The sequence below is a fragment of the Dipodomys spectabilis genome, unplaced genomic scaffold, assembly GCF_019054845.1.
Source record: "Dipodomys spectabilis isolate Male_0828 unplaced genomic scaffold, ASM1905484v1 ptg000064l, whole genome shotgun sequence".
NCBI classification, from domain to species: Eukaryota; Metazoa; Chordata; class Mammalia; order Rodentia; family Heteromyidae; genus Dipodomys; species Dipodomys spectabilis.
The window spans coordinates 2,985,119-3,057,207 of record NW_024870741.1 but is presented as its reverse complement, the minus strand read 5'-3'; positions in this window follow the sequence as shown (position 1 = coordinate 3,057,207).

Below are 72,089 nucleotides of genomic sequence, written 5' to 3'. Positions count from 1 at the left end.
TTGATTGTTATTTGCGATAGCTTCCCAATCTATCCTTTGCCAAGTCTAACAGCTTGACTTCCGAATCCCTCACAAGTACTGTGACAGATGTATTATTTTGAAAACTATATTTTTTCTAGGATAGGTTCAATTTTAAAATTTTATTTTATTTCAAAAATACTGTACAGAGTGGTTACAGTTAAGTGAGTAAGGTACATTCCTTACTGAATATTGTTACCCACTCCATTGTTGTTCTCCTATCACTTCCCATCCCCCACACCTCCAACCCACCCCAAAGTTGTAAAGTTCACTTCCGATATAGTGTCTTTTGAATATCATTGTTGCAATGGGTCACTCTTTGTACTTCTTTCATCACTATAATTTTTCCCTTTCCTTCTCCAAATCAGATAAATGTATATACAAAGTTGAAGGTACCAGAATCAAGACAGAGATTGCCAGGGATAAACCAACGGCAAAAGACAAATGAAACAAAATAAGATCTAGATACTCTACTTTACCGACATCAAGGTTGATATCTGAAAAAAAAAAAAAGAATTTTTTTCTATGTCTTGGAGTTCATTTCAATTAGCATAATTTTGGAAGGTCAAATGTACATAGCTCTGGAACCAGCAATCCCACTCCTGGGCATTTGTCGATATGATCTCAAGCTAAAATACACTAAATCTACAACTAAGTTTCTGGCAGCATTTTTAGAACCATCAAAATGCCCCTCCATAGATGAATAGATCAAGTAAATATGGTGTATATACACAATGGAATTTTATGCTTCAATCAATAAGAATGACAAAGCACCTTTCACAAAATAATGGAAAGATTTGGAAAACTATCATATTATGTGAAGGAAGCCAAATTCCAAGAAGCATAGGTTCCATGATTTCCCTCATTTTATTAATTAATATATGCTTAGGATAGTCCTTAAACTCTTAATATTCCTTTTTTCTCTCTCCCTCTTCCTCTCTCATTCCATTTGTGTGTGTGTGTGTGTGTGTGTGTGTGTGTGTGTGTGTGTGTGTGTGTGCATGTGTGAGCATGCATGCATGCACACACAGTAATTAAACTTGACTCGGAGCCTCAAACTCTTTCTTGGTTTTTTCACTCATGACTGACTGAGTCTGTACTATTTGAACCAAGGTTTCACTCTGCTTTGATTGAATAATTGAACATAAATGTTTCGTTGATTGCTACTCTAGCCATCTGTGAAACATGATCTTCCAATCTCAGGCTCGTGACTAACTAGGAATAGGGATGAGGCACTCGTATCCTCTATTGTCTTTTGCTTTGTTTTGTTTTTGTTTTTTGTTGATTTTGTACATCCAAAATCTGTAAGGAAAACAAATCATTTATAATCAGGACTATTGCCATAAAATGTGTGTTGTTTAAAGATTACCTTAATAATGTTATGCTTTTGCATTCACATTATGTGATTTGATTTTTTGAACTCTATTGTTGCAAACAGTCAAGTCACTTATATACAATTTGAATCTTCTTGTCTTGGTTTTATAGTTTGTTAGGTGTTTCAAAACAGAATTTATCAAGGTTTAACTCTGCACTACTGAAGCAAGACCTTTATGATTATTCAATGTCTTGTAAATACAAGTTCTTCACTTCTTGTGGCACCATATGAGTACAGGTAGCTTCCTACAATACCTCCACATAGTTTAGACCTCTATGCCATGCACTCTTCTGCCAAATATGCAAGGGCATTCTTTGTAATTCTCCTTGCATTTTCACTGTTCTTGTCTCTACTCTCCCATGCTAAGTCCTGTGATGATCTTGTTGATTTTCTCTCTTTTACATTCATCTTTGCATCTTGGGAACTACTGTTATGCACTACTTTACTTCTGTCCATTCTCCTTGTGGTTCATCTTGTACCCTTCTCACAGCGGAGGGCCAGAGATTGGGGATATTTTTTTCACTCTTTTGCTCAGACATCTATCTTTACTTTCTAGCAGTACATTCATTGAATTCTTTCTGTAAAGTCTTATGTCTTGAAAATGATTACTGCATTTTCATGAATTTGTTATTTGGCATTAGATAAGAACATAGGTGAGTAACTAACTTAGGTAAAAGAAGATTGCAATCAAGCTTCAATAGATGTTGTTCATTGGATAATATTTACTTCATGGTCTGCTTGCCTGCTTCCTTTTCACTGTTTATTTTTCAATGTAGCCTTTTCTTCTGGAAAGTATTTATAGGCCTAACTAGTGAAGAGCAATTCCTACTATAATTAGTCATTAATTTTATTCCAACATCATTTCATAGATCCTTCTGAGTATTTTCAGGGTCTTTATAATAGTGTTTCACATTCTTAGATATGTTTTAACATCAATGCATCCAGTGCTAAAGACACATTGCTTAAGTCACCATTTTGATGACAGAAAGGAAACCATGCTGCAAACTCACTATATGACAATTTTCTGGTTTTTAATTCTTTTAGATTAGAATTGATACTGGAGAACGAACATTCTGTGTACAATTTTATGTTTTCCTAATTATTTTAGTATACTTTCCAACATTGTATAAAGTTAAAACATTACTATTTACTTAGTTTTAGGATTTCAAAAGTGGTCAAAGTAAAAGTTCTATTCATTCATAACTATAAGACAATGTTGTCAATTATGACCAAGTGAGACATTTTAAACTTTTATTTGTGGTCCTTAATGTTGGTGCTTGGGAATCAATTCTAGTCCTTCATTTGCTTAGTCTACTTTGTGCCTATGAGGCTGATTTGACCTGTGGTTTTATTTTCACTCAACTGGAATAAAGAAAAATTTCACTAGGAAGGAATTATTACTTGGTTACTTTATCCAGTATCTCTCGCATACATAAAAGTTATATAAGTCTACACTGACAGAAAATGGTGTTCTTATATGATATTTAGTAGTGGTAACTGTTTATTTTTTGTAGCCTCACTCTTTACCAAGTATTGTCCCTTTCCTATTCCCCCTTCCCATAATACTTGACTGGAACCACTGGAAACCCACTTCCAGGCAGCTTCCTCTTAAAATGCCTAACCTTAACTAATGTACCTCCTGGTAGACCTGCTATAAACTTTCAAAGGCCTGACTGCAACCAGACTCCTTCCTGAAAGCCTTCCTCTGTTATAGGGAATTCCCTCTTCCACTCCACCCTTTCCTGGAATTCCTGCTCTGCACCACCAGAAACAAGGCCACATCCATATCTCCTTCCATGTCCCGACTTATTGCACCAAGAACCCAGCCTACATCAGGGTCCTCCCTGAAATCCCCACCTCATCCACCAGATATCCCGCCCCTAACTATTCTAGTCCCTCATAGTTCCATTGCTCCCCTATTCTAGTACCTCCAAGCTCCTCCCATCCCTTTCATACCCCAACCCCAACCAGCGTTCTCCCTCAAGCCCCTTTTGGTTTCATCAGAAACTCCGCCAATAACTAGCCTACTTCTAAGTGGCCTAACCTCTCAAACACAGCCCTGAACCTACCTCTTCCCACAAAGCTTATCCTGCTATACCAAAAACCCTTCACCTCCCCTATAACTGCCCTTGAAGCCCCGCCTCACTTGGCCAGAGCTTCTTGCACAGCCCATCTCCTGCCTGGAAAGCCAGCCCTGCTCCAACACAAGCCTCTCTACCTCCCACATCTACTCTCTGAATGCCCTGCCTTGCTCCACAGATAAACCTACCCCCTATTGGCTCCTCCCTCAGATCCACACCCTCCTACACCAGGTTCCTGTCCCATAATTATTCTACACCATTGCAGCCCTTCCACTCCTTCTCAAAGCCCCTCCTCCAACTAGTCCCATGGCTCTAAACACTGCCCTGCTCCTGAAAAACCCCACTAGAAAACCCCCAGCACACTATGCCATTTCTGGACACCCACATTGCTCCACTAGAAACCACTGCTCCAGTTGACCTCCTTCTGGAAGCCTAGAAAACCCCCACCACATTATCCCATCTCTCGACACCCACATTGCTCCACTGGAAACCACGGCACCAGTTGGCCTCCTGGAAGCCTCACCAGGCTCAACTGTAAATCCTTGTCCCTCCATAGTCCCTTTTGGAAGGTTGCTTTGCCATACCTGAAAACCTGTCCAAAGTCCATGTCCTGCCTTGCAAGACTAAAATTCCCACCCAACCTTACTCCTCTTTGCGAAGTGGTGACTGGCTACAACAGGAACTACATCCCAAGTAGTCTAGTGCACTGGATCCTATCACTGCTCTCACAAAGCCCTGGTTCTGAAAAACACCTCCATACATTGGGACTATATTCTGCTCTACCAGAAACCCCACCTCCACCCTAATACATTTCCCAAAGGCCTGCCATTCTCCACCAGAAACTCCACCCCTTACTAGCCCACTTCTTCCTAGTATTACCATGCCCTCTCAAAGCCAGACCCTGAAAAGCCTCACCCTCATTTTTCCACATTCCTGTCAGCCTCTTGCCTCCATTTCCTGCCCTGTCTGATGGGAAACCTCACCCTACATATCCCACAAGGGCTCACAGTGCTCTAACTGCACCCCTCCTATAACTAACCTCCTCATTTGTAGCCTTGTTCTTTCTTCTCAAAGCTCTGCCCCAAACAGCCTCCTCCCCAGTGACCAGTCCTTTTTCCACTGAAAATCAGTCCACCTGCCAGGTCTCCACCAGAAACCCCACTCCTCTTTCATCCATGAAGGTCCCATCTAGTAACTTTTATTACAAATGTGATTTTATACTGGCCATAGAATTCATACTAATCAATATGATAGGAAAGCAGTATTGCATAAAGGGAACAACAATTAGATAGCTCTTAGATGCCTTAGTCTAGTTTGGGGTTCTGTTACCTGGCAGATACATATTGTGTGAAAATATGTGAAGGTGATTCCCCTTATTGGAAAGCATTATTTGAAGTATCAGTAAGGTTTCATGAGTGATCATTTTATTTCTAGAAAATTCGTGCACATTTGTGCCCATTAACTCCAAAAAATATTAGTTATTTTAAATCCTCTGGTTTTGTTGAGGAAAGAGTATTAGTGTGTAAAAAGATGAGTTATAACTCATCTCTCTAATGAATAATTTTTGAGTTTCTTACCTTACTATGTACCAGAGATTTTAGTAACAGAAATTCTCTACCAGAATCCACTTTGAATTTCCTCCTTCCACTAAAGTGCCCTTTGGAAAAGTTTAAAGTGAGATTATACAGGTCAAATGCCAGAAATAAAAACGTATTTGAGATCATAACAAAATTATCATGAAGACCTCTCCCAATATGCTTTTTATTTTCTAACAAAAGGAACGTAAACCTATTTAACTGCAGACTTTCTGAAAACTAGAAGACAAAAATATAAGAAATGGCCTTTTATATCATGGTTCTGAAAACAAAACCAAAACAAATATAACATAATGAGACAGAAGGGAATGAGGAACTTGTACATGAGATATATAGTGTAAAAAATACAGTGATTCAGGAAAAAAATAATTTTGGTTGCGGTGTCTTGTTGTTCAATGTATTTCATTGTAAATATTGCTCTTTGTTAAGTTGTGATTTGATATAGGTCTCAGCAGGTATCTGCCCAGGTAATTCTGTAGTTAGTCTATTTCATCATTTCAAGATCATCAGGATGAAAAACTCCACACACCTTAAGACACACCTGCAACAGCACTAGACATACCCTCCTATTGGTCCAACAGTGTAAACCAGACCTATGTTTTACCGAGCTTTGTATGTGGTATGGTATAGTTTATTCAGGCTTAAGAGCTAAAATCACTCCAATTTGAGATTAACCCCACTATCTTTTGCACGGCTGTCCTCAGAGTAACCCCAAGAGAGAGACAAAAAACACAGGCTGCCACCAGCCCTGCCCACCCTTAAGAAAGCAGAGCAGTTGCCCAAGTGTTCGACGAACAAAACATACTAATAGTTCAGAAAAAGGGCAGAGTGGTTATTGTGGACTCAAAATAATCATGTAACTATTTGTGTGGAAATTCCTTAAACTTGTTTGTTTAATACTATAAAAGCTGTGCTGATTTTGTGCTCGGGGACTCTTAGAATCACTGGTTTCCTGGTGTGCGGGGGACCAAGTTAAAGCTTGCAAATAAACGACTCTTTTGTTGTTCACATTGGTAATGGTCTCCAGTGGTTTTTGGGGGTCCCAAGTCCATACAACATTTCTGGGGGCTCATCAGGAAACTGCCTCATAGGACCCTCTAGACACCCCACCACAGAATCTCAAAAAACCCAGCTATTAAGTCAAGGCATTGTCCTGTATATTTGGTTGCCAGCAGGTTCTGTATCTGTAGTTCTGGTTTCCCGAGGGGTCTATACACTGGTTGGCAAGATGGCTTGGTAGACACGCTATAAGACTGCCAATGGGGTCTGTGAGTAGACGTCCCTAGACCCCTCTGGGTAGATTGCTGTTTAGGACGGACATTTTTGGGAAACTATAAGTCTGTAGACTGGCACTTTTTGGTTGGCAATTTACAAAGCTGCAGTATGCCTTTGTAAGTTGTGTCTTTGTGTTGAGTGTTCTGCTTGTCATTTGAGGTTTATCTTAGCCTTAGGCCTTGGCCCAGGGAGGTCGGAGTATGGGGGAGAATCTGCAAGTCCGAGGGGATGGCCTCTAGCGACTGATTTCCCTAGCCCCAAAATGACTTGGACTTCTCTTCCCCCTTGGAAGGCCCCTGGGTCAATAAAGGTTGATGAGATGTCACCCTATTCACTGAGACCTTATTGTTCTCTGTTGTATGTTTCTGGAGATAGGGAAGTTCTGGTTGAGTGAGTAGGCTCACTCAGCAGACTCTGGATTCAGGTTGCTGAGTGAGAATGACACAGAGTTCTGGTAGGGATAAACTCAGCCTTTGGTTATTGTCTTCTCTAGTTCTGTTTTCGAATTTGTACCAGTTTTAAATGTGGGTTTTTTGTTTTAGTGTTTTTGTTATTTATTTGAAAATCTCTGGGGAAATAAGAATTCCAGCCTCCAGCTGAGCTCAGTCACATAGGAAGATATATGCCTGTTTTGATTTTTCAGCTAGTCCTGACAATGGAAAGTGCTCTTGTCTAAAATTGGATAAAAGCAGATGAACAAGTTTACACACCCACCAACAATGCAGTAAGGTTCCCTTCTGTTCACAACCCCTCCAGCAGCTGTTGTTATTAGAGTTCTTGATTATAGCCATTCTTACTGGGGTGAGGCGCTATCTCAATGTTGTTTTGATTTGCATTTCTTTTATGGCTAGGGAGTTTGAGCATTTCTTCATGTGTCTTTTGGGCATCCTTCTTTCCTCTTCAAAGAAGTTTCTCTTTAAGTCTTTAGCAGAATTATTTATTGGGCAGTTGTTTCTTTGAAGGTTTGTTGTTGGGGAATTTAATCTTTTGAGTTCCAGGTATATTTTAGATATGAGACCCTTGTCTGTTTTAAGGCTAGTGAAGATCTTCTCCCAATACATGGGCTTTCTGTTGATCTTGTTAGCTATGTCCTTTGCCATACAGAAGCTCGGAGATTTTATGCAATCCCGTTTGTCCAACCTTTCTTTGATTTGTTGTGTTTCTGGATCTCTATTAAGAAAATTTCCTCCTGTGCCAAGGAGACCTAGGGTTTCTCCTACATAATCCTATAATGATTTCAGAGTGTCTGCTTTGACTCCGAGGTCTTTGATCCATTTGGAGTTGATTCTGGTGCAGGGTGATATATAAGGATCTAGCTTTAGTTTTCTACAAGTAGTTAACCAATTTTGGCACCACCATTTACTGAAAAGGCTCTTTCTTCCATCTATTTTTTTTGCTCCCTTATTGAAGATTAGATGGTTAAAGGTCTATGGGTTCAATTCTGGGTTTTTGGTTCAATTCCATTGGTCCTGAGGTCTGTTCTTGTGCCAATACCAAGCTGTGTTAATTACTATGGCTTTTTAGTAGAGTTTGGAACTTGGTATTGATATTCCTCCAGCACTGTTCTTTCTGTTGAGAATTGTTTTAGCTATTGGGGGTCTTTTATTGTTCCATATGAATTTTTTGATTGCCTCTTCTATTTCCTTGAAGAATGAGGTTGGAATGTTGATAGGTATCGCATTGAATTTGTAGATAGCCTTGGGAAGTATTGATATTTTCACAATGTTGATCTGTCCAATCCAGGAAAATGGGAGTTTTTGCCACTTTCTTTGTTCTGTTTTATATTCCTTTTTCAGGTTTTAAAGTTTTCATCATAGAGGTCCTTCACTTTTTTGGTTTAGCTAATTCCTAGGTATCTTATTTTTTGTGGAGCTATTCTGAATGGAGTTGCTTTCCTAATTTCAGCCACACTTTTCTCATTGTTGGAATATAGAAAACCCATTGATTTTTGAGGGTTAATTTTATACCCTGCTACTTTCCCAAAGTTTTGAACCAGCTTGAGCGCCCCTATGACCCAGCAATCCCACTTTTGGAAATTTACCCAAATGTTCACAAACAAGACCACACTAAAGCTACCAGCATAACTACGTTTACTGCAGCATAATTTACCAAAGCTAAGATATGGAACCAATCCAGATGTCCCCCAGTAGATGAATGGATCAAGAAAATGTAGTATATACACACAATGGAATGCTAAGCCTCCATCAGAAAGAATGACATTGCCCCATTTGTTAGGAAAAGGAAAGACTTGGAAAAAAATTTGTTAAGTGAAGTAAGCCAGGCCCAAAGTAACATAGGTCCCATGGTTTCACTTATTTGCACTAACTAGTATATGTCTGTGTCAAGCAGAAAAAGTCAGATAATTTGAATACATATTCAAATATTTTTTTCTTTCATGGGATTGTTTGTAACACATTTATAAGATTATTTCTTCATTGCTTTGTATGTCCCTCCCCCACGGTATAACCCCTGCTTTCACTGTATTTGATGTCAGTATCATTTGTGGAGGGCAAGGGAAAAAACAAATCGTTTAAATAGGGATACAGGTAGACCTATTTGAACAATGAGATATACAAGTCGTTATGTCAAAAATGAACTTTACAACTTTGGTGGTGAGAGGGAGGGGGGAGGAGGATTGGGTTAGGGGGCGGGGAGAGGATGGGAAGGGATGGGAAGGCGAATCAAAGGAGGAGCCTACAATCCTTGATAAGAAAGGTACTCATTATCTGGCCCATGTAATTTTAACCCCTCTGTACAGTACTTTCACAATTAAAAAAAGCACATTAAGAAGAAAAATAAATAAATAAAAATAAAATTGGATAAAAATGAGGACAGTTTAGTTTCAGGTGACCCCCCCCCACCCCCGGAGCCTTCCTCCAACAGAAGTGAGTCAAAGGTCAATTGGTGAAATGACTTGCTAAACAATCAGGCCCTGAGAAAATGAAGCTCTGCAAAATTACTTAATTTAAAAGAAATACTGTCTTAAATTTTTGTTAGAAAACTTTAGAATATATATGTAAAACTGATTTTGATTTTTGGGTGCTTAAAGATCTGAGTGTGTTTTGTATGTGTTTGTGAACATATTCATGATAGAAATTGTCAGCATGATGTAACAATTGGGTGAGATTAAGTTTAAAATTCAAAAGGTTATGAGGTTTGGCCATTACCGAAACATTTTTAAAGCATTTTCACATGGTTTTAAATAGCTTTTTAAGTATATTTTAACTTTAAAATTAGAAAATCTGGTATTTCAGAATGCATAAGGCTGTTTATACTGTAATCCAGATATCTGGCTTAACAAAAAGGAGAAACTTAGAAGCTAACAAAAACCTATCTTTAGGAGTGAACAGTGAACAGGCAGAAGTGCAGTTCAGCTGGTCATGCATGGTGGAACAGGCTATGGGAAGTCCACCCATGGTGAAAGAGGGCAAACTGGCTCAATAGCAGTTCATCTAACCCTAAAGAGTCGGATTGTGTGTGTGCACATTCCACAGGAAGGGCCAAGTGGCCCCTCTTTATTCTGTCCCTTTTCCCTTCACATAGACACTGGAAACATGATGGTAAAAATGAGTGATGTAAAGATCTGATTAGCATTGCTAAAACTGCCCCTTGGATGTGTTAAAATTAAAATTGAGAAGGCCTTAAAAAGAGGGTTAAAATTTTATTTGTATAATGTGATTTGCTCTCAATAACATTCTGCCATTGTGTATGTTTTTTTAAAGACATAAAGGTGTTAAGTCTAGCTCCTTGGTACAGTGATGGTGATTGTAATTTTTGCATTAAGAAAAAATATTATTTGAGTTTAAAAGTTTCATGTGTATCTGTTTTAAAACAAGCAGCAAGAGGAAATTAGTGACACACTTAGCCTTGAAAGTTCAAAGGATTTTTCAAAATGCAACTAAAAACTAAAGTATAAAATATTAAAACAGATTAATAGGAGGCTTATAAATTAGGAATGGGTTTCTGTATATAAAGTTTAAATGTATAATTGTTCTAAACATTTGCCTCAAAGTGCAGAAAGGAAAAATTAGGATTACCAAAATAATTGCTTAATTCCTATTTCAGTTTGCTCTCATGGTTTTTTTGTAACAGTTCTCATCAGGCCCAAAAAAAGGAGTGAGGATTTTTGTCAGTTTGTCAGACGTAACTTTGGCTCTTAATATGTTTCAGGTAAGAATATGCTTAAAACTACTTCTATGTTGACCCCCCCCCCGCCCGTTGCTTTTAATTGGAGTAAAGTGGCCTTTTATGAGACTCATTGATGTGTAACTGGTTTGAATTCAGCCCGGGCAGAAAAAGTCCGTGTGAGACTGTCACCTCTACTCAGCCACCAGAAGGCTGAAAGAGCAAGCAGACCTACTTTAGGATTCAATGTGACAGAGTGCTAGCCTTGATCTGTAGAGCTGTGGGACAGCACTCAGGCTCCAAGTTCAAGTCCAGCAACCAACTAAGAGAAATACCAATGAGGCATTTTTCCCAGTGTGTAGAAGACACTACTTGGATGAAAGCAATTGAGGAGCATCCAGATACTGTAAGCCTATGCATGGATGGCAGAAATAATGTCAGATCCTAGAGTCATTTGTGTGTGGACCTTCAAAAATTGGTCAGAGCCAGGAGGTCATGGAAAGATAGTTTGTAAGCAAGCCTAATGTCTATGACTATCTACCTTGTAAGGGACAGGAACTTGTCAGTCATCTGTGATAGTACTAAAAGGCTAAGGTTGTAAAATGTGGAGGATAGTTTAGATCCCAACCCCTGTTACTGCCAAAAGCTCTAATTGGCAGTAACTTTTGAGCTGACACCAGCTTCATGAAATTCATCTGCTCAGGAAAAGTTTGTATACCGGAGAGGTTTTTCTATTGATATATGTCTGAAAGCCTGCGTAGGTAACTCAGACATTGTTAGGATTACAAGAGATCACATTCCTAAGCCAACCTGAAAGATCTTTTTGCAAAGCAGAAGGCTAAATAAGTAGTATTGCTATAGCCAGAAAAAAAGGTCTGTACATTTGTCAAAAGTTAAAATGTTGTTCTTATTGACATCTAACCCTGGTAACCTCTTTGTAAAATAGGCTAAGATTATAGGTTCCTGGTTAGGTAGGATCTGCACCCCTGAGTCAGCTTGAAGAAGTGACAGAAGATGAATCTTCGCCCATCATCCCCATTTAAGAACAAGGGACCAGAGTATCTTTTTCAAAAATGTGACAAAATAGACAGAATAGATAGAAGGAAAAGGCATGGGAAATAATAGTACAGGCTGAGCCCTCTATATCTGCCTAGAAAATCCTAATCTTATTAAAATTATAATCTAGTTTAAAAAATTGTCATCTTGGTTAATTGTCTTGGGCTACTGTGTAAATAGTCTTAAAAAAATTAGTTGAGTCATAGCCTGCCAAGCCTATGCAATGAATCCTTAACCAGTCTTTGTAGGAATTTGCAGCCCAGAACCAGGTGTGACTGTCTCTTGAAGCCACAGAGAGTCCCTGCTGCTGCTGCTGCTGCTGCACACCCTAATGAGTAAATTTCAACGACAGCTTGACAGTGACCTGGAGGAAATCTGCATCATGACCCAGACCATCTCCACCCTGGCAAAAGTAGACTGAACTCCTGCCTGATTCCATCACCTGAGAATGCTTCCTGGTTGAAAGCTGCTAAAACTAAGATCTTGTGGGACATTCTTTTGTTGATATCCAGTAACCTCTCTACTCCCACAGTGGATATTTGGGGCAAGGACATCACTGCCTTGCCTTAGGCACTTCAGGGTCACAGCCTAGTTTGGCTCTGGTATGGTAATTATCTGCTTCCTCCTGGGTGTGTTTAAAAGATAGAGGAAAGAATTTTTTTTTAATCTATAGTGGTAAGAGGATGAGTGAGACCCATCCCTAATCTTAGCCTTAAAGTCTCGCAAGCTTTTCATCCCACTGGTGCCTTAAGGCTTTCTAAGATAACTTGGTTCCACAAATCAAAGGAAAAATTTGCGGTTTTAAACTCTAGTCACAAAGGAGCTCAAGGAACTGTAAAGAATAGGAGTGTAGTAAAGAAAGTCTTAGGAAGGAATTGGGGAAAAATTGGTATCCTCTAGTTAAGAAAGGATTTAAAAAGTAAGGATTGTCTTAAAGTGTTTGTAAAGAAGACAAACCTCAGAAAGTTTAAGTATGTAGCAAATGGTATGAGTATGTCTTAAAATTGGAGCTTAGGAGTTCAGCTGGTATAAAGGTAAGTTAGCTGTGGTATACGGAGTCAGGATTGCTGGAAGAAAATGTAAGGACCTTTGGTACTGTTAATTTTTGTTACTCACAATTGGACCTTGTAGACCCTGTAGATCAGCACAGTCCATCTATTATTTCTGAGATCCCAATACCAAACTGTAAATATAGAAGACTATGCCAATTAAGGGACCATGATTGGTCCCTGATGCTCTAGAAGAGGAGAGAATGAAGAGCCACAGTAACTCCAATTTAAGATTACCCCCACCAACTTGTGCTAGGCTTCCCTCAGAGTAACCCCAAGAGAGAGAAAAAAACCACAGGTTGCCACCAACCCTGCCCAAACTAAAGAAAGCAGAACAGTTGCCCAAGTGTTACAGGAACAGAACATACCAATAGTTCAGAAAAAGGGCAATGTGGTTACCGTGGACTCAAAACAATCATGTAACTGCTTGTGTGGAAATTTCCTAAACTTGTTTGTTCAATACTATAAAAGCTGTGCTGATTTTGTGCTCGGGGACTCTTAGCGTTACCGGTTACCGGATGTGCCAAGAATCAAGCTTAAGCTTGCAAATATATGACTCTTTTGCTGTTTGCATTGGTCATGGTCATGGTCTCTGGTGGCCCTTCAGGGATTCCAAGTCCATACAATAGGGCTTGATACAAAATGTCTCTTCCCAGGGAATTAAATGATGGCATTTATAGCTATAATGATTTAGTGTCATTATTAACATCTAACACATGCTGAGGTTTTTATTTATACCTCTCATTTTCCCTCCCATTCTTTATTCCACCATTTCTTTCTTTTCTTTTCCTTGCTTCCTTCCTTCCTTCCTTGCTTCCTTCCTTCCTTGCTTCCTTCCTTCTTTCTTTCATTCCTTCCTTCCTTCCTTCTTTCCTTCCCTCCTTCCTTCCTTCTTTCCTTCCTATCTTCCTAACTTCCTTGCTTCCTTCCTTCCCTTCTCTCCTCCGCCTTCTCTACTCTCTTTTCTTTCTCTTTCTTTCCTCTTTCTTCCCCTTTTTCCTCTTTTAGGAAGTGAGTATGAATTTAGATATCTTGTTGGCTGAACTAGTATTCTACCATTAGAACAATCTTTTTTCAATTTAGTTATTTGCTCATCGACTTAGCAGTTTTGCTGAGGGCTGAACAGAGGCTAAGTTCCTCGCCTCTGTCTGCCAAGTAACTCGATCACAAATGCATTGCAGCATGCCAGGCTTAGGATGATATGAGAATCTTATTACGTTCCTTGCACACTGGTTCTGAACTGTGATCTTCTCAAATTCTAGTTAGTGATGTGAGCTCCAATAGCATGCCCTCAGTATAGATTGTTTAAATGAATGGTTGAAGGCAATTTCATTTTAATCTTTTTTTTGCCAGTTCAGGGGCTGTTATAATTTTATTTCTAGACAATTTTTGCTTTAAAATGTTGCTTTACCGCCTTTTTTCCCTTTTTACTTTTCTTGGTCATGGGGCTTGAACTCCAGAGTCCTTACATTTTCCACCTTACCTTACAAATATGGAAAGAGTCAAATTCAGTTTGTTGGTATAAAGTCACAAATTGTTTCCTGCAGAAATAAAAATAAATTTCACCTCCTGGCTCTAAGGTGTATGTCTTTTTAAGGTAACTACAGATATGTAAGTGGTGTTATGTAAATTGTGTCATATGTTTACAGCTGTATTGAAGAACATACTCAATATATCATTGGAAAACAGGGTTATAGAATAGTGTCTATATGAGAATGTTATTTGAACTAATCACACTAAGTTGAAAACTACATCTTAGTCCATCAAAATGTGCAAATTAACGAATTTATTTATAAGAAAATAATACCACCAGGAAAAATGAGTATAAATTAGAGAGACTGCAGGAATAACATTAGGGTTTTACTGTCTCTACCTGTTTAATGTGGTTCTATTTCTTGATATTGAAACTCTCCTCTTGTTATTCATACTGTATGTAATCTAACGCTGTTTATTACCATGTATTCAATGTGGGAAATCTAGCTTCAAAAATGTGTGAAGTCTTTTCCTTTTCAATCACAATATTGTAATTATCAGGGTACACTGTGGTCATCATCATCTTCACCAAAATTATTACTAGCATTATAAGTGCTAACTATTGAAAGTCTGATATGTATTTGTGATTTTGCAATTATTTGTCTGTTGATTAATAATTTTAATGTTACCACTGTGCATGCACCCATATTAAAATTTAGAACAAAAAAAGAAATAAAAAACTAAACCATAACAGGTAACTTGACTATATGCTTATAACAAATTGTAGAATAGATTTTTGAAGTATTGCAAATTCCTAACCAGTATGAATTAACTTCCTCTATCCCCACCACTACACAAAAATATTTAAGAGTTTGAACAGAATTATTTCAAATAATATACTGTGAATGCTACTACAATATCATGGGTATATCGAAAATTCCCTTGAAAATAATAAACTCTACATTCTATTTAAATATTAGTTATTTTATTCTAGGAAACTGTAGGAAAAATAGACTGCATATCTTTTAAATTAAAAAAGATCAAAAATAGTAGCATAAAGTTTTATAGGGAGTCTGTCTTCAGAAATATATATATATATGTATATATACATATATATATATATATATGTATATAAAATGTGTAGAAAGACATACATTTTTAGAGATTGTCATCAGAAATATATACATATATCCAAATTTTTGTGTAGAATGATGTACATTATATGAAAAAATCTTAAGACATAATTAAAATTAAATAAATACATCAAAACAAGTGCCAGTGACTCAAGCCTATAATTCGAGCTATTCTGTGTAATTAGATCTTAGAATTGTGTTCAAAACTAGTCCACACAGAAAAGTACTTGTTAGATTTTTATCTCCAATTAACCACTAAAAACAGGAATTAGCTCTGTTCCTCAAGTTGTATAGTGCTAGCTTTGAGCATAAAAAGGCTTAGAGACAATGGTCAGGCCTTGCAAACAACAACAACAATATATATCACATTAATTTCACAAAAGCATCTTTTAACTGCTGTGAACATTTTTTAGAAACATGAATACATGCCCCGGAAGAATGTTAAGTAAAAATTATAGAATATTTACATCTATGTTAAAGACATGACTATTTAGATTGAGATATCTAGGTAATGATTAGAAATTAAGAAGAAGAAGAATATATTTGGACTGGTCTTTTATTCTACTTTATAATAGTAATAAAATGATATTTGTAATGATTATATAAAATTACTCTTGTTTGGTTTTTAATTATAATAAGTGATAAACATTTTTAAATTAATTCCATAGGAAATGATCATTTCCTCAATGGTATCAATTCTTTTGTGATTTCAAAACAATTAAGAAAATTATTCCAAGGCTGGTTTGCTTTAAGACTATATTTGTTTTCGTGTTCTAGTTTTCATATGTTAGTAGAAATTAAAACTCCAAAAACAAAAATCAATGTCTGTTGGCATTCAGGAACATCTTCATAGATACTAACATTGGGGTTGCATAACTGGAATTGTTTTATTTCATTTGTTATTTCCACAAATAAATCAACATGATTGTGTATTTTGCTTCTTTTCACTGCTGTTTGCTCTTATCTTGAGAATACTTTTTTCCTAGCAAAGTAGAGAAAAGCATTTGGATTGAGCAAGTAGCATTTAGGTTTCATAAAATGCAAATACATAGATTTGTGTATTTTGTCATTTGCTAAAAGTTTCTTCCAGAAAAGGTTATCAATTACTTATAAGTGATGCATAATTCCTAGATATTCCAGTTATCACATGCACTTTTTGATTGAGTTATCTCTGCATAAACAAAAAAGTGGACCAAAAAAACCTCAAAATAAACAGAAATCACATCTTCATTGTAAAAGCTGTAGTTTAAAAGAATTTTTAGCCAACACCGAAAACATATTTTCAGGTATTCTGCAATTTGTGTGAAGTATTTTTAACAATTTTTTTTTGCTGACATGAAATTCACATGCAATATATTATCTCCTTTTATTGTATTCATTTTAGTGCTTTGGAAGTGAATTGTACAATTATAGGTTTTCCAGGCCTAAGTTTCACAAACTTACATTTCTTCAAATAGAAATGCTGTAAATTTTAGAACAGACATTAAAATAGATATAAAATTCAGTTACAGGAATTTGTCCAGCATATATCCTCTATAGTGTGACTTTTCAAATTTGTTTTGGGGGATTATTTCCAGGATCTCACACATACTATTCAAGTGCGCTGTAAATGAACTACATTCCCTGTCCAAACAATTTTTTTTACTTCTCTTTAATACATACATAGAACTGTAATGGATGAATAATATACAATTCTCTTTAACCTTATGAAGACTTGAAAACTTGCTTGCTAAAATGATTGCGGTATTATACAAGTCATTGTGCTATGTGGAGTATATCCATTTCTCCACAAATGCATTATTATATTTTGTGTCATCTTTTTATATTATGGTCATACTAGTGAATTTTCTTTTTTCTTTATTCTTAGATACTAAATTATTTCATATGCTCCCCCTATTAACTACTAATTTACATATATTCTTTAAGAAATCTCCTGTTCAGGAAAAATTTTATATAGAATTAAAAGATATGAATTTACTTAAGACTCAGGATCATTGTAATATTAACATTGTAGCATTAACAAATATGTGTGCTCTATCTGTTGGATATGCTTTCATTACTTTCATAGAATTATGAAAGGTTATCATTTGATACTAACCAGTTAATTCTTGATTATCTTTAGCCTCTAATGCTTTACATGTCAAATTTTTAGAAACCTTTACTGAGCCAATGTTATGAATTTGTATATTTATGTTTTATAGGTATTTACATCTCACATTTAGTTTGATAATCATTTTTTATTTTAAATTTTTGTATAAGGTTTGAGGTAGTAGTCTAAGATCATTTTAAATCTAGAGAGGCAATGGTGTCAATACACCCATTTAAGATTCTGTTTTTATTTCATGAAGTCGTGGCAGTCTCTACAAAATCTATTGACCATAAAACTAAGAATTTATTTTTGATAAATCTGTTACATTCTTCTATGTGTCTGTTCTTTCACTACTAAACATGGTAATAAGGTTCAAAACTAGTATGAGGGCTCAAGCTACACCATTTTACAAAATTGTTCTGACTGACCTGTATTCCTTGAATTTACATACAAGTTTATTGAACAGGTGGACCAATATTCTACAGAGATATCTAGATGTTTGATAGTCACTCACATTTTGCACCTTGTGAAAACACAAGACCCCAGATATTATATAGAGAAAAATGTCTGTAGAGAATGTTTGAAGCATCTAAAATAAATTTAGGAATGAGTTAAGATTTAGTTAACACTATAGCATAATAAAGTTGAATGATAACGACTTGAACTGTACTACAGAGTAGAGTGAGAGGGGATAGAATAGAATGATGAACTACATAGGAGATATATGTAATGCTATTGTGTTTCTAAGTACAGAAAGACTTCAGAGAAGAGAAGGAGGAAAATAATCAAAGTATTCTGAATCAAGTTTCTTTTCATTCTACCTAATAGTGTAGACTAAGAGTCAAAGAAGATGGGAAAAAATAAAATAGAAAATAAAGCATTATATAGACCTGTTACAATGTAAAGAAATTGTAATAAGAATATGATCACTAATTTCCAAAGAAATAAAAGAAAGAGTAGATAAACTCTAAAGGAAAAAAGAATGAAGAGAGAAAAGTAGCAAAGTAAAACCTTTATCAATAACAAACACAAGAGTTTGGAAGTAGAAAAGCAGTGGAAATATTCTAAAAAACAATAAAATAAGAATAAAAATTGCTATCATGGATAGAATATGGATCACATTTTATCATATATAATTTTGAAAGAAACATACTAGGAATGAAAATTTAAAAGTCATAATTTAAAACAATACTTATATTATAACTAGACAGTATAGTTCAGTGGTAAAAACTTGGCCCAGCATATGTGAAACAATAGCGTGATCATCGAAGCATTACAAAGTACATACAAAGCACACACACACACAAACCACATACACACTCACACACACACAACACATACACACCTTTGGAATATTGATATTATCATATTAACAGAGTAAATTATCACAAATAGTAAAAGTAGGTTAATATATTGAATCATAGGATTGTTTGTACTATTTAAAATTTAGTAGAAATAAAATAGTCACGATATACTTGGATTTTTATAGATTAAGTAAATTGAAAATTAAGAAATAGAAGACATGAGAACCTTTGCAAAGAGTTTTAAACAATAAACATTTTGAAACATGTATATTTTTATTTTTACAAAAGATTGATGTTATTGGAGTTTTAACTCAAGATTTAGAATATGAAAACCAGGTGCTCTATATTGCGCTAGGGATGGCTATATCTCTATTCATTTCACTCTGGATATTTTTTTTAATTTAATTTAATTTTATTTGTGAACATACTGTACAGAGGGGTTACAATTACATGGGCAGGATAATGCGTACATTTCTTACAAAGCATTGCAGCCTCCTCCTTTGGTTTACCCTTCACATCCCTTCCCAGCTTCCACCCTCAACCCCAATCCCAATCCTTCTCCTTCCCCCCCTTCCACCCCCCCCCCGCACCGACGTTGTAAAGCTCGTTTTGGACATGTCAACTTGTACTTCTCATTGTTGCAACAGGTCCACCTGTATCCTCAAACAACTGGTTTTTCCTCATCTCCTCCACAAGTTATACTGACATCAAATATAGTGAAAGCAGGGGTTATACTGTCGGGGAGGGACATAAAGAGATAATCTTATAAATGCGTTAGAAACACATGCATGAAAGAAAAAAACATTAAAATACATATCTAAGTGTTCATTTTCTTGACATCACGTTATCTGACCTTTTCCGCTTGACTCATACATATACTAGATATTGCAAATAAGGGAAACGATGGGACCTATGTTTCTTTGGGCCTGGCTTACTTCACTTAATATAATTTTTTCCAAGTTTTTCCATTTCCTAACAAATGGGGCAATGTCATTCTTTCTGATGGATGCATAGAATTCCATTGTGTATATATACCACATTTTCTTGATCCATTCATCTACTGAGGGGCATCAGGGTTGGTTCCATATCTTAGCTATGGTAAATAATGCTGCAATAAACATTGTTGTGCTGGTAGCTTTAGTGTGGTCTTGTTTGTAAACATTTGCCTAAATGCCCAAAAGTGGGATTGCTGGGTCATAGGGGAGCTCTAAGTGAAGTCTTTTGAGGAACGTCCATACTGCTTTCCAAAGTGGTTGAACAAGATTACATTCCCACCAACAATGAAGTAAGGTTCCTTTCTGTCCACATCCCCTCCAGCATCTGTTCTTGTTAGAGTTCCTGATTTTTGCCGTTCTAACTGGAGTGAGGTGATATCTCAATGTTGTTTTGATTTGCATTTCTTTTATGGCTAGGGATGTTGAACATTTCTTCATGTGCTTATAGGCCATCCTACTTTCTTCTTCAGAGAAGTTTCTCTTTAAGTCTTTCGCCCACTTATTTATTGGGCAGTTGTTTCTTTGAGGATTTGTTGTTGGGTGGTTTAATTTTTTGAGTTCCAAGTGTATTTTAGATATGAGACCCTTGTCCGTTGTATGGCTAGTAAAGATCTTCTCCAAATCCATGGGCTTTCTATTGATCTTGCTAGCTATGTCATTTGCCCTGCAGAAGCTCTGCAACTTTATGCAATCCCATTTGTCCAAACTTCTTTGATTTGTTGTGTTTCCGGGTATCTATTCAAAAAATTTCGGCCTGAGCCAAGGAGACCTAGAGTTTCTCCTATTCCCTCCTGTAATGTTTTCAGAGTGTCTGCTTTGACTCTGAGGTCTTTGATCCATTTGGAGTTGATTCTGCTGCAGGGTGATATATAAGGATCTAGCTTTAGTTTTCTACATGTAGTTAACCAATTTTGCCAGCACCATTTACTGAAGAGGCTGTCTTTGTTCCATTCTATTGTTTTAGCTCCCTTATCGAAGATTAGATGGCTATAGGTCTGTAGGTTCATTTCTGGGTTTTCAATTCTATTCTATTGGTCCTGAGGTCTATTCTTATGCCAATACCAAGCTGTTTTGATTACTATTGCTTTATAGTAGAGTTTGAAATTTGGTATTGATATTCCTCCAGCAGTGTTCTTTCCGTTGAGAAGGGTTTTTGCTATTCGGGGTCTTTTATTGTTCCATATGAATTTTGGATTGCCTCTTCTATTTCCTTGAAGAATGAGGTTGGAATTTGGATAGGTATTGCGTTGAATTTGTAGATAGCCTTGGGAAGTATTGCCATTTTCACGATGTTAATCTTTCCAATCCATTAGCATGGGAGGCTTTGCCATTTTTTTAGTTCTGTGTTGATTTCCTTTTTCAAGATTTTAAAGTTTTCATCATAGAGGTCCTTCACATCTTTGGTTAATTCCTAGGTATTTTATTTTTTGTGGGGCTATTACAAATGGAGTTGCTTTCCTAATTTCAGCCACACTTTTCTCATTGTTGGCATACAGAAAAGCCATTGATTTTTGGGGGTTAATTTTACAACCTGCTACTTTGCCAAAGTTTTGAATCAGCTTCAGTAATTTGGGAGTGGAGTCTATGGGATTCTTTACATACAAGATCATGTCATCTGCAAAGAGGGAGAGTTTTATTTCTTCTTTCCCTTTTGGATCCCCTTTATGACTGCATCTTGTCTTATTGCTGTAGCTAGGCATTCTAATTCTAGATTGAAGAGAAGTGGAGAGAGTGGGCATCCTTATCTTGTTCCTGAGTTAAGAGGAAATGGCTTTAGTTTTTCACCATTGAGTATAATGCTGGCTGTAGGTTTGTCATATACAGCCTTTATTGTATTGAGGAATGTTCCATGGATTCCTAATTTTTCCAAAACCTTCATCATGAAGGGGTGTTGGATCTTGTCGAATGCTTTTTCTGCATCTATTGAGATAACCATGTAGTTCTTATTCTTGCTCCTGTTGATGTGATGAATAATATTAATTGATTTGCGTATATAGAACCAGCTTTGCATCCCTGAAATGAATCCTGTTTGATCGTGGTGTATGATTTTTTGGATGAATTGTTGAAGTCGATTGGCCAAAATTTTGTTGAGAAGTGTTGCATCAATATTCATCAAAGAAATGGGTCTATAGTTCTCTTTCTTTGATGAGTCCCTGCCTGGTTTTGGGATGAGGGTTATGATGGCTTCATAGAATGTGTTCGGTAGTGAGCTTACTCTTTCAATTTCATGAAGAGTTGGAGGAATATTGGTGTGAGCTCTGTTTTGAAGGCCTTGTAAAATTCCACTGTAAAACCATCTGGTCCTGGACTTTTCTTAGCTGGGAAGTCTCTTATTGCTGTTTCTATTTCAGTGCTTGATATGGGTCAGTTAACATAGTTTAACTCATCTTGGTTTAGTTTTGGCATGTCAATATTTGCTAGGAAAAGGTCCATTTCTGTCAAGTTCTCAAACTTAGTAGCATAAAGTTCTGAGAAGTATTCCCTTATAATGTTCTGAATCTTGGTTGTTTCCGTGGTGATGTTTCCATTCTCATATCTGAGTTTACTAATTTGGGTGGGTTCTCTTCTTTTTCTGATAAGATTTGCTAAGGGTCTGTCAATTTTGTTAAGTTTTTCAAAGAACCAACTCTTTGTTTTGTTGATTCTTTCTATAGTTTTTTTGGATTCTAATTCATTTAATTCTGATTTAATTTTGATTATTTCTTTCCGTCTACTGGATTGGGGTTTATCTTGCTGCTCTTTTTCAAGGAGGTTTAGATGTGTCATTAAATTGTTAGTTTCAGATCTCTCCAATTTGTTGATGTAGGAGCTCAGAGCTATAAACTTGCCTCTGAGTACTGCCTTTGCTGTATCCCAGAGGAGCTGGTAATTTGTGTGTTCCTTTTTGTTGAATAGCATGAACATTTTAATTTCCTTTCTAATCTCTTCCATGACCCACTCATGATTCAGCAGTGTGTTGTTCAGCCTCCATCTGATGCCGGATTTCTTTGTTGGCTTTTGGAGTTGAGTTCTAATTTTATTCCCTTGTGGTCAGAGAGGATGCAAGGTATAACTTCAATGTTTCTGAATTTAGACAAGTTTGCTTTGTGGCCTAAAATGTGGTCTATTTTAGAAAACGTTCCATGTGCTGCTGAGAAAAATGCGTATTCTGATGCTGCTGGGTGAAATGTTCAGTAGATGTCTCTTAAGTCTAGTTGATCTATGCAGCTGTTTAGATCTGCGGTTTCTCTGTTGAGTTTTTGCCGAGTTGATCTATCTAGTGGGGAGAGTGGTGTGTTAAAATCCTCAACAATTAATGTCTTTGGATCTATATGGGATTTGAGGGAAAGTAGTGTTTCTTTGATAAATTTGGGTGCTCCATTGTTTGGCGAATAGATATTTAGAATTGTAATATCCTCCTGAAGGAGAGATCCTTTAATTAGTATGTAGCGAACTTCTTTATCTCTTCTCAGGAATTTTAATTTGAAGTCTATTTTATCTGATATTAGGATTGCAACTCCCGCCTGTTTATGGGGTCCGTTTGCTTGGTAGATTTTGTTCCAGCCTTTAACATTGAAAATGTGTTTGTTTTTATGGGTAAGATGTGAATCCTGCAGTCCCAGATAGAAGGGTCTTGTTTTTTAATCCAACTAGACAGTCTATGTCGCTTAATTGGACAGTTCAGTCCCTTAATGTTAAGAGATAGGACTGAGAGGTATTTGGGAGTTCCTGCCATGTTACCACCTTCTTGGAGGCTGTAAAAACAGGGTTCTTACTATGTTTCTTGGATTCTCAGTTTGGGTGCAGTTTCTTGGCCTTTATTGCGGTCTTGTTGGTTTTCTATATGTAGGACATCTTTAAGAATCTTTTGTAGGGCTGGTTTGGTGGAGATGTATTGTTTCAATTTTTCTTTGCTATGGAAGGTTTTTATTTGGCCTTCAGTTATGAAGGAGAGTTTAGCTGGGTACAGTATTCTTGGTTGATAGTTGTTTGTTTATAGGGCATGGCATACATCATTCCAGGCTCTTCTTGCTTTGATTGTCTCTGCTGAGAAATCTGAGGTGATTCTAATTGGTTTACCTTCAGAGGTGATTACCCTTTTCTCTCTGACAGCTTTAAGGATATTTTCCTTGTTCTGAGTTGATCCTGTGTGGATTATAATGTGGCGGTGGGATGTCCTATTCTGGTCTGGTCTATTTGGGGTTCTAAAAGCTTCTTGTATCTGAATAGGCCTATCTTTTTGTATGTTTGGGAAGTTCTCTGCTAGGATCCTGTTAAACAAATTTCCTAGACCATTAACTTCTGTTTCTAGGTGCTCCTCTACACCCATTATCCTTTGATTAGGCCTTCTGATGGTGTCTTCCAGGTGTTGGATAGATCTATCATATTTCTTGGACTTGTCTTGGATGGTTGTATGTTCTTTCTCTATAGTATCTAGGCTGTCTTCAATCCCTGAGATTCGATATTCTGCATGGTCTAACCTGCTGTCAAGACTCTCCACTTTGTTTTTTATCTCTTTTCCTTCTAATTGGTCAGCTTTGATGGCTTCAAGTTCTTTGTTGAAGCTCTGTTTTAGGTCTTGTATGAATTTCTTTACTTCCTTAATTTGGTGTTCAGTGTTTATTCTCAAATCACTTAGTTGATTGGTTATGGTTTCTTTGGACTCCCATTCCTTCTGTTGGGTTCCATTCAGTATTCCCTTTGTGGTCTCCCTGACTTCTTTCAGTTCTTTGTTAATGGATTCCATGAATGCCTTTAGTGATCTTTGTGTATTCTCTACCTGGTCTCTCAATTCCTGTATTACTCTTTGATTAGCTTCCTCCTGTTCGTGGGATTCCTGTAGTTCTCTTTCCTCCCGTTTGTGGGATTCCTGCAGTTCTCTTTGAGTGTTCTCAGCCTGCTCATGCCATTCCTCCCTTTCTCTTTGAGTATTCTCAAGTTGTTCACGCAAATCCTGTATCAGGTTTTGAGTAGCTTCCTCACGCTTATGATATTCCTGTATAAGCTTTTGGGATGCCTCCTCTCTCTCACTTTCACGCTCATACAGAGTTCTTTGTAATTTGTCAAACTTCTCATTTATCATGTTTGCCAGCAGTGTTTGTAGAGCTATTTGGGAACTCTCCTCTGGATTATTCATTATCTGTTCTGACCCCTGATTATGAAGATTGGGAATTGAGATATCTGGATTTGCCGTTTTTCTTGTGTTTTTCCGGCTTACTCTTCCCATTTGAGATGAAAATAGCACCAGTTTTGTGCTAGAACACTATCTTGAGGCAACCATCAATCAAAGTTTGCATTTGTACAGTCAATAGTCTACAGATACAATCTAGTTCAACAGATACATCTATTCAACATCAAATAACTATATTTCAATGGGCTTCGAACTGCAGAGAAGAATTTGGAAAACCAGAAATTATTAGGGTTAGGGAGAGATATGGGTAAAAATAGGAATAGATTGGTATGGGGAGGCACAGGGAGAGTTAACTATGTCCTAATCCCAATGCAGGAATTAGGTTGGGTAGGATGCATGTAGAGAGAGAGAGAAAAAAAGAAGAAAGGGAAAGGGAAATGAAAAGAGACCAGAAAAAAATAGAAACGTAAAAATTAATATTGTTATGGAGATTAAAAGACCATCTATTTAGAGAGGAATGTGAGTATATTAAGAGAAGGGAAGGGACATAGAGGAGAAGTGAAAAACTTAAAAAATGCTTAAAATATTATACAGGTATAAAGAGGTAGTACTGCTATTAAGGAATTTAAGTCTCAGAGGTTTTGAATTGAGTAATAAATTTGTGGATTAAGTGTGTACACAATGGAGGATAGGGTCTACTAGTTAACTACGGGTTTATCTGAGGATGTGCAGGACAAGAGTTAAGTCACATAAAGAAGATCAAAAGAGAGGAAAAGGTGAAAAGGATAAGAAAGGGGGAAAAAAGATCAGAAGTTCAGTAGAGCTAGACAAAAAACAAAAAGATAGTTAAAAAAGAAAGTAAAAGAGAAAGAAGACAAGAAAAGAAAGGAAAACACACATTCACGTATTCCTAAAATAAAAATTATAAGAGGAAAAAAAAGTTACTGGAAAACAATTATTTTTTCACAAAAGGCAAAAATTAAATTTTAATAAAATTTTTAGTAAAGTAAAAAATTTTTTATATATATATGGTACCAAAAAAAAAGAAAAAAAAAAAGAAAGAAAAGAAGAAGAAGAAAAGAAAAAGAAAAGTTCTTTGATTTTTTTTTAATTTTTTTGGGAGGGGTGGGAAGAATCCTGTATCTCCCTTTTGTCTGTAACCAGCCTCTTGTTCGAGTCTCTGGTCGGCTTGAGGTCCTGTGGCTTGATTGGTTTCTTAAGTCAGTTTGTTCGAACAGGCAGAAAAATGCTCTGCTTTACCCAAGATTTTGAGATCCCCCTCCCAGATTAGTTTAATGGGAGGGTGATCTGCTTTGAGAATCAGAAAAGAGTGGGATGCAGTGGTGAGGCTAGGTTCTGGGTAGAGTTGAGGCCTTTCAACAATCAGTAGCTTTTCCCTGGGGCTATTTTGTGAAAAAACTCACAGAGCCCAGCCTGGAGCCATTCTCAGGGTTTCTGTTTTTCAATTGATTGATGAGGCTGCTAGAGGGAGGGGCAGCCTCTGGCTCTGGTTACCCAGTGAGGAAAGCCACTCCAATGGCTGGTGCCTGAGCTGGGTGACTTTTCCCTGGATGGAGCTGAGTCTGGCAGGTCACTTTGCCGTTAAGTTCTTGTGACCTGCTAAATGACTCGTTTTATTCCAAGGCCTGAGTTGGAGCTGGCAGCACCTCCGAGCTTTGTCGGTATCCAAGATGGAGATCACCGGTGCTGGGTGGGGGAGGGGTGGCCTTCCCTCCTCTGCTCCCTGAGAAGGAGTGAGGACGTCGAGCTTCTACTCACGCTGAGTCTTGGATCCTGGGTCTTCTCTGGTCTGCAAACTGGAGGATGAAGATGTCCGCTTCTTGTTGGTTCTTGCTGGTGTTGAGTAGAATCCTCTCACCTGCTGCGTCTGGCTCCTACGTCCCGGACTCTCTGTGTGAGTGCTCAGGTATGGCCCCGGGTGCGGTCTCCGCCGCGACCCTACTGCCGCTGCCGCCGTGGCGGCTGCTGGCAAGCGCTCCGATGTGTCTTCTTGCCTTGGCTTTCCCTCTCTTGTCTAACTCTCTGTCCTGTGATGGCACACTTGGTGTGATTCTCTGGCCTAAGACTATTCACTGGAACTCTAAAACTGCTTTCTATGAGAGAGCTTGTTCAGATTCCAGCTTCTCTTCCACCATCTTCCCGGAACCCCTCTGGATATTTTTTTTTTTAATTCACTCTGGATATTTTTTTGTGGGGCCTGTTGTGGGGCCTGAACTCAGGGCCTTTGCGCTGTCCCTCAGCTCTTCAGCTCAAGGCTAGTGTTCTACCACTTGAGCCACAGCGCCATTTCCAGCTTCTTTCTTTTTGCTTATGTGGTGCTGAAGAATTGATCCCAGGGCTTCATGCAAGGCAAGCACTCTATAACTGAGCCACCTTCCCAGCCCCACTCTGGATATTTTTGTACTAAGGTCTCATATTTTCTCAGGCTCTCCCTATTTATAAACCCTACTTGCAGTTCCTACCATAGCTAGAAAATGGAAGCCACAAATCACCATGCCCAGATTAAACTTTTTTTTTTAATTCAAGCACAAATATTTACAAAAAAGTGACCAGGTAATGAAGCCCTTCTTAATAAAGTTTGTCTTTCTTGAAAATACAGTAAGTATTTGTTAACTGGAAAAATATGTTTAGTACCTTAAGAAAATAAATTTATTTTAATTTACCAACCATATAAAAATTAAGAAAATAATCTTAGAAATTCACATGTTAAACATTTTTAAAGCAAAATATATATCTGAATAATTTACATGTGTAAAAATCATGCAAAATTTAATTAACTAATCCTACAACTCTGAAAAAAGAATTACCTCAAAAAACAAAAGAAAATAATTAAGTTCAAAATTTGAAATTTAGAAAATAAAATGAAGTTTACTCTTTAGTTAAATTAAGTAACTGTAAAACCAGTGTATATCAATTTTGTAATAAAAAAATGCAAGAACAAAGAAAGCGAAAGTACCCAGTGATCAATAGCAACAGCAAAAGCATCAGTAGTTGTTTGAGTGTACAAAAAAAAAATCGATGGAGTGGATAACAATGTTCTTTCCATAAAAAATGTGCTCATTACCTCACTTATGTAACTGTAACCCCTCTATACATAACCTTTACAATGAAATTAAATTGAAATTAAAAATAAACCAAATAATATACCAATTAAGAATTCTTAGAAGCCATCGGTTAAAAACCTTGTACAAAACTCCCCCAAGTACCCGAGGAATATACTTTGATGATACTATTTGAATTCTTAAACTTCAGCAGAGAAGCAAAAAGTTTAAAAACTTACAAAGTAAAGTAATAAATCAGAATATATTACTGTAATAATCATTAGATGAATTTTTAGTGGTAGTCAAATATGTAAAGAATGAGGCAATTTGCCATTTGTTTTCACTTAATACGTGAGAAAGAATTTTCTAGATCTTTTTAAATATATCATAAGTAAATGAAGAAACTATTCTGTCACATCATATGATAATCAGATAAAGATGATATTACAGCAAAGAACAGATTGTAATATGTTTTTGGATGTTAATGTATATACCTATTTTGGTTGTGGGCAATTATGGGGATTTCAACTTGGGGTATGGTTCTTGCTAGGCTGGCGTCATATCAGTGGTTAATTTTGGGATAGGGGTTCCTTTTCCACAAGAATATGCACCTGATCTGTCCTTTTAGCCTTCCCATCATCAATGGCATCAGAGTTGCACACCAACTTTCTAGCTTCCGACCATGGCTGGCCTTGATCCTGCAGTCCTTCCAATCTTAGTCTCTAGATAGTGCAGGATGGTGGAAATGATCCAATACACCCAGCTATAGATTGAGAAGGAAGTCCACTAAAATTTGGCCTGGTTTCTGTTCTCAAGCCTCCTAAGTAGTTAAGCGTATAGATTGGAGTCCCTGCTGCCAAGCAGTAATAGTATTTTTAAAGCAATTAGACATATTATGACTTTGGCTTGTGATTACCTCAGGAAAGAATAAAAGAGCAATGAATCATAGAGGACAAGAAGAATTTAACTAGCTACTCAGAGGCTGAATCAGCTTAGCTAACTACTCAGGAGGCTGAGATCTGAAGACACCTCTGTTCAAAGTGGTACACCACTATCCTTGGGCACAGAAGCTTAGGGATAGTGCCCAGGCACTATCAAGCCTCAGGAATGATGAATACATGCAGGAGCACATGCACATGCACGTGTGTGTACACGCACGTGTACACACACACACACACACACACACATACAAATGAGTATTTCAATGCAAAGTTCTTTATATTTTTACCTTGCTGTACTTTCCCTGTATTAGTTCACCAATTGACAAAAACAGCTAAGCACCTATTTACACTGTGTTTCTCTAAAGTCTACTCTCTTTTTGGAAGCCTGATTTTATTTGACTCAAAAGTAAATTATGCAGGAGGTCAGTTCATCTCCCTCAAATCTGTAGTGTTAGGAGATTGTTTAGGTTCTTCCTAGCAATATGATTTTGTGAAATCCTGCATCAAGCTGCATATTTCTTTCATGAGAAGGAATCCTCTATCAAACAATTAGTAATAGATTTTTCTCTTCCTGGCAAGCATCTGTAGCTTTATTATCTTCATATAATTCATGATCTGTCTGTGTATGCCAAAGATGGCTGAGAAAATAAAAAGACCCTTGTCAGCGCTTAGCATTCATATACCATTCATAAATATGCAGGTGTTTAAATATTACTTAAATTGCTTTGGACTAAATAATGTTCACCTTCACTATCTTGAGAAAGAAGAATTGGTTTCTCAGCACTTTACGTAAGAACGTGAGTGAAAGAAAAGGAAAAGTGAGGAATAAGTCAACACATATATTCAAATGAAACAAAAGAACCCAAGAAAACACAAATTAAGTCAGTTTTCAAGAACCTGCAGGAAATGCAACGATTTTTTAAAAATCAGGTATGATAAGCTTATGAAAATCCTGACTATATGGTAATCTACTGTTGTGAGGCTAGTGGATAAAGCCCAGACTGGACAGAAAGATCTATACACTATCCCAGGCACCAGTTATTCTAATTTCCAGGAAGAATAACAATAACAATGGATAGCGCCTATGATCATACACAAGTAGGAAGCCAGATTCTATCTGAAAATTAATCAGGATAATTTAGGGCTGGGGGCATGTGGCACTGTGGCTCAAGTGGTAGAGCGCAAACCTTGAGCTGAAGAGCTGAGGGGCAGTGCCCAGGCTCAGAGTTCAAGCCCTACGACCTGCCCACCCAGCCCCCCCAAAAAGTGATGGCTTTTCAAGTACTTATATATCAACTGAGTTACCTTTGTGGAGCTAATGGATTCAATATAAGCCTTGCTTAAGAGCTACTTCTAAATTTCTGCAGTTTAAAATTTCCCAAATGAGGTCTTACTGTCACAAATGTCTACCTGACCCTTTACCCTTCTTCCATGTATGAACAGAGCAACCAGAATATCTTACCCTGACAGCATAGATTGTCTTACTGGAACAAAACTAAAATGTTACAAGGGATCATAGAGAGATGAACGGTTAAGACAGAACTATTCAGACTAGAAGGTATTTTATCAAAATCTAATTGTTTATTATACCTACCATTTCAAAGTAGCTAAAGTCAAGAAGATGAAAAAATTGTTCATATGCATGATTACCTAGTGTCCTGGCCTGTCTACCATCCAACCAGGCAGGAACTCACACTACTGACTTTCTTTCACCAAATATTTCCATTGCTCCAGGAGAAGTCCATATGTTTCTCCTCGATATTAGGCCTTAAATTGGTAATGTTTAATCACAGTGTTTCCTCTTGCCTCTAGGTTGTACAACTACAAATGGTAAAACATTAGGTCTAACTCTACCAAACACTGAGGTAGAGATAATGAAATAATACTTTAAAACAGAGTTGCTTTTGATACCCTAACCATAACAGAACAATGCAAAACATTTTCTCATATTATATGTAGTTATATATTTTGTATTTATATTTATAAATATATATATTTTATATTGTATATTTCACACAGTGAATCTTACTAAAATTAATTGATAATTTGACAAATAAATTGATATTTATGCCAATAAATAGATTGGAATATAAATAAATAGGTTTAGAATATATATTAGGATATAAAAAGTATCAATGCAATGTCTTCGGTATAAACTTGTGATATGTTCTAAGTGTACTTGGTCTTTTGAATTCACATGGTAAAAAAATTGTTGTTTTCCTCTAATCTATAAGGGATTTTACTCTGCTGCTCTCTTTATTGTTTTAACTCGCCGGTCTCAAACTGTTTTTCTCCATATTTCTGAAGCATTCCTACTGATTATACCCTAATTTTGCTGATATGATGTCTAAAAGCTATTATTCTTCTGCAGGACCCACAAGTCTTAGGTTCCCAGGTCCCAGTTATCCGCATCATCAGATAACAAGGGCAAGACTTCTCACCTAAGCCCATGCAACATGCCAACAAAAAATAATTGAAAACTCATCTCAATTTCTCATTTCCTATAATATTTCAGGGCCCCAATTCCTTAAGACACAGAAAGTAGCGTTAAGCAATTGTGAAGTGCAAGGCATCGTAAATGAAAGATGATATCACAAAATCTGAGAAAATGAATAGTAATTCAAAATTTCAATTTACAAATGACCAGCCCATATGAGTGAACAAGATCACAAATGTCACAAGAGTATTTTTAATATTCCTCCCCTAATGATTAATGAAAAATTTCAGTACAGAGTAAGTAGGACAAAAAATATTTCCTGAAATGATAGACTCATAATTGGTCTACCAAGGCTAGATAAATGACTTAGAAGTCAAATACAATTCAGTAAAACATTAATTGAGAATATCATTAGTGCTTCAAAACATTGGTACTTCAGTAAAACTTGGTTCTGTAGTATAAAAATGTTGTCATTCGCAAACCAATGATAACCTACATTTAATCTCCTGAAAGTATATTACTTTTCAAATAAACTTTTTAAAATCATTCACCAAAATAACATTTGACAAGTAAATGATACTCAATGGCATTACAGTTTTTCATGTGTAGGAAGCAAATTACAACAGAGTTGATTTATTTACCCAGCACTAATGCCAAACAGGTTCAACCATTCATTGAAGTGTAGAAATAATACCCCTCACCATTTGTCTTGTTCAGTAGGTGCTTTCCAGAAATGTGTTAAATAGATCAGCCACTCATATTTCAAACCAAAACATTAGTTAATAAAATAAATGTCATCACATAAGGTACATTTCAAAAAGTCAAAAATAGTTGCCTTATCATACGTTGTTTTTTATGTTTCCCTATCTGTCTAACATATGTTTCCCTATCTAAGAAATATGATTTTTTAAGTCTTGAATATGGGTACTCATCAGAGATGTGACGAACATAAAATCTGTCTTCTATTTCCATCATATTCCTCTATAGTAGTAAATTATAGTTTTCTTCTTTTTGCAAAACCTGTAGGTAGGAGGAAATATTATCCCATGTAAAATTAAATAATCGCAAACAATTGTACAAAGCCATTTTAAAAAAACTGGTAGTTAGGAATACATTCTAAGCCATTTTTAAACTTTCTTGTTGACTAAAGATTAATCTTCCAAATGGATGAGAATAAAATCATGTCTAGGTGCTTCACGTCTCCAGTCTTGCAAATTGTTATTGCAGATGAATGAATTATGAAAATATAAGCGGACATCAGTTCAAGTATATGCAGGATTGAAACTCCATGGAATGTATATAAACTTTTCAAAGTATTAACAGACAGTTTAACAGAATGACTATCAGGAAGTTGAAACCAGGGAGGAATAATTGTAAAGATATAGAATAAATGAAAAATGGAACAAGAGGCAAATCAAGCTAGAATACTCAATGTACACATGTGATAAAGGAAGTAGTAAATCTGAAATAAATCTTGGAGAAGGAGTTGGTTGAGAATGATCGAAGGAATGACTCTGATCCAGGAGCATTGGACAATTAGATGGACATATTTAATTGTAACACACTTGCACAAACTTCTGAAATTCAGTAAAAAAAAAAAAAAAACACAACAAACAAAACACACAAAAATCACAACCAAACAGCAATCTCTAGAGAGTATGAATATGATCTCTCAAAATTTTAAATAGTTAATGAAGGGCAGTTGTGGGAAATGCAAACAAAGCTGTTCAAAAGGGCAGTTTGGGGTTTGGGGAGAATTTTGATCAGATTTAAATAGATTTTCTAAGGTTATAAATCACCTATGTCTGCTGCAAGTATTTTCTTCTGTGTTTTCTTTGTCTGAACTGGATACTCCAGTCCTGAGACACACTTGATAGCTTGTGAAGATAGAATGGAAGAAACAAGATCAAGAACCCATTACTCCACTGGAGACAAAAGAGTTCTCTATGTTTTCTCTCATCTCTCTGCACTACTCTTTTTTCATACTTTTAAGTCAAGTGATTTTGAATTATATCTCTCCTTTTTTCTGGCAAGTAATTGGTCAAAGTAATTCACTAAATATTATTTGCCATTTTTTTTCTATCATGCTGTTTACGTGTCCAAGCAAGTCCATTAAACTTCACCCTTGTGTTTGGTTGCCACGAAAACCCAACATCTAGGTTAATGAAGACAAACTTTAATGTAAAACTTTGTCTCCAAAAGCCCAGTCCAAGAGGCTATGATCACAAATATTTAGCTATTCATTTTTCTTTTTTCTTTTACCTTTAAAGTCTTCCTGTGTCTAAAGTGCCCACAAAAATAAGTACTCCACCAATTTTTGGTTCAATCACTTCTAAACTCAAAGATATATTTTGCTAACAAGATGCTTAAAGGAAACCCAAGTATACTCCACGTTTATCTTCTCCCTTAATACTCTCCTTAGATACAATATCAGAAACAGTGAAGTTATTCTTTGTAAAATTATTTCAATGGATTATTTTTCTCTTGGTCTTGCATTTGCTCAACAAGGTGCATGAAGACCAGACTTAAATCACCCATACCTTGAATGACAGTGTCTCTTACAACGGACAATACTTCTTTGTCCTACTTCCATGTCCTCCTCTTAGCTCTTGTCTGATTTCCAATTAATCACAGCTTCTTGACTTCAAGTCTGGTGAAGCTGAAAGACTATAAGGCCTACCCCACTGCTACATCTTCATGGTTTCTCTTTTTAAACTCTTTTATTTGGATGTGGAATTTATTTTCATGTCTTCATTCAGTATTTTCTGAATTGTAGTGAGCCAAATAGGTTCTGTAAAATCACTTTAGGTACCAAAAATGTTAACACAGTCTATATCAAAAAGTTTTGGCCTCCCTCCACTGCTTAACTTTTACCTTTTCAATTTGCTCAATTCTTTTCTTTTCTTTTGGGAGGGGGGGTCTAGTCGTAGGGCCTGAACTCTGGGCCTGGGCACTGTCCCTCAGCTCTTCAGCTCAAGGCTAGCATTCTAGCCACAGCACCACTTCCAGCTTTTTTTTCTTTTTGCTTATGTGGTGCTGAGGAATCAAACCCAGGGCCTCATGCATGCAAGGCAAGCACTCTACCACTGAGCCACCTTCCCAGCCCTGTTCAATTCTTCTTCTGATCCCAAAACTTTTTGGCTTATGTAATAAGGGAAGTCTTCACTATGTCATGTTAATAAGGATATTATATTTTGTGAGCTACTTAGATATGTGAAATCATTGGTTTGAAGTATCCAATCTGATGTTTTTCTGTGTTTCACTGCTTCACGTGCAAAGACATTGTGGAAAGTTTTGCAAACAGAAAAGTGTAAACCCAATAACTTCTTTCATTGTGGAGGGCATTTTCTCCCTAAATATTTTGACCCAAATTATATTTTTCAGAAAATTACTGTTTGCTAATCAAAGGTCAATTCACAAATTTTGATGTCTTTTTTTTAAGAACTTTGAATTTAAATTCAACTATAACCTTGTTTGAAACAGTGAGAGTATATTTCCTGGCTAAGGACAATTCTCAAGGGAACCTACAGTATTTATAGCAAGGTTTTTGAGGTTTGTTTGTTTAGAGTGAAAATGAGCCATCTTCACCCACATTGCTCCCTCTCAGCTAAGTCTCCATGGATTTCTTTGCATGAAAGCCTATTTTCCCAGGCAATTTTAAATTTTCTTAATAGGCTAAGCTATTAAAAAGTTTGAACAATTACACTTTACCTGTCATAATTTTTTTTCTTCTTTTTTCTTTTGAAAATACTGTACAGAGGCGTTACAATTACTTGAGCAAGATAATGAGTACATTTCTTTTCAAGAATTGTAGCCTCCTCCTTTGTTTCCCCTTCCCATCCCTTCCTATCCTTCCCCTGCCCCCCTCAGCAAATCCTCCCCGCTCCCCCTCCCTTCCCCCACACCAAAGTTGTAAAGTTCCTTTTCGACATAACGACTTGTACATCTCATTTTTGCAATGGCTCCAGCTGTATCCCTATTTAAACGATTTGTTTTTCCCCTTCCCCTACACAAATTATACCAACATCAAATACAGTGAAAGCAGGGGTTATACTGTTGGGGAAGGACATACAAAGCAACAAAGAAATAATCTCATAAATGTGTTAAAAACAATCGCATGAAAGAAAAAAAAACTTTTGAATACATATCTTAGGATTCATTTCCCTAACATCACCTTATGGGACCTTTTCTGCTTGACTCAGACTTATACTAGATATTGCAAATAAGGGAAACCATGGGACCTATATTTCTTTGGGCCTGGCTTACTTCACTTAATATAATTTTTTCCAAGTCTTTCCATTTCCTAACCAATGGGGCAATGTCATTCTTTCTGATGGAGGCAAAGAATGCCGTTGTGTATATATACCACATTTTCTTGATCCATTCATCTGATTGGGCATCTGGGTTGGTTCCATATCTTAGCTATAGTAAATAGTGCTGCAATAAACACAGTCGTGCTAGTAGCTTTAGTGTGGTCTTGTTTGTAAACATTTGGTAAATGACCAAGTGTGGGATTGCTGGGTCATAAGGGAGCTCTATGTGGAGTCTTTTGAGGAACTTCCATACTACTTTCCAAAGTGGTTGAACAAGTTTACAACCTGTCATAATTTTTAAACTCTTTTGAAATTTCTTTATCAGAATCGCAAATTCACCAATCCTAATTCCACCTTTACCATCAAAAACAGTTAACATGTTGTTTTCATGATATTGTGTCCATGAAACTATTATTTTCCAATGACTTTCTTATGCGTACATATGACCATATAAGCTGATGCTGAGCAAAATGAACTCCAAGACATGGAAACAGAGATTTTTATTTGTGATTGTTATTTTTTCATGTACTATGTGATTTCTCTTTTCTTTGGGCTTTTCCCCTATGGTTTATCCCCTGCTGCATTTGAATTTGGTACCCTGTTTATTGTGTATACATTTACCTAAATTGGGGAAGGGAAAGGGAACAACAAATTGGCGAGACAAAGGACAAAGAGCAAACCAATGCAATAGCAATACTCACCAGACAATATGTTGGAAATGTACATTACAACTTGTGAGGTTATTAGGGTGAAGAAAAACTGTGAGAAAAATGAGGGAGGGGGTAACAAGTTTGAAAAGTTATTTATTCACTAATTTACAATTATTGAGACCCCACTGTGCATCACTTTGACAATAAAATTAAACTTAAAAAATAAGTTGCATAAAATATAGCTTATCTCTATTTTGAAAAAAATACTAAACCGCTGCTAATGCCCTCCTTGTTCTGGAATGAACACCACAATAAACTGGGTTGCATGAATTTTCCCCCCACTGGTATTCTTGAGATCAGAATACTTGCAAATATTACTTATATTTATACTTTTTTAACTATCATAGATATTCAGGATGCTAAGATTGCAAGATTATAGTTCAAAACCCACCCAGGCAGGAAGGTTCCTTAGAGTCTTATCTCCAATAAACTTCTCAGAAAAAGCCAGACACAAGTGGCACTGAGGTTGAAGTGGTAGGCCATGAGCCTTTAGCAAAAACAGGCTCAGAGACAATTTCCAGGCTCAGAGTTCAAGCCCTAGGACAAACCAATTAAACAAAACAAAAATAAAAACAAACCCCAAACCTAACATTTTTCTCATTGCATACAGAGGCATGTAATTAAGGAAATTGCTTCTTGTGTTACATATAGGTAGAAGAAAGAAGATCTCACAGAAAGAAGATCTCTCTTCATACCATGTTATACCAAAGCCTCAAAAAATTGCTCTTTTTCTAAATTTATGATTAATACCATCCATTTGTTCGCAACTCTGTCTAGAGTATTCACATTATCATTTTATACATGAACTATTGGAATTATATATTAACTAATTTCTAATTATAACTCTTGAAAGAATATTCTGGTCAAATAGAATGCCAAAATCATTTGTGAATTTGTCAATTAAACCATCTACATAAAAAGAATTTTGTACTATCCTATAGAATATGAAATTACAAACAAAACCAAAATATTTATTTTAAATCTAAATTCTAATTTACCAAGATCTTCAAAGTCTTACAGACGAAATTTGCTATTTCTCCAGGCTTAACCTTTTGTAATCCTTCATCATTTCTTTGGAATCCAACAGAATGATGATTATTTAGTTTTTCAAAGTTTGGATGGGAATCATGAGGCATTTTGCATCTAGGAATGTTCGGTAATGAAGAGAGCATTTAAAATTCAACTGGGGATTATATATGAGTTGCATTGCAATAGGAAACTTGACTTCTCAAAACACAATAACAAAATTAGCCCAAACTTCCAACTGTGTATTCCTTTCTTGAATGGTTTCTTTTATTAAGACAAAATTATACTACCTCGTCCAAGGAAGCTATCACTATGTAATTGCTCTCTCTAATCTCCTGTCTTAGTCTGAGTGCTAGAATTCTAGCCTTGTATCACATTGCCCTGCCATAGTTTCTTGGTTTATTTAACCTACATACAGACTAGCAATTCTGTGATATTATCCACTAGAATGACTGTTCAGACTGTTTATCTACTATTTTCAAAGATGTTCTAACATTCCACACAAGATATGAACATTTTCAGATTCACCTGCAGGGGTCTCTGATTCATTCCTCCATGGATCCGATCCCTTTAACAATGATTACTTCATTCTCTTACTATCTCTGGTACCTACCTATGTAATAGTCTCAAAATTTTGAAGGTAATTCACTTGAGGTCTTCTAATTTTAAAAATTATCACTTTAATCTAGTGTTACTCAGGACATATTTTCTATTGTTTTCTAACTTTTCTACATATTCTGAGAGTTGTTTCATTTGTGTTTTCGTGTGTGTACATGTAAGTACCTCTGTGTGTATGTGTATCTTTGCATGTATGTATGCAAAAGACCCAAGCTCTTATCCATCAGTCTTGCTCATGACTAGTATTCCATCACCTGAGCCATTCTTCCAATCCAGCTTTTGGCTGGTTAATTATAGGTAGTGTCACAAAGAGTGTTCTGCCCAGGCTGGATGCAAACTGAACTTCCCAGACTCCTTTACATTCTTAGGTTATATTTATCCAGTAGTACCAACTTTTAAACTACAAACATTTTTGTGAGTGTAAAGTCTAAGCTGTATACCAGATTTTTTACTCAAGAATTCATATAAAGATAGATGAACATACACATTGCATATACTGAGTGTACACTGTTAGAAATGTGATCTTAAACCGGGAGGTGATGAGATCTGAGGATTGGGTTTCAAAGCCAGCCCAGGTAGGAAAGTCCCGGAGACACTTTTCTCCAGTTAACTACAAGAAAACTGGAAGTGGCACTGTGGTTCAAGTGGTAGAGCATTAGCCTTGAGCTGAATAGCAGAGGGAAAGTGCCCAGGCCCAGAGTTCAAGACCACCACCAACAACAAAAAATATATATACGTAAAGAAAAAGAAATGTAATCTTAGCCAACAGTTCATTGCTAGTATAATGCCTGCTCGCTCAAGATGTACTTTTTCCCCAGTTAAGTCCATGCTCTTATAGCTGACTTGCATTGGAAAAAGAATTATTCTTCCATTCTACTTTTAATAAATTTGCATGATTAGCAAATGTGATTTAGAAAGGGAGTGACCTCATACTTAGTGTTACAGTAGGAGTAATGTTTTCTGTATATCACTCCCATAAATCTACATACTGAACTTGGCTTTATTGTTTCATTGTTGTCTTATTTGTAGAGTCTTCTATACTGTATTGAACCCTTATACTTAAAAACAGAACTTCTCTTTCTCCTATTATTGCTATTGTTTCTCTCACTAACTCCTGTACACTTGAGAAATAATGTGCAGCACATACACTCACAAAAAAGAATGACCTGAGAAACTTCTTCCCATTAAAAATTCGCCTTAATTTACAGAGAACTTACAAAGTTTGAACTCAAGATACTCATTGATAATGTATTTATAAGCAACATAAATTTCATATTTTCTCTTTACTAAGTTGTCTCTGAAACACGTGTTACCTCAGGTCCAAAGGTGTCCTTGTGTTATTTCAGTGAACCCAGAAAACTTTCATCATACCTCAGGCAGCACCATCGATTGTTACTGGAAATAACTGCTACTGGATGTGGAAACTCCCAGGAGAAGAAATGAACATAGAGGAATGACAAAGTTCATGTTAACTTGTGCTTTCCTTTATACTGTACAAGAAAGAATCCCAAGGCTTGAAGGAAACTCTGTTCCTGACTTTTTCGAGTGTGTTCTATACTCATATAAAATTTTTCTGTAAACTTCTAGTTGAGAGTATTACAAAAAGAAATAATGTACCATTTGAAGGCCAGCATAGAACAAAAGGAAATAACATTGTTTCAAAAGTGTTCTACAGAGATGAAACAAAGACATGGAGGTTTTAAAGTATCTTATGGATGGATATTTCACCCCTGAGATGATTCTCTTGTTGCAGGATGGGACAGTTATCAAATCCTTTAGTCTGGTCCTGAGTTCTCCGGAGCAATAAGGATTCCGAAAAAGCAGGATCCAGTGAGTATGATCAGCAAAAGGAGCCTCTTCTCAGACCAGTACTCCATTAAGGATGGTCCTAAAGAAATATGTGGGGTTATTTTTGTTTCCTTGTTTGTTTGTTTAGTTTGTGTTGGTTCTGGGGCTTGAAACCAGAGGCTATACTCTGTCCCTGAACAGTTGTCTTTCCTGCCCACCTGCCTCCACAGCTAGTACTCTACTGCTTGAGCCAAACTGCACCTATGGATTTTTGGTGTTTAATTACAGATAAGAGTTTGACAGACTCCCCTGCCTGGGTTGGCTTTGAACTAAGATAGTAAGAAAGCTAAGTGACATCAACTGTATGGACTTATCTTTTGAAAAAAGAAATATTACTTGAGGGCTGGGAAGGTGGCTCAGTGGTAGAGTGCTTGCCTTGCATGCATGAGGCCCTGGGTTCGATTCCTCAGCACCACATAAGCAAAAAGGAAAAAAAAGCCAGAAGTGGCACTGTGGCTCAAGTGGTAGAGTGCTAGCTGAGCTGAAGAACTGAGGGACAGAGCCCAGGCCCAGAGTTCAGGCCCCAAAACTGGACCCCCCCCCCAAAAAAAGAAAAAATTATTAGTTGTAATTTATTGTCAAACTAATATTTGACAATTTTTTGGGGGTCCAGTCGTGGGGCCTGAACTCTGGGCCTGGGCACTGTCCCTCAGCTCTTCAGCTCAAGGCTAGCGCTCTACCACTTGAGCCACAGTGCCACTTCCGTTTTTTTTTCTTTTTCCTTATGTGGTGCTGAGGAATCGAACCCAGGGCCTCAAGCATGCAAGGCAAGCACTCTACCACTGAGCCACCTTCCAAACCCATATTTGACAATTTTTAAAAGAAGAGTATATGTCCATCAAAGAAGCCATAACTTAAATTTTAACTCAGCAAAAGTAGGTGCACTGAATCATTTAGGAATTATTTCTTCTGCTTGGGAAATTATGACCTTGTCATTCCTTTTGAGGAAACTTAAAGTCATATTTCACTCTTTTTCTTGGTCTTGGGGCTTAAACTCTGATTCTGGGCACTGTCCCTCAGCAGTTCAGTTCAAGTTGAGCACTCTACCACTTTAGCTACAGCACGACTTCTGGGTTTCTGGTGGTTAATTGAAGAGTCTTATGGATTTTCCTGACCAGGCTGGCTTTGAACCACAATCCTCGGGTCTCAACCTCTTGAATAGCTAGGATTACAGGTGTGAACACTAGCACCCATCTCACATTTGCATTTATGTGCAAATATGCAGACAAAGAATGGAAATTTGAACCAAATGATGACATTGCAGCTTTTCAGAAAATTTGAGTTAGCAATAAATATGTCCTCCTTTTCCATGTTGTTACATTAATGAATAATGAGCTATGGAACCCTTACATTAGTATCTTTTTTTTTTTTTAATTTAATTTTATTTTATTTGAGAACATACTGTACAGAGGGGTTACAATTACATGGGCAGGATAATGCATATATTTCTTACCAAGCATTGCAGCCTCCTCCTTTGTTTACCCTTCACCTCCCTTCCCAGCCTCCCCCCTCCCTCCCACCCAATCATACCCCCCCACCCCCCACCCCCCACCGACATTGTAAAGCTGGTTTTGACATGACATTTTGTACTTCTCATTGTTGCAACAGGTCCACCTGAATCCTTAAACGACTTGTTTGTCCCCATCTCCTCCACATGTTATACTGACATCAAATATAGTGAAAGCGGGGGTTACACTGTGGGGGAGGGACATACAAAGCAACAAAGAAATAATCTTATAAATGCGTTAGAAACACATGCATGAAAGAAACAAAAACATTAAAATACATATTTGAGGTTTCGTTTTCCTAACATCACATTCTCTGACTTTTTCCGCTTGACTCATACCTATACTAGATATTGCAAATAAGGGAAGCCATGGGACCTATGTTTCTTTGGGCCTGGCTTACTTCACTTAATATAATTTTTTCCAAGCCTTTCCATTTCCTAACAAATGGGGAAATGTCATTCTTTCTGATGGAGGCATAGAATTCCATTGTGTATATATACCACATCTTCTTGATCCATTCATCTACTGAGGGGCATCTGGGTTGGTTCCATGTCTTAGCTATGGTAAATAATGCTGCAATAAACATAGTTGTGCTGGTAGCTTTAGTGTGGCCTTGTTTGTGATCATTTGGGTAAATGCCCAAAAGTGGGATTGCTGGGTCATTGGGGAGCTCTATGTGGAGTCTTTTGAGGAACCTCCATACTGCTTTCCAAAGTGGTTGAACAAGTTTACATTCCCACCAACAATGAAGTAAGGTTCCTTTCTGTCCACATCCCCTCCAGCATCTGTTGTTGTTAGAGTTCTTGATTTTTGCTGTTCTAACTGGAGTGAGGTGATATCTCAATGTTGTTTTGATTTGCATTTCTTTTATGGCTAGGGATGTTGAACATTTCTTCATGTGTCTATTGGCCATCCTTCTTTCTTCTTCAGAGAAGTTTCTCTTTAAGTCTTTCGCCCACTTACTTATTGGGCAGTTGTTTCTTTGAGGATTTGTTGTTGGGTGGTTTAATTTTTTGAGTTCCAAGTATATTTTAGATATGAGACGCTTGTCCGTTGTATGGCTAGTAAAGATCTTCTCCCAGTCCGTGGGCTTTCTATTGATCTTGCTAGCTATGTCATTTGCCCTGCAGAAGCTCTGCAACCTTATACAATCCCATTTGTCCAGCCTTTCTTTGATTTGTTGTGTTTCCGGGTCTCTATTCAGAAAATTTCGGCCTGAGCCAAGGAGACCCAGGGTTTCTCCTATTCCATCCTTTAATGTTTTCAGAGTGTCTGCTTTGAGTTCAAGGTCTTTGATCCATTTAGAGTTGATTCTGGTGCAGGGTGATATATAAGGATCTAGCTTTAGTTTTCTACATGTAGTTAACCAGTTTTGCCAGCACCATTTACAGAAGAGGCTGTCTGTCTTCCATTCTATTGTTTTAGCTCCCTTATCGAAGATTAGATGGCTATAGGTCTGTGGGTTCATTTCTGGGTTTTCAATTCTATTCCATTGGTCCTGAGGTCTGTTCTTATGCCAATACCAAGCTGTTTTGATTACTATGGCTTTATAGTAGAGTTTGAAATTTGGTATTGATATTCCTCCAGCAGTGTTCTTTCTGTTGAGGAGCGTTTTTGCTATTCGGGGTCTTTTATTGTTCCATATGAATTTTTGGATTGCCTCTTCTATTTCCTTGAAGAATGAGGGTGGAATTTTGATAGGTATTGCGTTGAATTTGTAGATAGCCTTGGGAAGTATTGCCATTTTCACGATGTTAATCTTTCCAATCCAGGAGCATGGGAGGTTTTGCCATTTTTTAAGTTCTGTGTTGATTTCCTTTTTCAAGATTTTAAAGTTTTCATCATAGAGGTCCTTCACTTCTTTAGTTAAGTTAATTCCTAGTTATTTTATTTTTTGTGGGGCTATTACAAATGGAGTTGCTTTCCTAATTTCAGCCACACTTTTCTCATTGTTGGCATACAGAAAAGCCATTGATTTTTGGGGGTTAATTTTATAACCTGCTACTTTGCCAAAGTTTTGAATCAGCTTCAGTAATTTGGGAGTGGAGTCTATGGAATTCTTTAAATACAAGATCATGTCATCTGCAAAGAGGGAGAGTTTTATTTCTTCTTTCCCTATTTGGATCCCCTTTATGTCTGCATCTTGTCTTATTGCTGTAGCTAGGCATTCTAATACTAGATTGAAGAGGAGTGGAGAGAGTGGGCATGCTTGTCTTGTTCCTGAGTTGAGAGGAAATGGCTTTAGCTTTTCACCATTGAGTATAATGCTGGATGTAGGTTTGTCATATACAGACTTCATTGTATTGAGGAATGTTCCATGGATTCCTAATTTTTCCAAAACCTTCATCATAAAAGGGTGTTGGATCTTGTCGAATGCTTTTTCTGCGTCTATTGAGATAACCATGTGGTTCTTATTCTTGCTCCTGTTGATGTGATGAATAATATTAATTGATTTGTGTATATTGAACCAGCTTTGCATCCCTGAAATGAATCCTGTTTAATCGTGCTGTATGATTTTTTGGATGAATTGTTGAAGTCGGTTGGCCAAAATTTTGTTGAGAAGTTTTGCATCAATGTTCATCAAAGAAATGGGTCTATAGTTCTCTTTCTTTGATGAGTCCCTGCCTGGTTTTGGGATGAGGGTTATGATGGCTTCATAGAATGTGTTCGGTAGTGAGCTTTCTCTTTCAATTTCATTGAAGAGTTGGAGGAGAATTGGTGTGAGCTCTGCTTTGAAGGCCTTGTAAAATTCCGCTGTGAAACCATCTGGTCCTGGACTTTTCTTAGCTGGGAGGTCTCTTATTGCTGTTTCTATTTCAATGCTTGATATGGGCCTGTTAAGATAGTTTGCCTCATCTTGGTTTAGTTTTGGCATGTCAATATTTGCTAGGAAGAGGTCCATTTCTGTCAAGTTCTCAAACTTATTAGCATAAAGTTTTGAGAAGTATTCCCTTATAATGTTCTGAATCTTGCTTGTTTCCGGGGTGATGTTTCCATTCTCATCTCTGAGTTTATTAATTTGGGTGTGTTCTCTTCTTTTTCTGATAAGATTTGCTAAGGGTCTGTCCATTTTGTTAAGTTTTTCGAAGAACCAACTCTTTGTTTTGTTGATTCTTTTAATAGTTTTTTTGGATTCTAATTCATTTAATTCTGATTTAATTTTGATTATTTCTTTCCGTCTACTGGATTGGGGTTTATCTTGCTGCTCTTTTTCAAGGAGGTTTAGATGTGTCATTAAATTGTTAGTTTCAGATCTCTCCAATTTGTTGATGTAGGAGCTCAGAGCTATAAACTTGCCTCTGAGTACTGCCTTTGCTGTGTCCCAGAGGAGCTGGTATTTTGTGTGTTCATTCTTGTTGAATAGCATGAACATTTGAATTTCCTTTCTAATCTCTTCCATGACCCACTCATGATTCAGCAGTGTGTTGTTCAGCCTCCATGTGATACCGGACTTTCTTTGGTGGCTTTTGATGTTGAGTTCTAATTTTATTCCCTTGTGGTCAGAGAGAATGCAAGGTATAACTTCAATGTTTCTGAATTTAGACAAGTTTGCTTTGTGGCCTAAAATGTGGTCTATTTTAGAAAACGTTCCATGTGCTGCTGAGAAAAACGTGTATTCTGATGCTGCTGGGTGAAATGTTCGGTAGATGTCTGTTAAGTCTAGTTGATCTATGCAGCTGTTTAGATCTGCGGTTTCTCTGTTGAGTTTTTGTCGAGTTGATCTATCTAGTGGGGAGAGTGGTGTGTTAAAATCCCCAACAATTAATGTCTTTGGATCTATATGGGATTTGAGGGAAAGTAGTGTTTCTTTGATAAATTTGGGTGCTCCATTGTTTGGCGAATAGATATTTAGAATTGTAATATCCTCCTGAAGGAGAGATCCTTTAATTAGTATGTAGAGACCTTCTTTATCTCTTTTCACGAATTTTAATTTGAAGTCTATTTTATCTGATATTAGGATTGCAACTCCCGCCTGTTTATGGGGGCCGTTTGCTTGGTAGATTTTGTTCCAGCCTTTAACATTGAAAATGTGTTTGTTTTTACGGGCAAGATGTGACTCCTGCAGGCAGCAGATAGAAGGGTCTTGTTTTTTAATCCAACTAGACAGTCTATGTCGCTTAATTGGAGAGTTCAGTCCGTTAACATAAAGAGATAGGACTGAGAGGTATTTGGGAGTTCCTGCCATGTTATCTACCTTCTTGGGGGCTGCGAAAACTGGGTTCTTCCTATGGTTCTTGGATTCTCAGTTTGGGTGCAGTTTCTTGGCCTTTATTACGGTCTTGTTGGTTTTCTATGTGTAGGACATCTTTAAGAATCTTTTGTAGGGCTGGTTTGGTGGAGATGTATTGTTTCAATTTTTCTTTGCTATGGAAGGTTTTTATTTGGCCTTCAGTTATGAAGGAGAGTTTAGCTGGGTACAGTATTCTTGGTTGATAGTTGTTTGTTTATAGGGCATGGCATACATCATTCCAGGCTCTTCTTGCTTTGATTGTCTCTGCTGAGAAATCTGAGGTGATTCTAATTGGTTTACCTTCAGAGGTGATTACCCTTTTCTCTCTGACAGCTTTAAGGATCTTTTCCTTGTTCTGAGTTGATCCTGTGTGGATTATAATGTGACGGTGGGATGTCCTATTCTGGTCTGGTCTATTTGGGGTTCTAAAGGCTTCTTGTATCTGGACAGGCCTATCTTTTTGCATGTTTGGGAAGTTCTCTGCTAGACTCCTGTTAAACAGATTTCCTAGACCATTAACTTCTGTTTCTAGGTGCTCCTCTACACCCATTATCCTTAGATTAGGCCTTCTGATGGTGTCTTCCAGGTGTTGGATAGATCTATCATATTTCTTGGACTTGTCTTGGATGGTTGTATGTTCTTTCTCTATAATATCTAGGCTGTCTTCAATCCCTGAGATTCGATCTTCTGCATGGTCTAACCTGCTGTCAAGACTCTCTACTTTGTTTTTTATCTCTTTTCCTTCTAGTTGGTCAGCTTTGATGGCTTCAAGTTCTGTTTGTTGAAGCTCTGTTTTAGGTCTTGTATGAATTTCTTTACTTCCTTAATTTGGTGTTCAGTGTTTGTCCTGAAATCACTTAGTTGATTGGTTATGGTTTCTTTGGGCTCCATTTCTGTTGGGTTCCATTCAGCATTCCCTTTGTGGTCTCCCTGACTTCCTTCAACTCTTTGTTAATGGATTCCATGAATGCCTTTAGTGATCTTTGTGTGTTCTCTACCTGGTCTCTCAATTCCTGTATTACTCTTTGATTAGCTTCCTCCCGTTCATGGGATTCCTGCAGATCTCTTTGAGTGTTCTCAGCCTGCTCACGCCATTCCTCTCTTTCTCTTTGAGTATTCTCAAGTTGTTCACGCAAATCCTGTATCAGTTTTTGAGTAGCTTCCTCACGCTTATGATATTCCTGTATAAACTTCTGCGATGCCTCCTCTCTCTCCCTATCACGCTCATACAGAGTCCTTTGTACGTTGTCAAACTTTTCATTTATCATGTTTGCCACCAGTGTTTGTAGAGCTGTTTGGGAACTCTCCTCTGGATTATTCATTATCTGATCTAACCCCTGATTATCAGGATTGGGAATTGAGATACCCGAATTTGCCATTTTTCTTGTGTTTTTCCAGCTTACTCTGCCCATTTGAGATGAAGATAGCACCAGTTTTGTGCTAGAACACTATCTTAAGGCAACCATCAACCAAAGTTTGCATTTGTACAGTCAATAGTCTATAGATACAATCTAGTTCAACAGATACATCTATTCGACATCAAACAACTATATGTTAAAGGACTTCGAACCGCAGAGAAGAATTTGGAAAACCAGAAATTATTAGGGTTAGGGAGAGATGTGGGTAAAAAATAGGAATAGATTGGTGTGGGGAGGCACAGGGAGAGTTAACTATGTCCTAATCACAGTGCAGGAAATAGGTTGGGTAGGATGTAAGTAGGGAGAGAGAGAAAAAGAAGAAAGGGAAAGGGGAATGAAAAGAGACCAGAAAATAAAATAGAAACGTAAAAATTAATGTTATTTTAGAGATTAAAAGACCATCTATTTAGAGAGGAATATGAATATGTTGAGAGAAAGGGAGGGACATAGAGGAGATGAGAAAAACTTTAAAAAAATGCTTAAAATAGTATATAGGTATAAAGAGGTAGTACTGCTATTAATGAATTTAAGTCTCAGAGGTTTTGAATTGAGTAATAAGTTTGTGGATTAAGTGTGTACACAATGGGGGATAGGGTCTACTGGTTAACTACGGGTTTATCTGAGGATGTGCAGGACAAGAGTTAAGTCACATAAAGATGAACAAAGAGGAAAAGATGGAAAGGATAGGAAAGTGAGAAGAAAAGATCAGAAGTTCAGTAGAGCTAGAAAAAAAAACAAAAAGATAATTAAGAATGAAAGAAAAAGAGAAAGAAGACAAGAAAAGAAAAGAAAACACACATTCACGTATTCCTAAAATAAAAATTATAAGAGGAGAAAAAAAAAAAAGTTAATGGAAAACAATTATTTTTTCAGAAGAGGCAAAAATTAAAGATTAATAAAAGTTTTAGAAAAAAAAATTTTATATATATATAAGGTAACAAAAAATGAAAAAAAACAAAACAAGAAAAAGAAAAAAAAGAAAAGAAGAAAAAGAAAAAAAAAGTTCTTTGATTTTTTTTTTTTTTTGGGAGGGGTGGGAAGAGTCCTGTATCTCCCTTTTGTCTGTAATCAGAGTCTGGTTGGAGTCTCTGGTCAGCTTGAGGTCCTGTGGCTTGATTGGTTTCTTAAGTCAGTTTGTTGGAACAGGCAGAAAAATGCTCTGCTTTACCCAAGATTTTGAGATCTCCCTCCCAGGTTAGTTTACTGGGAGGGTGATCTGCTTTGAGAATCACAAAAGAGGGGGATGCAGTGATGAGGCTAGGTTCTGGGTAGAGTTGAGGCCTTTCAACGAACAGTAGCTTTTCCCTGGGGCTATTTTGTGAAAAAAAACTCACAGCACCCAGCCTGGAGCCTTTCTCAGGGTTTCTGTTTTTCAATTGATTGTGGTGGCTGCTAGAGGGCGGGGCAGCCTCTGGCTCTGGTTACCCGGTGAGGAGAGCCACTCCAATGGCTGGCGCCTGAGCTGGGTGACTTTTCCCTGGATGGAACTGAGTCTGTGAGGTCACTTCGCCGTTAAGTTCTTGTGACCTGCTAAATGACTCGTTTTATTCCAAGGCCTGAGCTGGAGCTAGCCGCTCCTCCGAGCTTTGTCGGTATCCAAGATGGAGATCACCGGTGCTGGGGGGGGAGGGGTGGCCTTCCCTCCTCTGCTCCCAGAGAAGGAGTGAGGAAGTGGGGCTTCTACTCACGCGGAGTCTTGGATCCCGGGTCGTCTCTGGTCTGCAAAGTGCACGATGAAGTTGTCCGCTCCTTGTCGGTTCTTGCTGGTGTTGAGTAGAATCCGCTCGTCTGCTGCGTCTGGCTCCTTCGTCCCGGACTGCGTCTCAGGTATGCCTCCGCGGCGGTGGTCGCCGCTGCGACCCTGCCGCCGCAGCGGCAGCTGCTCAGATGTGTCTGCTTGGCTTCCCCTCTCTTGACTAACTCTCTGTCCTGTGATGGCACACTTGGTGTGATTCTCTGGCTTGGGACTGTTCACTGGAACTCTGAAACTGTTTTCTATGCAAGAGCTTGTTCAGATTCCAGCTTCTCCTCCGCCATCTTCCCGGAACTCTCTGCATTAGTATCTTATGCCATCTGTATATGTGTAGTATCAAGAAATGTTCATAGAGAAATACAGAAAGACAGATTTTTAGAAAGCAAAGGAAATCAGGTATGAAAGAACAGCATAGAAGGATATACATTCATGACACAGAGCTTAAGAACTAGCCAAGAGATTTGGAATGCTATAGGCAATGAGGAACAATCCTAATTGATAACTAGTTCTTCAATAATCAAAAATGGTTCCCTAGAACAGCTTCTGTTATACCTTAGCTATCATTTTATTCCTTCCATCTGGAGTTATTCCTTCTCTTCTGTCAAAATTGTTAATTAGCCTCTGCTTTTTTGGTGCCATGACTGGCCAAAAAGATTTCCAAATCACACTTTGACTACCCTTCTCTTTGTGATTAGCAATGACCACACAAAGCCTGGAATCATTGACTTTCCAGAATTAATCTTCACCTGACATCTAAGCACATTCCTGGCATTAATTGCTGTGACCTAATAAACAAAACTTTTTATTTCAACACAGTATCCTAATATGAGTATTGTACATTAATTAGGACCTATTTTCAGGTGTCAGTATGGAAGGAGCAATTATATATTCCAAGTATGGGTTCTTTATTTTGCATGTACTAACTAAATGCTTTTTGTTTTGTTTTGTTTTGTTTTTGCCAATCCAGGGGATTAAACTCAAGGATAGGGAATTATTCCCCAGCTTCTTTTTTTTTCTCAAGGTAAGTACTCTACCACTTGAGGCACAGCACCACTTCCAGTTTTTTTTTCTTTTTATGCGGTACTGAGAAATTGAACCCAGGGTTTCATGAATGCTAGGTAATCACCGTACCATGAAACCACATTCCCAGTGCCCTAAATGACTTTCTTAATATGGCATTACATTTTCATTCCATAACTATGTATCATAATTTTGGCCAGGTGCTACAAAATGATGTTGAAAACAATACTAAGTCCAGTAAGGCTGGATGAAAAATGAATAACCATCACGGTCTAGCCAGGGCACAGAGAGGTTTACCTCATGGAACTGTTTCATCAGGCTGAGTGAGACAGCTCCTGACCCAAAGCCCACCCCCAGAATGAGAGGGCCACCTTGGGTTCCAGCCACATGGGGACGCTGGGCCACCTCCTCCAGCACCCATTCAACCAGTTCCTGTGTGTGAGGGAGAGAAAGCAAGTCAGAATTACACTTAAGTCTGTGCTGGTGGCTCAGAACTCTAATACTAACTAGACAGGAGGCTGAGAGTTGAGAATCATGGTTCATAGCCATCCCTGGCAGGAACGACTGTGAGGCTCTTATCTCCAAAGAAACATGAGAAAACCGGAAGTGATGTTGTGGGTTCAAGTGGTAGAGTGCTAGCCTTGAGCTGAGGAACTTGAGAACAGCTCTTAGGCCTAGAGTTCAAGCACCACGACGGACAAGAAGTGGACTTTCGACCACAAGAAATGGGCTGAATAGCACCCATTGTCCTAGAGAGCATGGCAGAGAAGTCAGGCTGAGCTTCCTGTGAACTTGAGGTCATAAGTAGGTCACCTGGCTTCTCTATGCCTTCCTTTCCCCAGCTGCAAAACTCAACACAGTGAAGGATCTCTTTCATCATGAGGATAGGGTAATGATGAAAGAAAGCCATGTTTTGTTTCATAATTCCAGACCTGTTGTATGAATAATAACAGGCCCCACCTGAGCCCTTTCCTGGTATCTTCCTGTCATATGCTCCCAGAATTGTCAAGAACCTTGTCTGAAGGCCACTCCCTCTGTGCCTAGCCATGCTCGAGATCCCTCTGTATAAATCCCTTGTTTCGTCACAACTATTCTGTGAGGAGACTGAGGTCCTATTGTTGAGGCCCTACACAGAGATTCACCTGTGGTCAAAAATTGGCTGCTGTGGAGTAAGAGTATGGGGTAATCCATCTAAACCGATGACTGAGCATGGCGCTACATGCCTTACCATCCCAACTACAGAGGACCAGGCCTGGTGGAGCATACCTGTCACAGATAGGAGTACCATGATTCAGCCCAGCCTGAGCATATATTGAGTCTCTATCTCAGAATTTCCCAAGACAGAAAGGTGGCTCCTCAGAGCTGGGGAGAGGAAACAAGCAGGGGATCATGGTGCCCCTAGATGGGTGTCTGAACCAGGGTAGGGTTGGTGTTGGGGTGGCCATACACCTGTGCTGCTGGGAGAAGCTGTTGGTGGCTGCTCCAGGTGGGGTGAGCAGCAATGGCAGCAGCATTGCAGACACATGGGCCCAGAGCAGAGGACCTGGGGCAGGGACCAGGTGGGGGCCTTAGGCTAGCTGGCAGCAAGCCATTGCCTGAGGTATGAAACCCAGCACTGCGGGGAAGCAGGGCAGGGGGCCAGGGCACGGGCTGGAGTATCAATATCCTACTATACTCAAATTCTCTTGTGCACTCAGATACCTCTGCCTTCCTCAACTGCTGGTAGTGGTGTCAACCAACAGAATGAATCCCTGTGCTACCTGGCAGCATAGAATGTGGGCGTGACCACCATTCTTGTATCCCATTGTTCAGAAAGAAACATGAAAGAATGGGGGTGTGGCCGGAATTCTGTAATGCAAGCAGCATGGGTGGAGTAAAGATGACAGCGGCTCCCCCAGCCCTTTTCCCAGAGAACTCTGTCCAATTCAGCTGGGTACAAGAGGGTGACCTGCTTTAGCCAGATAGCCAGCTGCACAGATTGTTGTGTATGTCTGTTTGTTTCCAGTCCCAGACCTTGAACTCAGGATCTGGACAGTCTGTCAGCTCCTTTTGCTCAAGACTGGCCCTCCACACTGGAGCCACAAGGCTTCTGGCTTTGTTGGCAATGAAGCTGGACAGGGGTCTCAAGGACCTTCTTACCTAGGGTGACCATGATTCTCCTGTCACAGCCTGGTAAGTATCTAGGAGGACTGCTGAGAGCCACTGGTGCCTGCCTCATAATTGGTCTTGCTGATGTTCTTGTACAGACTGGTGAGCTCCCTATCCATGGGTTGAAGTCGTGGGAGCTGGAGCCCACAGTTTGAATCCTGGTCCTGCCACCTCCAAATGGCAGGAGATCCTAAGAAATTTGTTCCTATCCGTATGATTACCAATGGAATGTGATATATGTCATGATTGCATGAGCAGATCTTGAATGATTCTAGCATAAAATTATTCACAATTATATTGTAGTACACTGATCAATTTTAGTTAATAATTTATTAAGCATTTAAACAATCACATACATATAATGGAGGCATAATGAAATTCCTAAGAATTGAGCCGTACATACTATAATGGTTCCATTTTTCTGCCAGGACTGGGATTTGAACTCATGGTCTGGGTAACTCTGTTGCACTGTGTGGGAAAGGGAAGCTGGCTTCCTTGAAGTCAAGAAATTCAAGTCTGATCCTTAGGCCTGAAATAGATCGCCACCAATAGAAAACAGCCTATCCATGTACAACTTACATATATGATTTTTATTTATATACATATGTTGATTCCATATTGTGTTAAATACATCTATTTTATTTTTTGTTTTATTCATGTATTGACCATTTATGTCATTGGCTATTATGGCACATAGAACATTGATTACATTGATTAAATAGGATATAGTTCTACATATGTATTCTACTTCATACCTGACATCGAGGACATTCACAGAAAAGGAAAACATGTGTCACCATCAGCTTCTTACTCCACAGTTCATTGTTGGGGAGTTCTGGCATCTGAACTCATGACCTACAAGGCCAAACTCATGAATAGGTAAGTGTTATCACGCCATCCTGGGGCAAATTGAGCTGACAGGCTGTTTCCAGGATCTGAGTTCGAGCCCAAGGTGTTAACAAAATAAGAACAGATTGACATGCAGATGGCATTTTGCTAATAAATATATATTTTTATAGAGTGCCAGATACATCTATACATTTTTCAGTTATACAGATTACATTCCTACCAATTCCTGGGTATTTATCATGGACCCATATAATTAATGTTACTGTTTCATCCTTAAAATGTTAATGAAATCAATTAGTGTCCTGAACTTATTGCATTCCTGTAAGTAATTATATTCTTTTAATGCTTCATAAATATTAAATAAAATTAATCAACCTCCTGAAATGATGCTGTCTAATTTTATAGGAGCATCATTCACGATCAACATATTCAACCATGACATTGACACCATTCCATTGTTATTCCTATGGATGGGAACCAGTTTCTTAATATTTCCTGCCATTGGTTGGTGTCAGAATGGGGATTCGAAATCAGGGCCTATGTTGCTGCATAGCCCTATGGCTTCCCCGATAGTCTGGCAGCCTTCAGCAATGCAAAGTGAAGTACCCTTTGCAACAGTGTCATTCAGACCCAGGAGGGTCACCATGCAAAGTAAGAAAACATAAAAATGCCACATTTTTTTCTGTGCATTTTTTCCAGGCAAGGCCTGGGGGTTTAGGATGCCAGGAGCAGCTATGGGGCCAGGGGGTGCACCCCAGCCTAGGGTTATCAGAGCTGAGGCAGAGTTACCACGACCTGAGTTCAAGCCCTGTGCTGAGAAAAAAAATTAGCTACTTGGTTTGCAATTCCTGCTATTCATTCTTCCAGGCTTTGGATTTGAACACAGGATCTGGGTAAATCTGCAGCAATGTGGATGAAGGGGAAGATTACCGTACTTGAAGTTAAGAAAGTCAGGCCTGTTCACTAGGCCTGAATTCAAACCCCAATCCTGGAAAACATACTATTTATATTCATTGTAAAGATAGGATTTATACTTACCTATAGATGTTCAGTCCATACATGTTTGATGTGGTTGTTCCTTGTATTTTTTGTTTTATTCATTTATTTAACATCAATTGTACTATGATGAAACCCATTCTGTTTATTACATTGATGACATCCTATCACAAAGAATCTAGATTTGTAGAAACGTTCTCCATCATGCCTGACACCCAGGATTCTCAGAGAAAAGGTAAAGAAATTTCACACTCGGCTTCTTACTCCATGATCCACTTGTTGGTAGTGCTGGGGTCTGAACTCAAGGCCTAGCAGGACCAATTGGAGAATAAGTCAAGGCGAACACACCAACCTGTGAGCAACTAAGGAGCTTGGACATTCTCAGATTCTGACAATGATCCCCAGGGTGGTCCACTATAGTCATAAATTCATTACTTAAACATAGAATCTATATTGACATACATATGTGGACACTATCTTGTGTTCGGTGCACTTCTTATTTTGTCTCTAATTCTTGGAGGTATTTTACTAAGTATGGTGACAGGTATAACTGTTCTAAAATGGATGACAACCTGTTCCCATGGTTATAGGTTTGCCTATACATTCTACATCCTAGTTGAGACCCAAGACATTCACAGCAGAGGAAAACCTGTGCAACAACTGGCATGAATGTTTTGTCAGTGCTGGGATTGGAACTCAGGTCTCGGCAGCTCTGGTGCACTGGGTGAGAAGGGGAAGCTCACCATCCTTGAGGAATAGAATTTCAGGCCGGGTCCAAGGCCTGATTGGAAGCCCCAGCACAGCAAGCCCACCTTTTTTAAACATAAGATCTTTATTTACCTACAGGTGTGTTATGCATCTTGCATTCAGTGTAGTTATTCTTTTCATTTTGTGTCTTATTCAAGGATGTATTGTATATTTTATTGAGTATGGTGACAGATATAACTGCTGATGTGGATGACAACCTATTGCCATGGCTATAGAGTTGTCTATGTAGCATTCTCCATCCTCGATGAGACCCAGGACATTCACAGGACAGGAAAACATGTGCAACCATTGGCTTCTTACATCAGAATGAATATTTTGGCAGTGCTGGAATTTGAACTCAAGGCTTAGCAGACCCAATTGGTGAATGGGTCATGATGAACACACCAGCCTGTGAGCCACTAGGGAGCTAGGTCATTCCAGGGAACTGAGATCGAGCCCTGATGGGGAGCAATATAGTCATAAATTCATAATTAAACAGAGGATCTATATTTCCAAACATTGGTGGCCTCATCTTGCATTCGGTGTAATCACTCTCTATTTTGTTTCTCATGCATTGATGTATTTTGTATTTTCTTGAGTATAGGAAGACAGATATAACTGTGGTGAACTGGATTACAACCTATTCCAATGAGTATAGAGTTGCCTATGCATTCTCCATCCTAGCTGAGACCCAGAACTTGCACAACACATGAAAACAGGTGCAACGACTGACTTCTCACATTAAGGTGAATTTTTGGTAGAGCTGGGATTTGAACTCAGGGCCTAGGAGGCCCAACTGTACAATTGGTCCAGGTGAGCACACCAGCCTGTGAGCCACTAAGGACCTGGGTCATTCCCAGGAACTGAGATTGAGCCCCAAGGAGGCCAAAATAGTCTACAAATGCATCATTGAAACATGAGATATATATTCAAATCCGTGTGTGGACTGCATCGTGCATTGAGTGTAGTTACTCTCTTTCTTTTGTATGCTATTCATGGATGTATTGTGTATTTTCTTGAGTATATGATGAGAGATATAACTGGGTTGACATGGGTAATAACTTATTCCCATGGCCACAGGGTGGCCCATGAATTCTCCATCCTAGCTGAGGCCCACGACTTGCATAGGAAAGGAAATCAAGTGCAATGATTGGCTTCTGACATCAAGATGAATCTTTTGGCAGGGCTGGGATCTGAACTCGGGGCCTAGCAGTCCCAATTGGAAATTTGGTCCACATGAGCACACCAGCCTGTGAGCCACGAAGGAGCTAGGCCATTCCCAGGACCTGAGATTGAAACCCCACCCCCCCAGGGAGGGGGAAGAGTGGGGAGCACAATAGTCATCCATTCATAAGCTGAAGTATGCAAATAAGTACATATTTGTATAGGGTAGGAAAGATGGTGTCCTGTGATGGAATCCAATCTACCATGGAACTACCGATTCTTGGATCTTTCCTGATGCCTCCATTTCATGAATGTGATGATTATTGTCAGCTTTATAACTCTTCTTTACAATTAATCGATACTCCATGAGTCTTGCCTATCATTTCCTACTCGCATCATGTACTAACTACTCATTCAAGGATGAGATCGATAGCATACCATGACTCTTCCTAGGTCCAGAACTGAGTAGCTCATGATCTCCCGCCATTCCCTCCTCGTAGTGGGGGCTGAATTCAAGATTCAGGCCTGGAAAAGATACACCTTATATACATATTAAAAGTAGGATTTATACTTCCATATAGATGTTCAGTCCAAATTGTGTTTGGTGTGGTTATTCATTTTATTTCTTGTTTTATTCATTTATTTACCATTTATTTTATTGACTCTGATGACACCTATACCATTTATTAAATTGTTTACATCCTATCATATAGCATCTAGATTTTAGATGTGTTCTCCATCATGCCTGGCAATGCTAGGGTCAGAAATCAGGGCCTAGCAGACCCAATTCATGAATGGGTGAGTTTGAGCATGGCAGCTTCTTGCCAATGAAGATGTGAGGGGGTTCCCACATGCTGAGATTGACCCCCATGTTTGGCCAAAACAGCGATACATGGATAGGCAGACGGTGGTATACAAATAAATATATATTAGTAAAGAGTGACAGAGCCATCTATCTATGATTGAATGACAACAAATACGTTCTTACCAACTCTTAGGTATATATTATACTGCCAGTGAATGAATATTATTCGTTTCATGCTTAAAAAAACTATTAATTAAGATCAATCAGCATTCTAGGATTATTGCATCCAATTTTACACTAGACCAAGGCATGAGCTACTCTTTCAACCAGTATTCCTATGCATAGGAATGAGTCTCTTGTGATTTTCTGTCATTGGTGTCAGGACTGAGATTTGAAGCTAGGGTCTATATTGACAGGTTGGCTGATGGCTTCCCTGAGAGCCCACCGGCCAACAGCAATGGCAGGTCAGGTCCACTTTACAGTCGTCATTCAGACCCAGGATGGTCACTGTGTAAAGAAAAAAAATCATAAAAACCCAGGCCTCTGCAGCTCACCACTTTTTGTGTTTTCCAGCTTTTTCTTTTCTTCCTGACAGCCCCCTGGGCCTAGGATCTCAGGATCAGCTATGGGTCCAGAGACTGAATCCCAGCCTAGGGAGATCCAAGCGGAGGCAGTTTCCACGACCTGATTTCAAGCCCCATGGTTGGCCAAAAACTAAATAAATGAAGAAAGAAAGAAAGAAGGAAAGAAAGAAAGAAAGAAAGAAAGAAAGAAAGAAAGAAAGAAAGAAAGAAAGAAAGAAAGAAAGAAAGAAAGAAAGAAAGAAAGAAAGAAAGAAAGAAAGAGAGAATTCAACAAAATTAAAAAAAATAAAGTTCCTTGGTTTGGAATTTCTGCCAGTTTTCTTTCCTCACCTGGAATTTGAACTCGGGTTCTTGGTAAATCTGTAGCAATGTGAAGGAAGAGTTGCCACTACTTGAGTTCAAACCCCATGCCAACCAAAATTGAAAAATTAAGTCACTGACCTAGGCAGGAGGAGATAGTTGTCAAGATGGGAGGGAAGAGATGGTAAGGGGAATACAAAGGAGGAGGCAACAATGCTCAATAGAAAATGTACTCATTACCTTGCTCATGTAACTGTGACCCCTCTGTACAACATTTTTGCAATAAAAAACATACAAAAAAAGAAACATATTAGTTTTCAGAAAAGCACTTTGGGGGTAAGGGAAGGAAATCTGAATAGCTGTACAAAATTCTACGCTGCCTTTTTTTTTTTTTTGGTCCGGTTGTGGGGCCTGAACTCTGGGCCTAAGCACTGTCCCTCAGCTCTTCAGCTCAAGGCTAGTGCCCTACCACTTGAGCCACAGTGCCACTTCTGGTTTTTTTCTTTTTGCTTATGTGGTGCTGAGGAATCGAACCCAGGGCCTCAGGCATGCAAGGCAAGCGCTCTACCACTGAGCCAACTTCCCAGCCCTATGCTGCCTATTTTTATGTTCAGTATGGAACTGAATAAACATAACAGCTTCCATTAAAAAAATTAAGTCACTTTCATGGAACTAGGGCCAGTATTTCTGCAATTGCTAGGATTTGAGCTCACCATCCAGGTAACTCTTTTGCAACATGGGTGAAGGCGAAGCCCACTGTCCTTGAGGAAAATAATTCAGGCTAGAGTTCCCAGGGCCTGAATGAAGGCCCTGCAATGGAAAAAATATTTCTATACATGTGTACTGAATGTATGATATATACTTACATATGTATGTTAATTTCATATCATGATTTTTATTATTGATTTTGTATTTTATTTTTATTTGATTCATTTATTTATTGATTATTGTATTTAATATTATTATACACATAATAGGTATTGAATTTTGCACATCTATTATAAAATTATACACAATAACTTAGGACATTGACTAATTTTCCTTAATATTTTATTAAGTGTTGAAACATAATACATAATTAAATGGAGCCATTTGTCACAGTTTTCACATGTTTAGAGTCTCTCCCAAGTATGAGCTTTTTCTTTTTTTTCTTTTTTCTTTTTTTTCTTTTTCTTTTTAATGTGAAAATACTGTAGAGAGGGGTTACAATTACATGGGCAAGATAATGAGTATATATCGTATCAAGCATTATAGCCTCCTTCTTCGTTTCCCCTTCCCATCCCTTCCCATCCTCCCTGAGTTTTTTCTTATCTTTGGACATCTTCCTATAGAGATTCCTTTAGATGATTTATACTCAGAAGCCTTTTCCTGAGGATAGGCAAATTGAGGGATAAAAATTTAAGGGTGGAGCTAGAAATGTGGCTTAGTGGTAAAGAGCTCTCTCCCTCAGCATGCATGAATGCCAGGATTTGAATCCTCAGTGACACATACTCAGGAAAAGCCAGAAGCTGTAGAGTGGTTCAAGTGGCTAACCTTGAGAAAAAAAAGCACAGAGATAGTATCAAGGCCCTAAGATCAAGCCCCAGGACTGACAAAAACTATAGGCCAGATGCCAGTGCTCACACCTGGAACGCTAGCTTCTCAGGAGGCTGAGAGCTGAAGACTATAGTTCAAAGCCAGCCTAGGCAAGGAAAGCTCCAGTGAACCACCAAAAGACCCCACCTGGCGCTGTGGCTCTAGTGGTAGAGTGTTCACCTTGAATTAAAGGGCTCAGGGAGAGTGCCAAGGTTTGAGTTCAAGACACACAACTGGAAAAAAAAAATGAGGGTTAATCAAAGTACTTTCCTATTTGCTAATTAGAAGAACATTCTCTGGATAATGAACACTGATGTACACCAGAATTGGAATCAGAGCTCTAGGTTCAAATGTAGCAGATTTATATTCCCAGCCTCTTAGACTCTAGCATTGAACCTTGTGTCCTACATGGTTCTTAAAGGTCCATTGTTGAAAGGCTTAATATGCTTCCCGAGCCTTATGTGATAAGCAGTTGACTTGTATTGTCAATGTCATTACATTTCTGAACCTAGCAGAGCACCAGTAGCTCATGCCCAACACCCTAGATCATGAGGCTGAGGTCTCAGGATCACAGGGTGAAGCCAGCCAGGGCAGAAAGGTCTATGACACTCTGACTTCCACTTCTGAAAGGTCAGATGTTCAAGAGCTTCCTGTGTTTCCCTTGGTGATGAGAAGTTACTTGCACTCTAATGTTCTTAGAGTTCTCGAGCTATAGAAGCTGGAAAGAAACATTATTGAACCATCCTGGGTTCAAATGCAGTTCTCAGTATCGAAGCCCTAGCACTGTTTGCAGAAAAACTCCAGTATAACACTGTAATTGAAGGACAGAAAATGGTTGCAAAAGCCAGGCTAGGTGCAGAGACCTAGGCCTGCAGGATTAGGAAGCAGAATGTACACACTCAACAGGGAAGTCAGCTGCAAAAGCCAGCAATGGGGGGAACTCTGAAACATTTGTTAGAGTTACAACAGGGTCAGGCTTTTCTCACCCTCTTCAAACAATGACTAATTAACCTTCCTCTCTCAGGTGAAGGGAGCCTCAGGCTATCTTTAGGGTAACAATAGAGAGCCAGTTTAGTGGGGGAGAGGGGAGGAACAGAGAAGAAATACCCTGCTCTCTGGTCTTAAGGAGTGGGGTTTTGACTCTACATCTGTCAGATTTAAAGACCATTCTTCTACCTCCGCCAGTCCATTCTCCTTCCTTCATTCTGAACATCATTGATGCAAATTCCCAGTCCAAGGAGAAGCAGGGTCCTTTCTCTTCTGTATCCAAGCACCTGAGTTAAAACCTGGCTCTGCCCTCTTGGCTCTGGGGCATTTGGCTGCCTGAGAAGTGGAAAAGAGACAGTCTTCCTGCTCTGTGGTTGTGTGAAGGCGAAGTTGGTGACCGGAATACTGCAGAAGGCATAATGATTGGGAATTGTTCCCTTCATTCCTCCTGACATCCAAGACGAGGTTAATATATCATGATTCTTTCTGTCTATCTATTTATCTATCTATTTTTCTTTCTATTTATCTATCTTTTTTCTATCTATCTATTTTCTATGTATTATGTATGTATGTATGTATGTATCTCTCTCTCTCTCTACCTATCTATCTATCTATCTATCTATCTATCTATCTATCTATCTATCATCTATCTATCTATCTATCTATCTATCTATCTATCTATCTATCTATCTATCTATCTACCTACCTACCTACCTACCTAGTTAGCTAGCTACCTATCTACGTAGGTTTCTGTTTGCCAGGTCTAGCCACAGCACCAATTCTGGCTTTTTCTGTGTATGTGATACTGAGTAATCATACCCAGTGGTTCTTGCATGCTTGGCAAGCACTCTTTCAGTAATCCAAGTCCGCAGGCCCATCTTTTTCTTCATGGTAGATTTTACATAAGTATACTACCATTTTACATCCCCAAATTTAATTTTATGAATACTAGTTATTTCTAAAAAACATTTTCTTCTGTTCCCCTGCCTGATTTGTGTCTGTTCCTGCATGGTCCTCATAATAAAATGTAAATAAAAACTGCTGAGAGCTTAAGTGTGCATCATATAAGGACACAGGCCTGGAACCCTGGAAGAGAAAAGTCATGGGCCTGAAATGAAGAGAATGGTGCAGTATGTGCAACGAGCATATCTGAAAAATGAACCAGTAAATAAAAGGAGAAGCATTGTATATGGTCTGTTTGCACTCAGGGAGGTAATATACACACATAAGTAGTTAGTGCACTGATACATAATCCTGGCCTTCTCTTTTTGAAAAGAGAAGCCATCCTAGTGCTTAAACACAGGGCCCAATGCATTCCTCAGCTGCTTCATACAAGGCTGAGGCTTTACCACCACCACAGCTCCACTTCCAGCCATCTGGTTGTTAATTGGACATAAGTGCCTCCCAGGCTTTCTTGCCTGGCCTGGCCTGTGTCTCCTGCTCGGCTTTCTCTCTCAAAGCTGTAGCTTTACCCTCTGGGACACTGTTCCACTTCTGGTTTTCTGGTGGTTTATTGGTGATAAGAATCTCACAGACTTTCTTGCTCGGGCTGACTTTGAATTGTGATCTCCCCAGGAGACTGCAAGCAGCTTTCTCATGGATACACTGAGAAATCTCTCCACACAAAACCTTAGTCTAAATCTCGGGATGTACTAGAGAAAAACAGAAACATGTAGATGCTTCTAATGTGTTCTAGATAATTAATACTGGAGACACACAACATTCATAATTATTAGATCATTTTATAGGAAAAAGGAGCAATGCAGACAGTATGAGGATTGCTCCAGCTTTTGGTTCTCTCATCCTTAGTAAATTCACTGCAGCTCAATGCTAAGTGCCAGAACTGTCATGTAATGTGGACATTAGCTGCCAAATCCTGTGATACTCATTTCTCACTTTTGGCTTCAAAGCTGTGACCAGAAGAGAAGATGAGGAGAGAAAATCCTTCTCAGAGAAAGCAGCTATAAAGGACATTGGAATTGCTTACTTATAAATTCAAACCACTGGAAGGACCCTGTTAAGAAGTCAGATAGTACAGATTAAAAAATGAAGAAGAAAAGAAAGGCAAGAGCCAGTGGAGGCTGACTATAATCCCAGCTCCTCAGGAAGCTGAGATGTATAGAATCTGAGTTTAAATCCAGCCAACATAGGAAAATCCATGACACTGTTATTTCTAAGACATCACAGAAAAACACAGAAGTGGGGCTGTGATTCAAGGTTAATGCAATACCCTTGAGCAAAAGGAGCTCAGGGATAATGCCTAGGTTCATAGTTCAACCCCAGGTCCTGCCCCCTCGAAAAGAACCTGTACCTCCATGTCTCTGTGTATATGGACGTATTCCTATAGGTGAATCTCCAGTGTAGCTATTATGAATTGCACCAATCTAGAAAATTTGTTTTCAATTCAATGATTTCATAACACAGAGAGTGCTTTCATGACAATGCATGTTCTGGGGCTCACCTCACTGTTCCCAGTGTAGCCTGAGGGTTTCTCTGCATCCCAGGCCTGCTGGAAGAAGTCTCTCTCATTGTTTCTCTGCATCCCAGGCCTGCTGGAAGAAGTCTCTCTCATTATCTGGATATGCAAATGGCCTCAGTCTTGTTCAGCTGTTTAACAAACAATTCCATCTGCGTCAGTTAGTGATGATGAGTGTGGGCAGGCTTTGAAGGCCAGGAGAAAAAGGCCTCTTTGTATCCCAAGCGATCTCTCTCCCTAGTGCCCTGTTTTGACAGGAAGCCTTCATTTGTGCCACTTCCCCTGGCAGGCCAAGTCTTGTGCACTCATCCTGCCTTTGTGAGACTATATTCCAGTGTTCAGATACAGTGCTCAATATAATTCAGGAGACCTTCTGGCAGACAACTAGGGCACTGAACCTAATGAAATATTTCATTGTTGGAGATGATGGGCCTATGATGCCTCTCCTAGGTTTCTTGAAGCTTAGGAAATCCAAGCACATGTCAGATATCTCAAAGCTTCCTGTCATCTAGGGCTGGTGAAGCTCATCAGATATTGAAACTTTTGACCTCTCCTAGTTAGGCCCTGGGTGGCTAGGTTTGGGGGTTGAACACAGGGCCTGGGTGCTACCATGAGCTCAGCGAAAAAGCCCAAGGCTTTACCATTTTGTGTCACGACTTCACTTCTGGTCTGTGTGTGTGTTTGTGTGTGTGTGTGTGTGTGTGTGTGTGTGTGTGTGTCTGTGTGTCTGTGTGTCTGTGTGTCTGTGTGAGTGTGCATACACCAGTCCTGGAGCTGGAACTCAGCACTGTACCTAGTTTCTCTTGTACAAGGATAGCCCTCTCCCGAATGAGCCACAGAGCCACTGCAGCCTTTTTCTAGTGTTGTGGTCTTGAGAAATAAAGTTCAGGGTTTCATAGTTGCAAAGCACTCCACCCCAAGGCACATTCCCAGCCCTTTACTTCAGGTTTGTTAGTTTGTTTCTGTCTTTTTTGTTGTTGTTGTTTGTAGGAGTTGAAGTCTGGGCCTGGGTGCTGTCCTGAGCTCTTCAGCTCAAGTCTTGTGCCCTACCACTTGAGCCAAAGCACCACTTCATGTTTTCTGGTGGTCCATTGGGGCTAAGTGTCTTAAAGACTTTCCTCCCCAGGCTAGCTTTGAACCATGATCCTCAGATCTCATCCTCCTGAGAAGCTAGTATGACAGGTATGAGCGACAAGCACCCAGCTTCAATGTCAGGTTTCTTAGTGGTGAATTGGAGATAGTAGTCTCATGGGACCTTTTGTTTCTGGGATAGTTTGAAACCCAGATCCTCAGATCTCAGCTTCTTGAGAAGGCGGGGTGACAGTCCTCAGCTATCGACCCCTAGGTGGCACTCTCCTGCAAGGGGGTCCTTGGCTCCACGGGGTGAAGTGGTAGCCAGCCATGTACCCAAGAGGTAAGGGTCAGTGGCTAGGCCCCAAGTTCAAGGTTCATGACTGTGAAAAAAAAAGAAAGAAAAAAAAAAGCAATTGTCTGCAGGAGACAACTCACTAGTCTTCAGTAATACATAATTTTGTCCCTGACATGGGGACGTATCTGAGCCTCAATATTCTTGTCTGCATAATCATCTCAGTTGTGGAGCTCTTACAAGGACCTGATGAAAGAATGCACCTGTGAAGAACACAGCACATGGCACTCTTTGCATGACTCAACACACAGCATCCTGTGAAAGACCCAGCACACAGCACCCAATGCAGGACTCAGCACACTGCACCCTGTGAAGGACTCAGTACATAGCATCATGTGCAGGACTTAGCACAGAGCACCTTATGAAGGACTCAGCACATAGCTCTATTCCACAAGCTGTTATTTGAATTAGGGTGCTTTCATCACTATCACCATTCTTTGAGGAACAATTCACAAACCACACAAGTTCACATCTAATGGTTTATTGTGTTGGGGTTTTTTTTTGGGGGGGGGGGTTAGGCATATGGCTTGAACTCAAAACATGGAGATTATACTCTAATAACATTTGCTCAAGGCTAGAGCTCTACCACTTGGAGCCACATTTTAAAGAGTCTCACAGAATTCCTGCCAGGACTGGGTTTTAAAGCCCCTGAGCAGCTAGGATGATCTGGGTAAGCCAGTTGTGTCTGGTTCCATGGAGCTAGGTTGCAGTGGTTACATCTGGCTAAGTCAGGTTAGGTGGCAGCTGTCAGCACCAGACTCCTAGCTTGCTCTGTGATGAGGTATTTGAAGTTCTGTCTTTGTATAGTTGCAGTTAGAACAATCTACATTTTTGTGGAAGCAGTCCTATGGCTTGAGTAAGGGCTTAGACACTGTACCTAAGCATTTGTACTCCAGGCTAGCACTCAATTGATTGAAAGACCTCAGAACTTCCAGGTATTCTGTTCATGTGGCACTGAGGATTCGAACCAAGGGATTGGTGCTTGCTAGGTGAACACTCAACAACTGAAACCAGGAGTGAACAAGGTATACTTAGAGATTGCTGTATATAAATATTATATACACAGAGAGATGTCTGTATATTATTTAATTATAGATAATATTACTAATAATTTTTAGGTATTAAATTATGTCTCCATTTAATGGTATGTTCCAGTTGAACAATTAATAAATCATTAATCAATAATTACTCAATATCCTGTTGTTGTTTATCATATACGTACATACATCCATACATAAAATTACATATTTTATAGAATGAGATAGATGTCTATATATAGTTAAATTATGCATCATGTGTTACTTTCAATTATTAGGTACTTAATTATATCTCCATGTAATTTTTATTCTGTTAATGCTTAATAAAATATTAATTAAAATTAATGCACCTCCTATAATTGTTGCATCTAATTTTATCCCAGAATGATTCACTACTAATTCAATCTGTTTTTCATTCATTTTAGTGACAATTATTCCACCTATGACATTTCTTACCTTTATGACATCCTATTACATAGTATATAGATTTGCACCCGAATTATACATCCAGGCCCTGAGATTGAGCCCTGTATGTTGACTCAATATTCCACTTATTGTAGTTATTCATTTAATTTTTTGTTTTATTCATTTAGTCACCATTTATTTTATTGACTTATTGCACATGGAATATTTACTACATTTATTACATAGGATATAGATTTGCCTATGTATGAAACTTCACATTTGACACCCAGGACGTTCACAGAAAAGGAAAACAAGTGTTACCCTGGGCTTCTTACTCCCCGCTTCAATTTTTGTGAGTGCTGGCATCTGAACTCACAGCCTACAAGGCCCAATTTATGAATGGATGAGTGTCACCTGAGCCAGCATGGGGCAGATGGAGCTGACAAGCAGTTCCCAGCACTGAGATCGAGCCCCAGGGGTTGACAAAATAAGAACAGATTGACATGCAGATGGTAGTACACAAAGCAGTATGGAGGTTCCTCAAAAGACTCCACATAAAACTCCCCTATGACCCAGCAATCCTACTTTTGGGCATTTACCCAAATGATCACAAACAAGACCATACTGAAGCTACCAGCACAACTATGTTTATTGCAGCATTATTTACCATAGCTAAGATATGGAACCAACCTAGATGCCCCTCAGTAGATGAATGGATCAAGAAAATGTGGCATATATACACAATGGAATTCTATGCCTCCATCAGAAAGAATGACATTGCCCCATTTGTTAGGAAATGGAAAGACTTGGAAAAAATTTTATTAAGTGAAGTAAGCCACGCCCAAAGAAACATAGGTACCATGGTTTTCTGTATATGCAATAACTGGTATATGTCTGAGTCAAGCAGAAAAGGTCAGATAAGTTGATGTTAGGGGAATGAACCCCAAGATAAGTATTAAATTTTTTTTGTTTTTTTGTTTTGCCTTTCATGCAATTGTTTCTAACATATTTATAAGATGATTTCTATGTTGCATTGTTTGTCCCTCCCCCACAGTATAACACCTGTTTTCACTGTATTTGATGTTGGTATAATTTTTGGAGGGGAAGGGATACAGGTGGACCCATTGCAACAATGAGATGTACAATTTGTTATGTCGAAAAACGAAATTTACAACTTTGATGGGGAGGGGGGGTAGGACCTGGTGGGGGGAAGGGAGTAGTATGGGAAGGGATGGGAAGGGAAACAAAGAGGAGGCAACAATGCTTGATACGAAATGTACTCCTTATCTTGACCATCTAATTGTAACTTCTCTGTACGGTATTCTCACAAAAAAAAAAAAAACCCTGAAAAAAAAAAACACAAATAAATATAGATCTTTATAGTGCCAGTGGTTTCTATACATTCTTCAGTTATATAGACTACATTCTTACCAACACTTGGGTATTTATTATGCCTCCATGTAATTATTATTACTGTTTCTATCCTTAATGAATTTTTAATTGAATCAACTACTGTCCGGAAACTATTACATCCATGGAATTAAAAGTATTCTTTTAATGAGTCAGAAAATATTCATTAAAATCCATTGGCCTCCTAAAATCACTCTGTTTAATTTTATAGTAGTATCTTTCAGGAACAACTAATTCAACCTGGACATTCATAACCTTCCATCAGTATTCCTATGAATAGAAATGAGACTCTTAGGATTTCCCTCCATTGGTAGGGAACAGGAACGGGCTTCTAACACAGGGCTTGAAGTTCTGTCTTTGTATAGTTGCAGTTAGAACAATCTACATTTTTGTGGAAGCAGTCCTATGGCTTGAGTAAGGGCTTAGACACTGTACCTAAGCATTTGTACTCCAGGCTAGCACTCAATTGATTGAAAGACCTCAGAACTTCCAGGTATTCTGTTCATGTGGCACTGAGGAATCGAACCAAGGGATTGGTGCTTGCTAGGTGAACACTCAACAACTGAAACCAGGAGTGAACAAGGTATACTTAGAGATTGCTGTATATAAATATTATATACACAGAGAGATGCCGAGTTGGCTAATGGCTTCCCTGATAGCCCGCCAACCTTTAGAAATGCCAGGTTACAAACAATTTTCAGCCATCATACAAATCCAGAATGGTTACCTTGCAAAGAAAGTAAATGTAAAACCGGAGCCATCTGCAAGTTGCCGGATTTTTATCTGTCTTTTCATTTTTTTTTCCTGTCAGTCTTTGGGGCCCAGGAACTCAGGTACAGCTGTGGGTACAGTGGCTGCACCCAGCCTAGACTGATAAAAGCAGAGGCAGAGTTGCCACTACCTGAATTCAAGACCTGTGCTTGACAAAACAAAAATAAATAAATATATTAAAATATTTAAAAAATTGTGAGGCTCCTTGGCTTGGAATTCACGCCATTTTTTCTGCCAGGCCTGGGATTTGAACTCAGGATCTGGGTAAATCTGCAGCATTGTGGGGGAACGGGAAGCTCACTGTGCTGGAGGACAAGAAAGTCAAGCCTGTTCTCAGGGCCTGAATTCAAGTCCTAGCACTCGAAAAAAAATAATATTCATATACATTTTAAATACATGATTTATATTTACATGCACGTTTACTGCATATTGTGGTTAGTGTAGTTATTCATTTTATTTTGTGTTTTATTTATTTTAATCTATTTAATGAGTATGATTACACATATAACATTTTTTACATCCTATTACATAGGACATAGATTTGTCAATGTATTATATATCATTCCTGAAACCCAGGACTTTCGCCGATAAGGAAAACAAGTGAGACAATTGGCTTCTGCCACCAGGATTAAGTTTTTGGCAGTTCTGTAATTGGAACTCCAGGCCTAGAAGGCCCACTTCACGAATGGGTTAATGTTAGCACAACAGTCTGATGCAAGTGAAGTTGGTGAGCAAATTTCAGGACCTGAGATCAAGGCCTAGGAATGGCCAATACATAAACAGATAGATGTGTAGATTGCTGTGTGTGTGTATTTACATATGTATATTCATCTATAAATAAAAGTATATATAGAGACACAGACATTTATGTAGATTCTAGTGTATAACTCTATATAAAGTGATGTCTGTCTATATCTTATTTTTATATATTCTATTACTACCAATTATTAGTTCTAAAACTATGCCTCCATTAATTACTCATGGTAGAAGACTTAATAAGGTACTAATTCAATTAATCAATGACTTATATTTATTGCATACAATCTTATAATAGACTAGCTAATTAGTAATTAAATTAGTATATGTCAAACATTCTATTAGTGTTCCTATAGATAGGAACGAGTGTCCTAGGATCTTCAGTTTTGTGTAGGTGGCAGTCCCAGGATCATGGAACTCAGGGCCTAGGTTTCTCTGTTGGGCTCAGGCTTCACTGACAGCCCAGAAGCCTTAGGCCATGCAAGGTGACATACAATTTTCCAGCCGAGTCATTGAGACCCAGGATGGTCACAGTGCCAAGGAAAAACAGGTAAAATGGTTGTGTAAAACTTCTTGGATTTTTCTTCCTCCGTTTCTTTTTTTTTTTTTTTTTTGGTTTGATGTATTTTTGCCAGCGCTGTGAGTTGAACTCGGGTCCTAGGATCCCCGGATCATCTGTGGGTGTAAATGCTGTACCCCAGCCTAGGGTAATCATGGTTTAAGACAATAAAGTGCTTCCTTCAGCAAAAGGAGCTCAGGGACAATGTCTAGGCTCACAGTTCAAGCCTCAAAAAAAAGCCATTACAAAAAGCCATTAAAAAGCCACAAAAAAGAGCCATTAACTCCATGTGTCTGTGTGTGCATGCATGTATTTCTATCAGTGAACATCCAAGGTCGCTATGAAGAAAGGCACACAGCTAGGAAATTTGCTTTGAATAGAATGATTTCATAGCACAGATGGTATTTTCAAGACAGTGCATATTTCGGGGCTCCCCTCACTGTTCCCAGGGTATCCTGAGGGTTTCTGCGCACCCCAGGCTGCTGGAGGAAGTCTGCCTCACTGTTGGAACAGGCAGACAAAAAGTTTCACTCCTGTACAGCTGTGTAACAAACAATTTATCGGGGGCAATTATTGAGGATGAGTGTGGATGGGCTCTGAAGGCCAGGAGAAAAGGGCCTCTTTGTAACCCAAGCTAACTCTCTCTCCAGTGCTCTGTTTTGACAGGAAGTCTTCAATTGTGCCACCTCCTGTGGCAGGCCAAGTTCCCTGCACTTGTCCTGTCTTTGTGAGACTATGTTCCAATGTTGAAACAAACTGCTTCAATTAATTCGAGTCCTTCTGGCAGACAACTAGGGAGCTGAACCTAATGAAAAGATTCCTAATTGGCAATGGTGGTGCCTCCCTAAGATTCTGGAAGTTTACTAAATCTAAGCACTTGTGCAAAATCACAATGCTTCCTGTCATCTAGGTCTGGTGAAGCTTATCAGGTTTTGAAACCTTTGTCCTCTCCTAGTCAGGCCTTGGGTGGCTAGGTTTTGGGGTTGAACACAGGGCCAGGGTAATGTCCGTGAGCTCAGAGCAGAATCCAGGTGTTTTACCATTTTGTGTCACAACTTTACTTCTGCTCTGTGTTTGTGTGTGTGTGTGTGTTTGTGTGTGTGTGTGTGTGTGTGTGTGTGTGTGTGTGTGTGTGTGTGTATACCCTAGTCCTGGAGCTTGAACTCAGGACATGAACATTGTACCTGTTTCACCTGTTCAAGTATACCACTTGAGCTTGAGCCAGAGAGCCACTTCAGACTTTTTTTCTAGGGATGTGGTACTTAGGATTCAAACCCAGGGTTTCATACATGCAAAGCACTCTACCCCTAACACAAATTCCCAGCACTCCACTTCAGGTTTCCTTCTTTCTTGTAAGTTGGAGGAGTTCGAGTCTGGGCCTTGGTGCTGTCTCTGAGCTCTTCAGCTCAAGTCTAGTGCTCTACCACTTGAGCTACAGCGCCCCTTCAGGCTTTCTGGTGGTTCATTGGAGATAAACATCTCAAGGAATCTCCTACCCAGGCTGGATTTGCACCATGATCCTCATGTCTCAGCCTCCTGATTATCTAGGATGACAGGCATGAGCCACCAATGCCCAGCTTCCTCTTCAAGTTTCTAAGTGGTGAATATATGATAATAGTATCATGGGACATTTTGTCAAGTTAGATGGCAGCTGTCAGCACCAGACTCCCAACTTGCTCTGTGATGAGGTATTTGTAGTCCCATACTTGTGATGAGGTATTTGTAGTACTATACTTACATTGTTGAAGTCAGAACATTCTATCTTTTTTTTTTTGGTGCCAGTCCTGGCTCTTGAGTAAGGGTCTAGACACAGTCCCTAAGTTTTTATGCTCAAAGCTAGTGCTTGACTGCTTGGGTGACAGCATGACTTCTGGATTTTTTGTGTACACAGTAGTGAGGAATCGAATGCAGGGCTTTGTACTTACTAGGCGAACATTCTATCATTAAGCCCCAGGAGTGACAATTGTATGAACAGATAAATGTATAGATTGGTAGATAGACAAATAGATGTATATGTATAAAACAAGAAAGAGATGTCTGTATATTATGAAATTGCATATACAATATTAATACCGATTATTGGCAATTAAATTATTCCTTCCATTTTTAAGTATCATGATTGAATACATAATAAAGTATTAATTGAAAACTAGTCAATATTGTATAATTGTGTATAATTTTATAATATCGTATATTAACTACTAATTTAATTGTTAATTTTATAACATTCCATTCATATGGATATATATGGGAATAGGTTTCTGAGAATCTCCATTCATTAGTGGCAGTCCTGGGATTCGACCTCCAGGCCTAAGTTGCTGGTTTTGGCTATGGCTTCCCTAATACCCCACCAAACATCAGCAATGCAAGATAATGTATGCTTTCTGGGCCTTGTCATTTAGACCCAGGATGGTCACAATACAAAGGGAAAAAAAAGGAAAACTACCTCCTTGAACTTCTCAGTTTTAGGCTTCTCCTTTACAGTTTTTTATTTCTTTTTCCACCCCGAGATTTGAACTCGGGTCCTAGGATGCCACCACCAACTGTGGCAGAGATGCCAAGACCCGAGTTCAAGCCCTGTGCTTAGACAAAATAATCATCATCATCATAATAATAATAATAGTAATAATAATAGTAATAATAATAGTAATAATAATAGTAATAAGGCCCTGGTTTGGAATTTGCACCATTTTTCTAGTAGGCCTGGGATTTGCACTCAGGGTCTGGGTGCAGAGGAAAGGCTCAGCGTCCTTGAAGACAAGAAATTCAGACCAGTTCCCAGGGCCTGAATTGAAGCACCAGCACTGGAAAAAGTAATATTAATATATGAGATCTATTTACATACATGGGTTACTACATCTGACATTTATTACCCTTATTTATTTAGTATTTAGTATATACATATGTAACATTTCTTTTATTATATCATATCACATAGGATATAATTGCATATGGATTATACATCATACTGAGACCAAGGACTTTCACAGAGAAGGAAAATAATGTGTCAAAATTGGCTTCTTACTCCACGAATAAATTTTTGGCCATGCTGGGATTTCATCTCACAGCCTACAATGCCCAATCCATAAATAGTGTTACAGTCTTAGCAGACCAGCCTCCTGAAAACTGAGTGGCCAGGAAGTTCTGAGAACCTGTTATCAAGCCAAAGTAGTGCCCCTCCCACATATATATATATATATATACATATATATGTATGTATACTTTGATAAATATGTAGATTGAAGTAGATAGAGAGATAGACATAAACATATATACAAATATATACATATACAGAGAGTGGGACTGTGAGGATATTAAATTATATATATTATTACCAACTATTAGTTAATAAATTTTGCCTGCATTTAATGAAGTATCCGGGTTGAATACTTATAAAAGTATTAATTAAAAATTAATCAGTATCCTTAATTATACCATGGTGCTAGAATGGAAAACATAAACCCAATAATTTTTGTGTGGCATTCTAAAATAGGGTCATGAATCCACTGCACATTTATTGTTACATTAATA